This window comes from Panthera onca, chromosome C1 (assembly GCF_046562875.1).
Source record: "Panthera onca isolate mPanOnc1 chromosome C1, mPanOnc1 haplotype 2, whole genome shotgun sequence".
NCBI classification, from domain to species: Eukaryota; Metazoa; Chordata; class Mammalia; order Carnivora; family Felidae; genus Panthera; species Panthera onca.
In genome coordinates this window covers 203962731-204033256 of record NC_138346.1, presented here as the reverse complement: position 1 = coordinate 204033256, position 70526 = coordinate 203962731, and the positions used below count along the sequence as shown (strand labels likewise).

General features: G+C 51.4%; 1 protein-coding gene and 1 long non-coding RNA gene across 4 annotated transcripts; both read right to left on the bottom strand.

The window, feature by feature from the left end:
* Positions 1 to 8189: 8189 nt before the first annotated feature.
* On the bottom strand, positions 8190 to 9843 carry ID3 (inhibitor of DNA binding 3). Its single transcript, XM_060621741.3, has 3 exons — positions 9458 to 9843; positions 9233 to 9315; positions 8190 to 8698 (listed from the first exon to the last, which is right to left on the bottom strand). Exons 1-2 carry the CDS (start codon positions 9755 to 9757, stop codon positions 9256 to 9258), a joined length of 360 nt encoding a protein of 119 aa, XP_060477724.1. The 5' UTR covers positions 9758 to 9843; the 3' UTR covers positions 8190 to 8698; positions 9233 to 9255.
* A 33166-nt stretch (positions 9844 to 43009) lies between these two features.
* On the bottom strand, positions 43010 to 62633 carry LOC132673283 (uncharacterized). Of its 3 annotated transcripts, none has more exons than XR_013557685.2 (4): positions 54062 to 62633; positions 52448 to 53384; positions 51742 to 51829; positions 43010 to 43852 (listed from the first exon to the last, which is right to left on the bottom strand). It is a non-coding gene; the product is annotated as an uncharacterized LOC132673283 (long non-coding RNA). The 3 variants fall into 3 exon arrangements; XR_013557684.2 differs by having other exon boundaries at positions 52448 to 59248; positions 62416 to 62633; XR_013557683.2 differs by having other exon boundaries at positions 52448 to 62633.
* Positions 62634 to 70526: the final 7893 nt, after the last annotated feature.

Below are 70526 nucleotides of genomic sequence, written 5' to 3'. Positions count from 1 at the left end.
AACAATGTATAAGACCCGAGAATGAGATTAATTTATCTGCAGTACAGAAGACAGAACTTGCCCATGGGAAAAGTGAAACAATTCCTTCACCTTTAAATAATCAGCAGAGGGAACCAAAAACTTCTAAATGTCTATCCTTCCTCCTTCCCCTACGATGATGCACTTAGTCTGGGACACGGCACACAGAGGGTGTTCAAGAAATGAAAGTTCTTATCGCTGTCACTGTTATTACTAGATTTATTACTACACATTCAGTGCTGGGGATACAAAGGTTGACAAAACTCCCTCCTGTCTTTGAGGAATTCAGCCTAGTGAGAGGGGAAGGGCAACGAGGGCAGAAAATAATCTCTTCCACTTGTTTGACTTTACAAAGCACTTTTACACACACCACCTCATTAAATTCTCAAAACAACCTGGTGAGGAAGGCATTTTCCCCATTTTAGAGATAAGGAAACTGAGCCTCAGGAGGCTTCAATGATTTGCCCAGACATTGTAAAATATGAATAAAAGGGAAATAAAATAATGTTTGGGGGGGGGAACCTTTGTTGGATTAACAGATGTGTTTAAAACCAATAAAACATATTATGTAAGGCATAGAAACAATGGCCCCATTTTATTGAGGAATATATAAAAGATAGCTTTTACTAAATTTAAAAAACAGCCAAGCTCTCAACAGCTCTCATTTATGGAGCAGCCACTGTGTGCCAGGCTTTCTAGGAGTTTCTCTAATCCTTACAACAATCCTGCAAGGTAGAAACGGTCAGCCCCTTTTCACAGAGGAGACGCCAAGGCTCAGAGAGGTGAAGGTACTTGCTCAGGGTTGCACAGCAAGAGAGGGATAGAGCCAGGACTGGGACCCGGGCTCTAACTCTCAGCTTAAGAGCCGGAGCCTGGACTTGCTCCCAAGTCAGTTTTGCCTACGAGTACGCTCCTGCTGAGAGGTGACCACCCTTTCTTGTCTCCACAAAGCATGATGAGGGGGAGGGAGAGTGCAGGCAGTTCTCCAAGGTAAGAGGGGTGGTTTCAGCCCATTTGGGAAGCAGCATAGTGTAGCACGGCTTTCTCAAAGTGTGTGTGTCTCCACGTGCAGGGGCGTGTGCACATGTGTGACTACGTGTGAAGTTGGCTGGGTCTCAGAAAGGCATGTGATGAAAACCTGCACATCTCTCTGAAATGTCAACGTTACTTAAAAAATTGAGACATTATGACTTCATAAAGCACAGATGGCTATAGAATGCATGAGAACGTAAACTTCCCGTGGTCTCTTAAGATAACGAAAGACAACTAGTACCGGGGGGCTCTTTTTATGTACCAAGCACCAGTCTGAGAGTTCAGTGTGTTAACTGGTTTAATCCTCACAACTGTTGCAGGCACGATCACCCCCGTTTTATAGGTGCAGAAAGATGCGGAAACTAAGGATGAAAGAAGTCAAGTCACCTGATCAAGCTCACGCAGCCGCCAAGTGGAGCAATGTGGGCACACAGAAGCATTTCAACACCAAGAATTAGGACATCCGCATTATCCGTTGTCAGTTCAATTGAACACTGGCAAAAGGACTTGCAGGTGAGGATGATGAGGAAACAGCTGGCTGCTGCTTGACTTTCTCCTGATGAAATCAGGAAGGCTGCCAGCCCCAAGCCCCTCACCTGTACCGGGTACTCTACCTCTGTTGTCTTAATTCATTCCTACGACCACCCTTTGAAAGAGGTGCTGTGGGGAGTTTTACAAATGAAAAACTAAGGCTCAGGGCGCCTGGCTGTCTCGGCCTCTTGATCTCTGCTCAGGGCCTGATCCCATGGTTTGTGGGATCGAGCCCCATGTTGGGCTCCGTGTTGACAGCATGGAGTCAGTTCGGGATTCTCTCTCTCCCTTTCTCTCTCTCCCTCTCTCTTTCTCTCTTGCTCTCTCTTTTTTTTTAATTTTTTTAATGTTTATTTATTTTTGAGAGAGAGACGGAGTGTGAGTGGGGAAGGGGCAGAGAGAGGGAGACACAGAATCCAAAGCGGGATCCAGGCTCTGAGCTGTCAGCATGGAGCCTGATGTGGGGCTTGAACTCACGAACCGTGAGATCATGACCTGAGCTGAAGTCGGACACTCAACCGACTGAGCCACCCAGATGCCCCTCTCTTGCTCTCTCTCAAAAGAAACAAATAAACTTTAAAAAAAAAAAAAGGGGGGGGGGAAACTGAGGCTCAGAGAGGTGAAGGAGCTTGTCCAATGTGGCACAGCCTGGGAATGGAGGTACTAGACTAGGGGGCTGGAGTCCTGCTTTTAGTCCCGGCTCTACTCCTCAAGACACCTGGCTGTCTTGCTGATCAGATGCTCCTGGGTGCGTGTGAAAGGGCTCTGAAGGGCATCTGTGCTGGGCAGGCAGTGCTGAGATGCCGTGATTGGATTATGCCAACAACACTGCCTCCCTGGAAAGATGAGCAAAGAATTATATGAGGAATGTGACAGCCATGCCCAGCTAGCTCTGTGGTTGGGGTCACCCAGGGCCTACCCAGTGCCAGGCACTTTACATATGTCATCTGATTGAATCATCAAAGCGGTCATGTGAGGCTCAGAGAGGATAAGTAACTTACCTGTAAGGGCGCAGCTGATACGTAGCAAAGTCAGGATCTCAACCAGCATCTGTCTGATTCCCAGACTCAGAACATGCGGGAGGGCTCGAGTAGCTGGCTGAGGCCAATTCTGTGTGATTCATTGGTTTGTACAGAGTTCTAAAAGAGCTACAGACGTCAACGGCACTGGATGTGGAGGCTGTATTGGAGACCTGGGCTCTGACACTTACTCCAGGGTGACCTTTTGCGGGTCCGCTAATATCTGTGGGCCTCGCAGGAGTGAAATAGAGGCAGCCCCTCAAGTCTCCTATTACCATGTAGATGAAAATGCTGTGCACGAGTGAGTGGCCTCTTTTGAACGCCTTCTTGCTGCTCTCTTTGTAGAGGGAGTCAAATCTACAGTGGAAAATGCCATTAACGAGATGCGTGACCAACATTTAGGCTCCCTGGGACCCATCTGAATGGAAGCTGGGATCAATCCTTCGTGTATCTGGACCCACAGTAAGACCTGTCAGGGGCCCTGCTGGGGAAGGGATGTGTGTGAGCCAGGGTGTGTGTGTGGTGCGGTAGCATCTGTCTTGATGGTCCTCGAGTCCTCACCTCCTCCTCGCGTGACCTACAGTGGCCTAGTAGCCTGGAATGTCTTGAAACCCTTATTTTTAAACTTTTTTTTTTTTTTTTTTTTTTTTTTGGTTTAATGCTAAAAAATGGCACGGACTAGAAACAAAACCAGGTTCAAGAAGAACCTGGATCAGTGAGCAGGTGGGGTATTTCCAGGGGGTCCGCCATGCCTTGGTACCCTTATTGCCACACAGCTCACACTTTTAGCCCCAAACCAACTGCCAGCTGGCCAGGGACCACCTCGACTTAGGGTAATGAGTTCCATATGTTTCCACAAGAACCCAGCTAAGCTTTTCCCCAGCAGTTCTTAAAAAGTGTTTCTCTCCCCTCCCCAGCTTCCAACTCATGCTTGGCCACCCTTGTTTCATTTGCTCCTAATGAGAGCAGGAGGGAGGTGGCTGGGTGGCAATGACAACGAGGCAATGCTCCAGCGAACCACCGTCCTTGACTTCACATTTCCAGAGCCTCAGGGTGCACGGAGGGACAGGGGTGTGGACCAGCCCCTGACAGTCTCTCCGTAGAAAGCGTGTGAGGCCCTAAGCCTCTCAGGGTCTCAGCTGCCCCATCTCTAAAGTGGGAATGACGGTCTCTGCTCGGGGTAAGCAGATATCACAAAAAGAGCCCTTAGATAGGCAGGTAGGAGGCTTGGGTCTGAGTCCTGTCTTGACTAGCAACTTTCTGTGTGTCGCTGAGCAGGTTCCTTCTCCTCTCTGGGCCACATTTGTGACCCAGAAGAGCCCTTCTATCCATGACAAGCTTTAGATTTACGAGCAAATGACAAAAGGTGCAGGGAAGAACATCAACTTACCTGCAGACCAAGGTGGCTCCAGGGTGGGGTTCGCCGGAAGCCTATGGCCTCCCTACCTTGGCCAGTGTTACTACCCCCCTGGGCGCCCTTTGACCGTGGTCTGGCCCGGTGAGGGCTCTGCCTCCTACATCTGGCACCAAGTGGAGCGGGGCGGTGGTGTTGAGGACAAGGAGGGTCCCCAGATGGAAAGTCAGTTCTACAGCTTGGGTGGTTTAGGGGGGAGACTACCCACAGTCAGCCCCCAGCTCTGGAGGAATATGAATCTGAGTTCAAACGGTTACAGCACCACCCCCTCCCCCGCCCCCTTTATCTGACTTGTCAAAGGCAATCCTCAAATCCTTTCCTAAGTAACCCACAGCCCTGATCTGGACTGTCCACCTACCCGACCCATAGACTGACTCACCAACCTCGACCACTGATGCCACTCAGACTGACCTTCCCACCATGTCTATTAACCCAGGCTCTGGGTTTATCGGCCAGCAGGTTTATCCGCAAACCCTGCCGCAGTCTGGCAGAATTCCAACTCTGGCCACACTCTGACTCGTTACCCTACTTTCAGACTCACCCCGGATTTGGGCCCCAAGGAGACCCCTTGACCTTGACACTGACTGACCCTTAACAGGAGAAATAACCAGAGAACAATTCAATGCTAAATTGTGGGTGAAACAGGACATCAGCGAGGAGAGTGGGGCGGGATGGGGAGGGAGACGGGGGGGGGGGGGGGTGCGGAGGACAGAGGCTTCCCGGAGAACCCCGGTGGGCCTGGGGCCACACTCGGAAGGTCGGACTGGCCTTGTGCGGGGCACGTCGCAGGCGCTCGAGGAATGCGAGTAGCCTGAAAGAATGAAGGAAGGAAGGAACGGGGTGCGATCCAGGGCGGCCGCCCGGCCAGGGCAAAACTGCCTAGGCAGGAAGCGGGGTGGGGGCACGCTGAGGCTGCAGCGGCCCGAGCGCAGCTGGGGGCAGCGGGAGAGCAGTCGGGTCAGCGACTCCGCTGGGTGGGGGCCCCCCCCCCAGGCCGGGAGGCTGGGAACTGGGAGGCCGCGCTGCTGGCAGAGCGGCGGGGGCGCCGCGAGGCTCCGGATGGGCTGGGAGCCCCGCCCGCAGGCTGCGGAGGGAGCCGGAGCCAGAGCGGAGCCAGAGCTCAGACATCCGGGCGCCAGTGAACACCTGCGAGCGGCCCCCAGGGCCCGCGGGGGGAGCGCGGGTCGCCGGGCCGGGGGCGGGGCGAGGGGCGGGGCCGGCTCTCCTCCGCCCTGCGGGGCTCCGGGCCACGTGGGCCGAGGCTCCACCCCCGGCCGGGCTCCGAGCCGCGGCGGGTGGAAAGCGGCTGCCCAGCTGCAGGGTGGGGAGCGCGGGCAGAGGGGAGCCGAGAAGCAGTTCTGCGGGAAAGAGAGCGACAGGAGGCTTTAGAGTGTAGCCTGGGGAATGAAGAGTGGTGGCCGTGAGAGGTGATGAGGCCGGGAAAACAGATAATTGAAGGTTGTCGGGTGCATCCGCAGCTGGGGAGAGCTATCACTGGCCTCCTCCAAAGGGCATCATCTCCGGTGTCACGGGCATGAATTTGAATCCCTGCTTCAAGAGCTGGGTGGCCTCGGGCAAGTTACTTCGCGTGTTCTGAGCCTGTTTTGTTAGTCTCGTTTTGTTTTTTATTTACAAAGTACAAATCTCTCCCAAATGGCCCTATTTCAGAGCTGATGCGATAATGGACGTAAGACGCGGAGTTTTACCGACCCTTGTGTTTCAGAGAGCCTGACATATGCTTCATGTATGTTCCCTTTCATCTGAATTCCAAACCTGTAAGGGAAGGACCGTCACCCCCTTTCACAAAGGAGGGAGAGACCCGAGGTGGCCCTGGGTCGTTCCTTCAGCAAGCACCCACTGGGGACTGAACTAGTACCCGGCACGGGGAATGGAGAGGGAGAAGAACTGGCCTGGAGTCGACGTGAAGACGTGGGTTTTGAAGCTACGCGGACTTGGGCTTCCTAATCCTTGCTGTGCCACTTCTTTGTGGTGTGACCGGCATCCAGTTCCTCAGCCCCTCTGAATCGGTTTCTTCTGTAAAATGGGGATAATGATACCCACTTTGCTGGGTTGTGGTGAGGATTAGAAGGAAAGAAGATAAAATAGAGCCTGGCATCTGGCAGGCGCTCAATAGGTGATTATGACAGAAGACACTATCCTCTCTCTCAGACTTTTCCGACCTGAGGCCAAATTGCTTTCACTCTCTAATGACTAATGAATTGGCAGCCTGGTTTCAGCTTTTGTCCCGGCCACCTGAACAGCTCAGTCTCAGCAGAACTGACAGGCAATTTCCTTGGAATTAGCTTAATAATACCTTGTAGGTGTGTGATGCATTTCAAAGAACTTTCCCACCATTATCTTCTGTCCAGGGAGGGAGAGTTCGAGAGCTGCCAGCTGCTGGGCAAAGGAGGAGAGAGGCTTGGAGAGGTGAAGCGGCTTGCTCAAGGTCACCTGGCAGATGAGCCAATCGGCTCCTTCCAGCCTTCTCCAGTCCCACCGCTTCTGAGTGAGCAGGAAGCAGCATGCTGTGGCAGAAAGGGTGGAAGCTCCGTGCCTGGCTTTACTGCAGTTCATGGTCTAATGTAGAGCCAGGGGCCTCCGAATAGTATGCTCAGGATCAGCAATTAGTTAAGATGTGGAACCTGAAGGTCAGAGAGAGGCAGTCTAGCTTGCAGTTGTATAGCTAGCATGTGACAGAGTCAGGATCTGCACCCGTGTGTCTGTCTCCAGAGCCAGCAAAGCACACCCAACAATCCAAACCAAGGTGGACCCAACCTGGGTCTACCTGGTTTGAGCAAGAGTTCCACACATGGGGACTGAGGACTTCCCAGGGGACTGGAGGTCTGCTATTACTCTTCAAAGGTGTGTGCATGTATCTTCTGAAGAGTGTTCATACCTGCCATCGGATCATCAGAAGAAACCAGGAAACAGGAACGGCTGATCAGCCGGTTAGCAAAGACAGAAGTTCCCCCCCCTCGCCCCCCTGCACATGCCCCTGTTCACCCCTGAAAGCTCACCAAGGTTAAGGCATGAAGGGTGATGACGTGACCTGTTTGTTATGAAATATTGAAGTAACTCATGCCAGGGGCCAACACAGATGAGATCATATCATAAACAGGAATCTAGTGAGGCCAGGAGCCTGGTGGAGCCCACCTGGGGAGCTGCCAGGTGGGGGGCAAAAGGGGATGGTGTGGGTTGGGGGGGGGGGTCTTGTCTTCTGCCCTCCTCTCAGACCTGGACCTATGGGATGGCCAGTCTCAGGCTCTGTCCCTGTCCCCTACGACTATCGTCCCTGTAGTTAGGTTAAAGTCCCATCGCTTTCTCTCAAGGGGCTCTGAGAACCTGACTCAGACCCATTATCTACTGAGCCTCAGTTTCTCCATTTCTGAAAAAGGGATAAAGATGCTTTACAGAGTAGACTCCCGATGGAGGTGTATAGGAAGGAAATACCAGAAGGAATGGAGGCAGTAGGGCAGCTTCTTCAAATTCCCAGTCTAGTCTCAGAGCCCTCAACGACGCAACTAGTTGGTACTAGTATTTCCAACGAGCACCCAAATCATTCTGATCAGAGTGGCTAGGGATTTGAGGGACGAGAAAAACCCTTCTCCTACTTTTTCCAAATTTGAAAGCCCAAGGGGAAGCCAAACCAGAGAGCATGAGGAGGGAAATGAAACCAGGCCCCCATGTGCTTATTCATCTCTGAAATGGGTCTATCAACCACCACCCGTCTGGGCACCAGGTGAGACTACTCTTCCACATCCCCTGCTAGAAAGACCTCATGAATCATTAATGACATTGAAGAAGACGACCATCTGGTAATGCAGCAAAGAGCTCAAGGGACCTAAGGACTGGGGCTCAGGAAACCTAATTTCTATCCTGAGCTCCCAACCTGCTGGGTGAGCTTGTGCTAGTCACTTCCCCTCACATCTTCCCTCATCTGTAAAATGAGGGGACAAGGGCCAGGATCTTCTCTGCACCCAAACCTCAATGGATGTGGAGCTCCCATCATGAGCCTTTTCCACTCCCCCCCTCTCCCCACACTCCAGTCTTAGCTGGCATTTTCCCATCCCCCTTAAATAAGCAAGTTTGCTTTTTCCCCAAGGTCCAAGGACATGTATTTCCCCTAAATTCAGTCTTCGCAGAGTGTTAGCAACTTAAGGAACCAAACTATATACTCAAGTGTTTAAAAACCGTTTATTATGCAAAATGTTAACTTTTATAAAAAGTTTAATAATATACATTGCATGGTTACAGAAAGTCACCTTCCTGCAAAAAAGGTACAAAAGCTATATACTCTATTATAGAGTTCATAATCAGGGCAACAGAGCCTTTCTCCAAGGAGACCAGAAGACCAGCTCTACTGCTGCCTTGGCAGACTTTGGAGAGCAGCCACTCCCCCCCCCCCACCCCCACCCCCACCTCCCCACTCTGAAAGACAGTCTTTAAAACCTGGGGGTGGGGTGGGGGCTGGGTGACGTTGCCCAGCTGGTGCCCAGAGCTAGCTCTGGCCCTTTAGGCCACCCAAGTTCACAGTCCTTCGCTCCCGGGCGCCAGGTCCAGCCTCGAGGCAGGGGTTCGGGGAAGTCAAGTGGGCAGGGCGAGGTTGGGGCCCATCCATGCCCTCGGGCTTCCGGCCGTAGAGGGTCCCGGGGTCCCAGGCGGAACGGGCGCCAGCACCTGCGTTCTGGGCGGGGGAGGAAAGAAGACCAGGGAGCCATCAGTTTCCGCCGAGCGCGCCGAGGCGGGGGCCGTCCGCAGACTGCCCGGCGCCAGGGAGGAAACTTGGTCTCTACCTCCAGCTGATAACTCCGCGCCCCACGCTGCCCCCACCCAGTTGGCGCCAAAGGACCACAGGCGGAGCTCGCAACCACCCCGCCCTCTTGGAATTGACACTAGTTGGACAAGGGCTGAAAGACACAGCTTCCTTTACCAAACCCCAAACAGAACGGCTATTTTATTTACCTGCGCCTACTTTCTCGTGTCTTTGGCCACTGGGGGAGGGCAGGGGCAAAGTGCGTTGAAGGTTGAAACGCACACTGGATGGGAATTGGTTCGGTCATTCATTTGATGTGACCGCGGGTAAGTCACTAGCCCCTCTCTCGCCTCGTTTTCCCTACGCTGAGGAGGCCCCAATCCCTTGGCAGGCCTACCAATTCCATGATTTGTCGTTTAAGCACCGCCCCACCTCCAGCCCCTGGAGAAGGCGGCGGATACTCACCTGGAGGCGCCAGGACTGCCAGGTCAGTGGCAGAAGCTCCTCTTGTCGTTGGAAATCACAAGTTCCGGAGCGAGCTCGGCTGTCTGGGAGAAAGAAAAGAGGGGAAAGTTATGCATGGTATTTGGGAACGCTCGGGGGCAGGGGGGTGGGGGGGGGGGGGGTCTCAGCAGCATCCGGGCTCTGGAGCTCAGCCCCGCCCCGGCTCCCGCGCACGCCCCCACACACCTGGATGGGAAGATGCGGGCCGTCTGGGGGTCCCGGGGCGGGCTCGGCCAGAACCACTTGCAGGTCCAGAATGTAGTCGATGACGCGCTGCAGGATTTCCACCTGGCTAAGCTGAGTGCCTCGCGGTACTCCGGGTACTAGTTCTCGCAGGCGCGAGTAGCAGTGATTCATGTCGTCCAACAGGCTCAGCGGCTCCTCGGCTGCCGGACCCTTGCCGCGGCCCCGCGCGATGGCCAGGCTGCGTTCAGACAGGCAGCACACCGCCTCGTAGCAGCCGCGCACCGGGCTCAGCGCCTTCATATTGAGGAATGAGACCGGAGGTGCCGAAAGGACCCAGAGAGCCAACGGACCCCTAAGGCAGCTGGCAACGCGCGCACGCTCGCAGCGGCCCGTACTTATAGAGCCCGCCTCGAAGGCACGCCCCCTTATGCAAAACGTGACCCTCGGCCCCGCCTCCGCCAGCCCTGGGCGTTCACAACCCGGTTAAATTGCAAACAGGCTTCCTCAGGCTGGTCTGACGCCGAATACCGCGGAGCCGCGGATTCAAAGAATGAGGAAGCGCTGATACTGGGGAGAGGCAGGCCTCTTTGCCAGCAAGGATTTTAAAAATCACTTAAAACTATTAACTTTAAGAATTTGCCTTTTCCTGGCAGCGCCCCAGATCTTTGAGTTCCCTGCCCCCTGCCAGTCCACCCACAGCCCAACACTGGTTCGAACCCACAGCTCCTCTGAGGTCATAAATCCCTGAACAGCAAAGAAGCTTTTTTTTTTTTTTTAAAGCAAAGGATTTTTCAAGGGAAACTTGTAAGGAATTAGTGCCGCCTTGTTCCCCAATTTGCTGTTCGTCTGACCTCCAGACTCACTGGCGTCAGGAATTATCTTGTGACCAGAGGGGAAAAAAATTAATTGCGGTGAAGCTGAGGTTACAATGAAGAAAACAGATTTGGGCTAGGCGCTGAGATTGCAGAAGGAGGAGGGGAAGGGGGTTTGAGCAAAGAACACTATTTATTTGAGCAACAGGGGAAAAGAAAAAAAAAAAAGGAGAAAGCAGGCTGAATCCGTGATTTTTGCATGGAGAAAGAAAGGAGGTCCCACCCTCTGGCCCTATGCACTCCATAAGGAGCCAAACATATGCCCAATTGTGTTTTGGAAGTGAGTTTGATTAGACTTTTGGACTGGATTTTAAATATGGGCCTACAGACAGGATAGTTTCTTCATTAGTCTTTTTAGGAGTCCCACACTGGGTCAGCGAATCTCTTAATTCTTGCTTTGCTCTTTCCACACACCTCTATGCAGAAAACAATAGTTTGGTAATTTCATCACTCTATTGTCTGTCCCTTTCTGCAATGGAAGGGTAGGCCACCTGGACTTGATTATTCTTAGCCTTGCTGCAAGAGCTCCAGCTCTATCTGAGAGCCCAGGAAAGAGCTAAGCTCTGTATTGCAACAGGACATTGCACTCAAGTATTCTCTGCTTGTTTTCTTGTAACTTCCCAGAACTTTGGGGAATTTGCAGCCTCAAAGTGCTGGTTTTCATCTTGGAACTGACCAGGTGGGATCCCCCAATGGTTGTTTCCTAAATCAATCAGTTGGTAAATATTTATGGAGTCCCCTCACATAAAACAGTGACTCCTGCTCTCAAGAATCTCACAATTTGGGGAGACAAGATTAACACAGGAAACAATTAAGAGTTCTATAGTATGTGGCACTGATTAACAGGACAATGGGAGCCCAGAGCTAAGAGAGTCTCAAAATAGTTATAGTATAAAGGACACTGGAATCAACATCCCAGCCTTGCCAATAATTTGCCACACACTCCCGAACAAGCCTAGGTACCCTGGCCTTGGTTGCCTTGGGAATAATATGGGAAGGTGGTGTCAATGATTATTTTAAATCCTTCCCAATACCAGGAATCTAAGGCTTTATGAAATTTGGACAAGCAGGTGTGGGACGGTAAAAGGCCCAGAGAGGGGCTATAAAACATGTCCAATGTCACGCCATAGCTAATGGCAGAGCTAACCCTGAAGTACCATTGTTTGCCATCATACCATAGGGCTCTGTTCCAAGAAAGGGGTCTTCTAAAGATTTCTTCTAGAATATTAATGGTTTTAAGTTTCTCATACTCTAGCACAAGAAGGAGGAAGAAAACAACTTGGGAGTACACAAGTCAGTCTAGAACTACAGACATCAAAAGAAGAGAATTCCAGCTGTTTGGTCATGGGAAGGGAAAATGGTGGCTATGCCGACTCCTGAGCGACCAAATAGAAAACCTTTTCTTTTTCTATCATGCAGACTTCCGTGGTTTGTGCAAAATGGTCAAACCCGGGGTGTGGGGGGGGGGGGGCGGGTTCTGGAAAAATTATGGCCTTTGGGGCCAGGCAGATTTATGTTCAAATCTCTTCTCTTTTACTAATGATGTTGTACTAAGTCAACTCTCTGTGTCTCAATCCCCCAATTTATAAAATGAAGCTAATTAGACCTACCTCATTTATTCAACAAATACTTATTGCATGCCTCTGCTCTGCAAGGCACCTGACATGCTCCCTCCACCAGATCTGTTACTCTCCTTGGTGCCTGGGGACACGGCATGGGGCCAGGTGTGTGGTAGGTGCTCCGTCCACAGGTCCACACAGGTTCTCTTCACTCCTTTCCCCTCCTCTGTTACTACCACTGATGCCTCAGGCTTGTGTAGCTGTTTGCAAAGCACCTTCACATTTATTATTTCCCCAGATGCTTTCAGGCTGAAATACCCATGGGCTGTGTGACACAAGGCAGGAGAAGGATGCAGTGGGATTAGCAAGCAGCATTGTGGCTTGGCCATGCCAACACCTTGCAATGTGGCCTTGGACGAATTTCCTTCCTTTCTGAGCCGAATTTTCTGCAAAATGCCGGGGGGTGGGGGTGGGGGGGCGGCCAGGGGGGCGGGGTGGAGAGCAAACGACCTCTGAGGGTCTTCTCCAATCTAAGATTCTAATTCTGAAAGAAGCAGGGTACCGTTGGGAATCCTGAATAAAGTTTGAACCCTAGAGACTTCTTTTTCCAACAGCGAACCGGAGGGCTAGCTCAGGCCTTCTGCAGCTAGTTTAGTGGTGGCGGGGCCTCAGCCTCTTATTCCAAATGCCTCTGAACTTTCTGTTCCCAGTTCTGCTCCTTTTACCAGCTTTTTCCCCCCTCTTGCATTTTTTATTTTTATGAAAGGATGTCATTAAGGCTTTTGTCTGCGCTGTTTTTGTTTCAGAACTTTTCTCACAATCCTATTTTTTGTTGAGGAATCCGCTCCTTTGCCCAGCTGTGGGTCCCGGTCCCACAGCTGTGTTGATCTAAGACTCAGCCCCAGACAGCCTGGCGCCAGGGTGGGACGTCATGCGTTCACACAGGGATGCGTGTCCCAGGCAACCTTTCCTCGGGCAGTCACCGGTCGGCGACTGCCGCCCCCACCAATGAGCGCCCGACACCCGAGAAAGGGGCGGGGTCTGCGCCGCCCGGACAGGCGAGCGGCTTGTCAATTGCAGATGCTGGGAACTTGATAACGTTCCTTGAATTGGGGCCCTTTAAAGTCTTTTTTTCCCCTCCCTCCTTTAGTCCTTTCTTTTCTTCCTTTTGTTTATCCTTTCTTTCCACATTCTTCCTTGATCTATATAAGTATATAGTTTTTCTTTGTCGTCTCCTTCTTCCTTTTTAAACTATCTCCTCCCAGTGTCAGGAATCATTTTGTAAGCATTTCCAGGAACTGAATCTTCCTTTGCCAAAATTGAAAGAAAGAAAAAAAAAAGAAGAAGAAGAAGAAGAAGGAGAAAAGAAAAAAAAATTCAGTGTTGTGTTCTCTGTTTTTTGAAGAGTTGGCAGAACTATTAAGTTATACTGTTTTGTCTCTAAAATTTTAAAAAATGGTGGGGGGTCTCTGAGCTGTTGCTTTCAAAGCCAAAGTAATGATGATGAGAACCGCAGATGTCTTTTTGCCTAAACTGAGTTTCTATCTATTTATCTACCTATTTTTTCCAGTTGTGTTCCAAAGTGGGAATCAAGGGAACCTCAGAAGCTTGCCCAAGGTTACTGGGGATGTCAGCCGTGAACCTGGGGCCAGGACCCTGGCCTCCCCCTCACTGGACTCCCTGTCCACTCTCTCCCTTCTCATTAGCATTAGGGTGGCCTGCTGTGGTCTCAGAACATCCCCAGATGCTGCATTTCCTAATAGGTACTGGTTTGCTCCTAAAGTGCCTGTAACTGTGTGCTCAGGACTTTCCAGCCACACACATAGAACATGTTCCAAAAAAAACAAAAACAAAAACAAAAAACACGCTCCTTCTCCCATTAGCAAGGCTAGACCTCAAAGTGCTGCTTGAAACTCCTATGATACAAGGAAAGCACAGGCAATTCAGAATCAAGACCAGGCTCAAATTCCTGTATGGACTGCCTCCCCTCACTCTGCCTCAGTTGTCACCTCTGTACAATGGGAAGGAAAATAATATCCACCTGCCTCACAGCTGGGAGGATGAAAGGGGAGGAGGGATGGAAAGCGCTGTGGGAACCAATTAGTTATTTTTCTGTGCCACGATAGCCCCTGGTGTGTGGAATGGGTGGTGCCAGGTGAGTTTAATGGCTCCTGCTGAGACTGTTCTCAGGAATGTGGGTAATACTGAGAAGGGGAATGTGGGAAGCCTGGGGATCTAAGGCATGAGTCCTTATAGGGGTGAGGATTCCAGGAGCCTCCAAGATAGGCTACGCGATAGTTCAGAAGTAATTGGTGCTATCATCATCATCCTTCACTGAATCTTAACTGTGTGCCTACTCATACCTTATCTCATAGACACATTTTATGGCCAAGGAAACTGAGGCTCAGAGAGGTTAACATACTTGCCCAAGGTCACATAGCCAGTAAGTGGCAGATCCAAGATTTGCACCCATGTCTGCCTGTGTCAAAGCTTCTGTCCTTCTGTGCCTATGCTTTTCCTTCTGCCCCTTCAGGGGACCTTTTCGGAACATAGCTGGACCTGACAGTATTTTATTCTACAGGATAGAGAAAAGCAAGAGGGGGTGGTGCATTTGATAGGAAGACAGACACTAAGGTATTGGGGACATTAAGGGAAAGCCTTTGTTTTCTTTTTTAAAAAAGTACTTTTTTTTTTCATGTTTATTTTTGAGAGGGAGAGCAAGCATGGGAGAGGGGCAGAGAGAGGGGTATCCAAAGCAGGCTCGGCACCGACAGCAGCCAACCCAATGCAGGGCTCAAACTCATGAACCATTAGATTATGACCTGAGCTGAAGTCAGATGCTTGACTGACTGAGCCACCCAGGCGCCCCAAGAGAAAACCTTTGTTTTCTAACAGAAAGACTCAGCATTGGAAATTTCTTGGAAATTTGGAGCTTTCTTTCCCCCCCAAAAAACCCCTTTCCTGTCCATACTTTAAGGGATGTTTCTACTTTTTTAAAAATCTTTTTTTCATGTTTATTAATTTTGAGCTGGGGGAGGGGCAGAGAGGGAGAGAATCCCAAGCAGGCTCCATACGGCCAGCGCAGAGCCTAATGTGGGGCTCAGTTTCACAAATCGTAAGATCATGACCTGAACCGAAATCAAGAACCAGACACTTGGCTGACTGAGTCACCCAGGCACCCCAACAGACATCTATTCTTAAAGTGCAGAATGACTACTCCTGTTTTTTTTTTTTTTAATGTTTATTTTTATTTTTGAGAGAGAGAGAGAGAGAGAGAGAGAGAGAGTGGGGGAAGGGCAGAGAGAGAGGAAGACAGAGAATCCGAAGCAGGCTCCAGGCTCTGGGCTGTCAGCACAGGCACACAGGCACCCCACTACTCCTGTTTTTAAGAATCAGCTTTGGGGGCGCCTGGGTGTCTTAGTCGGTTAAGCATCCGACTTCCGCTCAGGTCATGATCTCGAGGTTCGTGGATTTGAGCCCCATGTCGGACTCTGTGCTGACAGCCCAGAGCCTGGAGCCTGCTTCAGATTCTGTGTCTCCCTCTCTCTCTGCTCCTCCCCCAATAGCACTCTGTCTCTGCCTCTGTCTCTCTCTCTCTCTCAAAAATAAAAATAAACATTAAAAAAAAATTAAAGAGTCAGATTTGGAATTGAATTTCCTCCCTTTCTCCTTCTTCCAACCCAAATCCAGCCTGGCTTGGTACAGCCATGCCACCCAGAAGTTAACTAACCCCTTGTTTCAACAGGTAGGCAGTGGCCGTGAGATGTCCAGGATCTGGCTTGGCATCTGGGTGGAGGGGTGGACACCCACAGCGAAGCAGGTACGGAGTTTATTTTCTGAGCACCTATCCTTTGTTGGGTGCTTTATAAACTCTATCTTACACAATCTCTTCTAGAGGCTTTGGGGGATAGGTACTATTATGACAAAGATACTGAAGTTCAAAGAGATTTGTCACACAGCTGGTAGGAAATAGAACTCCACCAATCGAGATTTGAATCCGGTCCTGTGGTTCAAAAACTGATGCACACAAGGATGGAGACACACATTCAAACTTCACCAGTGTGCAGACACAAAGGACTGGTTCCCTTGCCCTAGCATTTCTAGACTAATGAGTATGGCCAGCAATAACCTATCAAGCAGGGACAGTTTGGAACTTTTAGAATTTGGAAAGTATCAGTAGGTTATGTGGAAGTTCAACTGTGACTTAAATAACAACAAAAGGAAATGAACATATTGCCGAGGTTTTACTAGTTCCAAAGCACTTTCATTCAGGATTTCATTGAACACTCCCAACCACCATAGGAGGCATATAGCTCACCTGCTTTGTAGCCAGTGGAATCTGTCTCTCTGTTTTCAGTAGACCTCAGAGTGCCTGGCACAGAGTGGGCACTTAGTAAACATGTACTGAATTAAGTTCCACCTCAGTCATCACTTTGGGGAGACCATCTGGGGGTGGGGGGGATTTAAAACTTAGATGCAAGTTATACTGGATGACTCTGATTCTGTGACTCTCAGGTCTTTGCTGCAGACAGATGCTGACTGTTGTATTTGGGCTCCCACTAACAAGGGGTCAGAAAAGGCTTTAGAAAGATGAAGTCCAAAGGAAGAAAAAAATATGGCAAGAAAAAAAAAAATGAAAAAAAGAAAGGCCTTGAAAAGCAATGTTCACCCAGCCCGGATATTGTCTTGGGTTGGCCTAGGTCCCAGCCACAGTTCAAAGGTTTCGAAGACAGGTACTGAGGTCGAGGGCAGGGGAATAAAGGTGACCCTGCCAGAGAGGAAGGGGGTCCCCTATCCCCAACCAGGCCAGAGCTCTGCAGTGAGCTGGAAATGCAGGGGTGTCTGAAAGCACAGGTAGGAGCTACTCATGAGTGTAGTCATCACAGGGGCCCAAGCACCAGCAGCCTTTTATTTTTATTTTTTATTATTTTTTTTAAAATTTTTAACGTTTATTTATTATTGAGAGACAGACGCAAAGTGTGAGCAGCGGAGGGGCAGAGAGAGGGGGAGACACAGAATCGGAAGCAGGCTCCAGGCTCTGAGCTGTCAGCACAGAGCCCGACATGGGGCTTGAACCCACAAACCATGAGATCATGACCTGAGCTGAACTTGGTTGCCCAACCAACTGAGCCACCCAGGCGCCCCAACCAGCAGCCTTTTAAAGGACAGCTTTTGATGAGTGCCAACAATGAGCCAGGCATCTTACATGTATTTTCTCTCTCTCAATCCTATCGTTTGAAGCTCAGAGAAGTGATGTGACTTGCCCAAGGTCACACAGCTGTTGGGTGGCAGAGCAGGGCAGCCTGAGTCCAGAGCTTGTGCTCTGAAGCATGCGCCAGGCTTATCAACTGGAGGGAGAAAGGAAGCAAATGCTGGAGAATGGGGACTACCTTAAGGAGGAATTGAGGATGGAAAGGGAAGGAAATTCACAGACCCTCATGATGTCAGGCAGCTTACATGTGTGTACGTCTCTGAGTAAGTGGGTGCTTCTCTGAACGTGTGTGTTCCTCCCTTGAGTGTGTGTCGTTGGCCCTTCTCAGGGTTTTGGGACCCTCCTTGAGGGTTGCGAGTGAGGGTGGGGGTGTCTCCCCGAGTGCCCGTGGTCCCCTGCCTAGTATATGAGCTTCTCTGGGCGTGCGGCCTTCTCCCTAATGTGCCTGCTCAGGATGTGTCCATCTTCCCTCAATCTTGGGGCCAGGTGCAAACAGGGCCAAGAGGACAATGAGCCTGCACGCCCGGGTGGCCTTTTCCTCCACTCCCTCACCCACTGTGACCCCCCCCTCCGCCTTCACCCCGAGCCCTGGCTGCCCCCATTCTGGCCCCGTCCCGACCTTGGCCCTCCTCGCCAGCGCCCGGGTGCCCCACCTCGGCCCCGCCTGACCCTCCGGGCCCTCCCTGCCCGCGCCCCTGTGGCCCCCAGCCCGGCCCTCCCCGCCTGCTCCCCGGGGCCCTGCGGCTCCCACCCCGGCCCTCCCCGCCCGCGCCCCGCGCCCCCACCCCCGGCGGCCCCAGGCGCGCAGCTGCGGGACACACAATCGCCGGCGCCCCCTCCCCACCCCCCGCGCAGCCCCTCGCCCAACAAAAGCCGCTTTCTTTCCCCACAACAGATTAAAGACCAGGAGGGGGTGAAAAATAGCTTCTCCAGCCCTGGCGGGGGAGGGGCGCGGGAAAAGCTGGGCTTTGGGGACTCTTTGATGGCGAGCGTGTGGGAAACCCGGAGGAATGTGGCTGCTGGGACCGGCGCAGCGGGGCGAGGCTCGCGGAGAAGGGGCTGTCCCCCCACCCCGGACCCCCGCGACCCTCGCGTCCTCCACGCCCCGCACCGCCAGCGCCCCCAGGGACCCTCGCATCCCCCGCGCCCCAGCGCGACAAGCCCTCGCTCTCTGTGTCTCGGCTTTTCTCTCCCTTCGCGTTTCTGCCCATTAGATGGATCCCTCAGTCACTTTCCTCAAGTTCTAATTTCTCGGTCTTTTCCTTGTTTTCCTTTCTTCTAATTTTCCTTTTCGCGAATCCCCTTTTCTCCTCCACCTCTTTCTTCTCATTTCTACTCTCTTCGTCTCTTACTCCATGTCTTTCTTTATCTTGATTTAAACATTCATCCTGTATCTCCTCTCTTTGTCGCCCGACACACTTTCTGTGTCTCTTTGTGTCCGTGTCTCTATTTCTTGGTGGCTTCTTCTCTGTGCCTCTGACCATGGCTCTCCTGGGTTGGCCTAGAGGGACGACGGTGCTGGGTTTAGCACAGTCTCCTGCCTGTTTGGAGAGGGCTGGGAAGAGGGAACCCGGGATGTGGGCAGTTTGTTTAAACATTCCTCTCCCTACACACATATGAGTGTGCAGAAGGGAGCTGACAAGGGGAAGCCTGGGGGAGCCCGGAGAGCCGGCAGAGAGGAGACTTGGGGAGGCCTGGCCTGCTAGGCCAGGGTTCAGTAGAAACAGGGGCTCTTGGAGGCCTCCAGGGGTTCAGCATTATTTTCCGCCCCGTTTAGTTCAGTCCCTGAAAGGAATTCCTGGCCCAGGACCGGATGGTGGCCTGGGGACCCTGGTGGGAAATGGGTTGGGTCTCCTGGCCCCCTCCACTATAGTCCTTGGGATGGGTCTAGGGGAAGGAGGAGGAGACTGATTCAAGACAAAGGGCTTCCAAGTAGCTGGGGGCAGAGACCGTCCTTGCGAAGATGGGGACGTAGATCCAGGGAAGCTCAGCCTAGAATCTTGGAAACCCAGCTTTTGCACTTGGCCCTGCCACTAATTGACAACCCTGAGCAGATCCTTTCTCGTCCTTGGGCATCAGTCTACCCACCTGCAAAATGAGATATTTGTTTAGATCAGTGGCCCTCAGCCTTTCATTCTGCCCACAGATCCCCAGATCCAATTTATTCCAAATGCATTGCTTATATTAATTAATCTGCTGTCTCAATTTGTATTTATGAAAGACAAGCATTCAGAGTTTCTGATTAGCATGATTCATTACCATGCAGAGCTGTTCTAATTCCAGCCGAAGACACCCCAGGGAGACCCCCAAAGCCCTTGGTGCTTTAGTAGTCTGTGCAGCAAAATCCCGCGGAAGACTATCCGCTTTGGAGTCAGACAGCTTGGGTTTGAATACTGAATCTGCTATGTCCAGCTGTGTGACCTTGGGGAGGTCACACCCTCCCTCTGCTTCCTTATCTGTAAAAAGGAGATATTCATAATATCTACCCCACAGGATCATGCTGAGCATTACATCAGATAACACATAGAAAAATTAAGAAATAGGTGCTCAATAAATAGCAACCGTTAGGAGGTTGATGCTCCACACCAATGCTGTCCAAAAAAACTATGACACAGCCACAAAAGTGAGCCATGTATGTAATTTTAAATTTTCTTGGGGAGTGCCTGGGTGGCTCAGTCAGTTAAGCGTCCGACTTCAGCTCAGGTCATGATCTCATGGTCTGTGGGTTCGAGCCCCGTGTGGGGCTCTGTGCTGACATCTCAGGGCCTGGAGCCCGTTTTGGAATCTGTGTCTCCCTCTGTCTCTCTGCCCCTCCCTCGCTGGTGCTCTGTCTTTTTCTCTCTCTTTCAAATGTAAATGAACATTTAAAAAATTTAAAAACATAAAAATAAAAAATAAAAATTTTCTTGGGTCACCTGGGTGGCTCAGTCCATTGGGCATCTGACCTCGGCCTAGGTCATGATCTCCCCATTCCTGAGTTCAAGCCCCATGTCGGGCTCTGTGCTGACAGCTCAGAGCCTGGATCCTGTTTCAGATTCTGTGTCTCCATCTCTCTCTTTGTCCTTCCCCCACTCACACTCTGTCTTGCTTTCTCAAAAATCGACATTAAATTTTTTTTTTTAAGTTTCTAGCAGTCACATTTTAAAGTAAGAACAGGTGAAATTAATTTCAATAATGTGTTTTACCTAACCCTGAATATTATCATTTGAACATACAATGAATACAAAGAACTGTTCATTTTGCATTATTTTTCACACTGGTGAAAATCCACATCCATCAAAATTATACACATGTGATTTCATGCACATCAAAATCTGGTGTGCGTTTTATAATTCAGCACATCTCAGTCCAGACTAGCTGCATTTCAAGTGCTTGGTAGCCACATATGGCTAGTGGTTACTGATTGGACAGTACTGATCTAATTAGTTAGAAAGTCGAGATAGACCTCAGAGGGGAAAGAATACTGGAGCTGAGTCTCGAAGGCAGGAGGGATTTAAAATTTTTTTTTAACGTTTTTATTTATTTTTGAGACAGAGAGACAGAGCATGAACGGGGCGGGGGGGGGGGGGGCGGTGCAGAGAGAGAGGGAGACACAGAATTGGAAACAGGCTCCAGGCTCTGAGCCGGCAGCCCAGAGCCCAACATGGGGCTCGAACTCACGGACCGCGAGATAGTGACCTGAGCTGAAGTCAGACGCTCAACCGACTGAGCCACCCAGGCGCCCCCAGGAGGGATTTTAATACATGAAGGGCAGACAGAAGGAAGACAGGAGGGAGCGAGCAGAGAATGGTGTGAGCAAAAGTGCTGACCGGTGGGTGGATGCTGGCCAAGATTGGATAAGTAGATGGAGGCAGGGTGTGTGCAGAGGCTTGAGTGCTAGGCTTAGAGCATCAAGAATATGGGCATTATTACTTTAGAATGACTGTCTCTTTGAGATCTACCTTCTTTTCAGGGAAGAAGGCAGCAGTACCGTGGGTAGTGTAATTAGTTGACCATATGAAGACCTCGATTAGCACCAGCTACCATTTATTGAAGATTCACTATGACTAGGCACTATGCTAAGTGTGTTATGTTAATTACCTCATTTAATTCTCCCAACAAAAGCTCAGACATTGCTGAAGGGAAAACTTTAGAAAACTGGCAGTTTCTTAAAAAGTTAAACATAACTTGACCATATGACCCAGTGACTTTTTTTTTAAGTTTATTTATTTTGAGAGAGAGAGATAGCATGAGTGGGGGAGGGGCAGAGAGAACCCCAAGCAAGCTCCATGCTGCCAGCACAGAGCCCGACATAGGGCTTGAACTCACGAAACCATGAGATCGTGACCTGAGCCAAAACCAAAAGTCAGATGCTTAGACGACTGAGCCACCCAGGTGCCCCAACCCAGCAATTCTTGTAGGCGAGAAATGAAAACATACATCTACCCAAAGGCTTGTATAGAGATACTCATAGCCACGTTGTTCCTTGTAGCCAAGAAGTGAAACAACCCAAATGTCCATCAACTGATGAATGGATAAACAGATATACCTCCATAGAATGGGATTTTATTCAGCAATAAATAAAGGAATATAGTAATGATATATGCAACACATAGGTAGATTTCAAAAATATTATGCTAAGTGAAAGGAACAAGACACAGAGGAGCACAGTGTGATTTTACTTATGTGCAGTTTCCAGAAAAGGTAAATTTATAGAGATAGAAAGTAGACTAGTGTTTGCATAAGGCTGGGAGGAAGAAGGGGAGTGACTTCTTTCTTTCTTTTTTTTTAAATGTTTATTTATTGTTGAGAGAGGGAGAGAGACAGAGCTCAAGCAGGGGAGGGGCAGAGAGAGGGAGACACAGAATCTGAAACAGGCTCTAGGCTCTGAGCTGTCAGCGCAGAGCCTGACGCGGGGCTCAAACTCACAAACCGTGAGATCGTGATCTGAACTGAAGTCGGACGCTTAACCGACTGAGCCACCCAGATGCCCCAAAAGGAGAGTGACTTCTAATGGGACAGGGTTTTTTTTTTTTTTTGGGGGGGGGGGGAAGGGAGCTGATTGAAAATATTCTAAAATGGATGTGGTGATGGTTTTGCAACTCTGTAAATGTGCGAAATACCATTGACTTAAAGTGGGTGAGTTTTATGGTATGTGCATTATACCTCAATAAAGCTCCTTTAAAAAAGAAAAGTATCCCAACAATGTTTATGATAGATCCTACCGTTACCTCATTTTACAGCTGGGGAAATCTCAGAAAGGTGAAGCAGAGGCCTCAGCTAGGAAGTGAAGGAGCCAGGCTTGAAACGTGCGAGCTTAGCCGCTGACCTCTGGACTCTCACACTTGATAAAGGCTGCTTGGGCTGTGCCCTCCATCTTTCTGGGGACATTTAACTCACCAGTTTGGTGCCAGACATGTTTTCGAGCTGCAACAACGACTTCTTAGATGGCAAGGGTCAGGGGGAGGCTGCAGATTCGGGATGCTGGGAGAACCTCCTCCGTGAGAAAGCTCCGGCAGCAGCTGGCCCAAGGTCATGTGTGGTAGCCCCCATGCTCTGACACCCTCTCCCCAACCCTGTCTCCCTCCCAGGGGAGAAAGGAACTTGGCTCCAAAGCTGAGGCCAGAATGTGAGCCAGAGACCTGACCTGACCCCCACCTTGGAGTTTACTGGATCTGGGGCCATGGTGGGGGAGGGACTGTCCCCAAACCAAACTAACAAACCCTGTTATTTTATAGTCACACCATAGAACAGACTTGAATGGAAAGTCATGGGATCTGGAATCTTGAAAACCTGGTTCAGGCCTCTATCTTCTCCATCTCCACATTCAGTGTCCTTGGGCAACTTGCTCACCTCCTCCAACCCTCAGTTCTCTCACCTGTGAAATAGAGACAATGATACTCCCTTGGGTGGTTGTAAGGATTTGGGGAACCAGGGGTTAAATTCACTTCATTTTAGACTGCCTACATTGTTATTGCCTAAGTTGTTATGGTTTTAACAATTCCCCACTCAAAAGAAACAAGGTTAAAAGAGGGTAGTAAAAGTAGTTAAATAATTTGAGTCAGCATTTATGGATGCTGATTTTGTTCTGTTTCAGGTCCTCTGCATACATTAACTCACTAATGTTCATCACAACCCTTGAAGCTGGTATTATTATTACCCCCACTTTGCAGATGCAGAAACCGAGGCTCAGATAAGTTTGGCATGTTGCTCAAGGTCACCCAGTGTGGAAAGGGCAAGCCAACTGGCTTCAAAGCCTTAGCTTCTTGGCTTTTTTTTGTTTTTTTTAAGTAAAGTCTAGGCTCAACATGGGCTGTGAACTCACAACCCTCGATCAAAAGTTGCATGCTTTACTGACTAAGCCACCCAGGTGCCCTGCCTTTTGCCATTTAGAATGGAATAGAATAGACCTAAAGAAGACCCCAGTCTGGGGGCACCTGGCTGGCTCAGTCGGTGGAGCATGCAACTCTTGATCTCAGGGTTGTGAGTTCGAGCCCCACGTTGGGTGTAGAAATTACTTAAAAAGACAACTTCAAGAAAGAAAGACAGAAAGACTGATTCTGGTCTGGTTTATCGAAGTCCTGGTATGTGAGGACCAGGAGAAGCATCAGTCAGTTACGATGGCAGGTCCAAAGTAACTGGCCAAATTGATTAACGTTTCACCATTTCTAAATCTTTCTGCCCTGAGGTCACATATACCATCTTCATGGAAGTACAGTAGAGTCGCCATGAAAACTGCATTTATGTTTTTACCTTTAACATAAACTACCATATGTCAAACCATTTTAAAATGTATAAAAGGATTTCAATTTAATGTTTTAAATAGGTAACACACCTGCCTCAAAATTCAAAAAGCATGAAGAGGCGTAAGGTGAAAGCCTCCTTCTCACCCCGCTTCCTGCCATCCCCCCAGCCTGCCAGTCTCCTCCCAGCCAGCCAGTATTGCTAGGTTTTTTTCTTTTTTTTTTTCAAGGGGAAGGGAAGAACTGATACCTTTTGAAATTAGAAAGTGTGTGCTTAATTTGTTCTGAAGTCATGAGGCATAAAGCCTACCTCACTCTGGCTGATTTCTTCAGGTCAGTCTCTGCCTGATTTCCTGTGCCCTTTGATGCACCGCTGCTTCCTGCAGGTGATGGTTGGTCCCTTAGGGAAATGGTTTGTCCCTTCTCCCTCCAAACTTTCCCCTGAGGAATCCCCACCAGTACCCGCTAGGCTCCTGACCACATTCCCTCCCACTTCCAGGCCCAGCTTGTTCCTCATACCCCAGAGCCTGCAGAGCCTGTAAATGCCAGAGAACAGCTCATCGTCTCCCCACGGCTGATAGGGTGAAGGTGGATCCAGAGGTCACACCCGGGTGGCCTCAGGCCAAATCTGGCCCATAAAAGAAAAAAAAAAAAAAATTTTTTTTTTTTTTTTGGCCTTGCCAAATGATTTCAAGATTGGAAAATTTCACCTGAGACTCTAGTTTTCCAGCTTCATTTGAAATACTGGTAGATGTAGCCATACTGAACCCGTATTCACGCGTGATGAGATCAGCCAGGGCTGAGCAGCAGCTGTCTGCGGGTGTGGATTGTCGTGCTACCTACCACTGCCTGCTGGTCAATGTGGCTGGCAGACTAATGGCCTCTCCAAAGATGTCTGTGTCCCGGAATCTGAGCATATATTACATGACACGTGGGAGTCAAGGTCGCAGAAGGTCGCCAATCAGCTGATCTTTTTTTTAATGTTTATTTATTTTTGAGAGAGAGAGAGAGACAGCATGAGTGGGGGAGGGGCAGAGAGAGAGGGAGGCACAGAATCTGAAACAGGCTCCATCCAGGCTCTGAGCTGTCAGCACAGAGCCCGACGCGGGGCTCGCGCCCACAAACCGTGAGATCATGACCTGAGCCGAAGTCGGATGCTTAAATGACTGAGCCACCCAGGCACCCCCTCTAATCAGCTGATCTTAAAATAGAAAGGGTATCCTGGATTATTTTGTTGGGTCCAGTGTAATCACAAGCGTCCTTAAAAGTGGAAGAGGGAGGCAGAGAAAAAGATGACAATGGAAATAGGGCCAGAGAAGTGTCACGTTGCTGGCTCTGAAAATGGAGGAAGGGACCATGAACCAAGGAATGTCAGCAGTTTCTAGAAAGCGGAAAAGGCGAGGAAATAAATATATCCTTTTCTAGAGCCTCCAGAAGGAAATGCTCACCTGCCAATACTTTGATTTTGGGCTGGTGAGATTTGCAGATGGGAGAGTGGGGCACAGCTGGAGAGGACTATTGCACGGACGTAAGGCACTTATCTCAAAATGCTCGGTAAATGGTTGATGTAAGGAATGGGCCCGTAGGGTGGATCCCGGACAGGGGGGAGACATGGGTGCCTAGTGTCCATCCCAGAGTCCAGCCCTCGCTGAGAGAGTTGGGCTGAGCGGGTAGTCCTGGGTCACCACGCAGAGAGCTGGCGGGTATCAGGAGCCAGTGGAGGAATCTGTCCCTTGATTGAGGACAGGATTAGAGGGTCAAAGTGGAAAAGCAGGGACTGGGCCCCAGGCCGGGTAAAAGGACCATCAGAGCCGAAGGTGGGAGGATCAGGCACAGGTCCTCTCGTGGGGTGTAAGCCGGGGTAGGGAGCGGGGTTGGTCCAGAAGGCAGGCCTGATTCAGGTGGTCCCAGTGGGTTTGGGGCATGACTGGTGGTTCAGGCCTGCTGGGGGGAGCTGCAGCCCAGCTTGCCGAGAAGGAACCCATCAGCCAGTTTATCATGGGCAGTTGCTGATGGCTCGCAGTGGCTCGCTATGCCAGACTTGCCTGAGATATTCCTGTTTAACAGTGCGTGTCATTTTAACATGAAAAGGTGAAGTTGCATTTAAGGTGGCAGTTTTGAGAAGGAAAACCTCACGGTCACGAGGATGTAAGCTGTCACCTGGACGGCCATGCACCTGCCTCACCTGCTCACAAAACTTCGCACCCCCGGAAGGTCTCCCATCTTCCAGCCCCCATGCCCTTAAATGTTCCCTAGGCTTTTATTACAATTCTTCCACTTATTTTCTGTGTGTGCTGACCAATTTATTTCTTTTCTTTTCTTTTCTTTTTTCTTTTTTTTTTTTTTTTTTTTAGCAAAAAACTCATATAATACTTGATATGTACTAGGCACTGTTCTAAGTGATTTACAAATATAAATTCGTTTAATCACCATAATCCTTGACATTAGTGCTGCTGTCTCCATGCTACAAATGTGGAAAATGAGGCAGAGGGAGGTTAAGGAATTTGCCCAAGACCACATGAGCCTCAGGCTGTCTCAGCCATTAAACGGAGATAGAGATGTGAGTGTCCTCCCCAGGGCACTTCCCAGCCCTGGGACTCTGGACACTGGCTGTGAGGGCTGCCCTGTGCATTGTGAGTTTTAGCGGCATCCCCGGCCTCTACCTGAGAGATGAAGTAGCAAATCCCCTTCCTAAGTTGTGACAAACAAAAGTGTCTTCAGACCTTGCCAAAAGTTCCCTGGGGGGCGAAATCAACCCAAGTTGAGAACCATTGGTCTCATGGGATCTGGCGAGGATTAAACATGGGTAATGCACGTAGAGTACCTTCACATACTCGCTTCTCTGCCCCTTCTAAATCTATACTCTTTGTTGTTTTTTTTAACTTGTACGCTTTGAATTATGACTCTTCAGAACTCTCTTTCTCTTTCTGTTCCTTTCCCGATCTTGAAGCTGTGCCCACCTCAACGTAGACTGTGTGCATGACAGCTTGTTTGCAAACCCGAAGCTGGTTCCAGGAGTCCGATCTACATTCCAGTCCCATCTCTTCCATTGACACGCAGTGTGGCCTTGGCTGAACCCCTCTCCCTTCCCGAGCCTCAGTTTCCCCATGTGTGCACTGAAGGGGCTGACCTAAAAGTTTTCCAAAGGATCTTCTCGTTGCAGAAATCAGTGACTGGGTGATTCATACCAAATACCAACAAATTCCCCTCACAAAGTCCAAATTCTTCCAGAGACTTAGTCATTCCAGGGTTTGAACTTTCTCGCAAAAACCATTTGAAAAATTCTTCCAGCTTAAAAAAAAAAAAAAAAAAAAAAAAGCTATTAAAAGAAAGTAAAAGTTTCAAAACCAAATCCTAAGCAAACAACCCCGAAAACAATACACACACGCACACACACGCTCACAGCACCCAAGGTAACACTGAGAACAGGATATGAAACCTTGCAGGCCGGCACTAAGAAATGATTCACAGGCTTTTCGAGATGCTTCTATTTCAAGGCATGATCCGCCCACTGGATCTGGTGGCTCCAAAAACAAAATAAACCTTAAAGAAGGCTGCCGTTTCTTATCTCAACACACAATTAGCCTGGCCAGCATCCCCAGATCTCAAGGGCTCCAGCCAGAAGACAAGGTTGAGTCCTGTGAATTCCCTTTCTGTTCTATTTCAAGTCTCGAGCCGCTGGCTTGTTTAAAGAAAGTCGTTTGCATCCACCTTTGGTTGGCTGAGTTTAAAGCAACACCGCCTCAACTTATGTGAGTTTGTAAGTTTAGTTTAGCAAGGCCTCTGTGTGGCTCTGTCCTGCTAGATTCCAGGCTGGTCGTTCTAGCAGCTGTCTACAACTGAACAGTCCTGCCTGGCTTGGGGGTTGTGCGTATCAGTATTATACTTGCCCCAGGCCAGGAAACATTCATTTTAGCACGCTGCTCAAAGTTTCATGCTCTCGTGTAAAATAGAATTATAGAAGTATTTATTCACTCAATGAAATGCTTATTGAGTGCTTACTGAGCGAGGCACCAGGGTGGCACTGGCTAAGATACAGCCCCTTCCTTCAGAAAGCCTTGTCGAGTAGGAAAGGCACCCGAGTGAAATTTAGCGGGAACCTATGGAACTATTCCATACAGGAAATGCCCTGCAGAAAAAGTGATACTCACTTTGGAACACAATTTAAAGAAACACAAACACTTGTGATATGGTTGAAAGCATTCTTATCTGTGCTTACCCTGATTGCTTCTTTTGGATTTAGAAAATTTCTCTCAGTGGTGCGCCAGTTGACCCCCACCCAAAAGCCCAGAATGCCGCAGAAAGGATCTAGCCCAAACCTACTTTTCTTACCAGCTGATTTCCTCACCCCCCAATCTTACATTCCCCACCACCACTGCTCCACAGAATCTTCCCTCCTCCCCCTCTTATCTCTCCTCCAGGGTCTGATTCCAAGCCCATTTCCCCAGGAAAAGCGTTTGCAGACCTCCTGGCCGTGTCCTCACTATTCCTAAACACACGGATCCCGTGCTTTCTTCTTGGCTCTGAGCCTGTCCTGCCTTGTGACCTCTCTTGTATTTCTGTCCTGAACTTTCACCTAACTTGTGAATTGGGAGAAAGAGGATAAGAATGGACAGTAAGTGTTTTTGGTGCCAGGAGTCTTGTTAGTCCCTCATGGCACATAGAAAGGGTTCAGTAAATATTTGCTGACTGGATGCCTGAGAGATTTCACTTAAATATAATAATGACGGTGAGGCAAACACTATTAGTATTCCCATTTTACAAATGAGGAAACTGAGGCACAGACAGGTTAAAGCCTGCATTTGTGTTCTTTCTGCCTCCAAAGCTGAAGTTCGGGCTCATTCTTCAGTTCTGTGCTGCTTTTCTTCAAATATATATTTTTTCCCTAAATATCTTGTATGTGGTGTTTAATAAATATCTATTGATTGATAGGACACATACCGTGCTCCCTTCTTTTTCCATCCTGGACATTATTACTTGCCATCTTTTGTGGTTCATAGTCTTTATTTCTATGCTTGGTTTATTTATTTATTGTTTTAATGTTTATTTTTTTATTTTAATTTACATCCAAGTTGGTTAGCCTACAGTGCAATGATGTTTATTTATTTTTGAGAGAGAGACACACACACAGAATCCGAAGCAGGCTCCAGCCTCTGAGCTGTCAGCGCAGAGCCCGACAGGGGCTCGAACTCACGAACGGTGAGATCATGACCTGAGCCGAAGTTGGATGCTTAACGGACTGAGCCACCCAGGCGCCCCTCTATGCTTGGTTAAAAAACCATCCCACTATGACCTGTGCCTGTCTGCCTGTCCCACAAGACCACGGGCACCATGAATGCAATATACCTGCTGTGCCCAGGGCTGGCACGGTGTGCTCAACGAAGATTTGCTGAGCCAGGGTGGTGGTGGTGATGTGGCATGTTGCATTATGTCCCCCAAAAAGATGTGCTCAAGTTCTAACCGTGGTACCGGCGAATGTGACCATGTTTGGAAATAGGGTATTTGCAGGTGTAATTAAGTTAAGGATCTCGAAATGAGATCATCCTATATTTAGGGTGGACCCTCAGTCCAAGGACTGGCGTCCTTCTATGAGACAGGAAAGAGAGATCTGAGACACAGAGACACAGAGAGAAGAAGGCCAAGTGAAGATTGAGGCAAAGATTGGAGTCACAGGGCCCGAGGACGAGGAACGCTGACCTTTACTGGCAGCCACTGCAGCTAGAAGTGAGGCATAGAGGCGAGGATTCTTTCCCAGAGGCTCTGGAGGAAACAAACCGTGCTGATACCTTGCTTTTGGACTCCCCACCTCCGCAACTGTGAGAGAATCCACATCTGTTGTTTGAAGCCCCCAACTTTGTGGTTGTTTGGTTACAGCAGCCCTAGAAGACGAACACAGGGTTTGAGGAGGTGGATAATCCTGGCTGAGAAATTCAAGGCTTAAGGGAAACAGCCTCCACTTTGGGGTCTCACCAACCTGGCTTTGGCACATATCTATTCTATGGGCTGGATGGATGACTTCACTCTTCTGAGCCTCCATTTCTTTCTGTGCAAAATGGAGAGAGTCATAATTATAGCTAACATCTTTTTTTTTTCTATTTTATTTTTATTTTATTTTATTTTTATTTTATTTTATTTTATTTTTATTTATTTTATTTTATTTTATGTTATGTTATGTTATGTTATTTCTTTATCATGCTTACGTGTACTCTTTAATATATAGCTAACATCTGTAGAATGCCAGGCAGTGGGGTAAGCCCTTGCCAGGTTTCCTAAGAAGGCCTGGGTAATAGGCCAGGTATAATCCTTAATAGAAGACACTGGGTTTGAAATTTATAACCTCGCCTTGCCCTGTGTGAAGAATTCTCCACCCGGCATTGTTTTGCTTTGACACTGACAATGTGGTAATTCATGAAAAGAGCATAGGCGGAGTTGGACAGAACCGGGTTCAAATCCTGACTCGGGTATTCGCCTGGTGCGATCTGGCCTGCCCCTCCGAGCCTCGGTTTCAGCATCTGTAAAACGGGGATGGTGCTGGTCCCTACTTCATAACACGGAGGTGACGATTGGATTAAATGATATAAGAGAGTTCATGTGATCATGAGCTGTGCTGTAAGGGCAGTGCGGTCCTGGTTCGTAGGAGATCATTTAACGGGAGGAAGGGGCTGCTGCTGGGGCTGAAGATCATGATTCAGGAGGAGACAATCCAGAACAGCAAGCCAGTGAGAAAGGACTACAACAGCTGGCGGTTGATTTTCCCAGAGGGGGACTGAGGGACAGCGAGGGCCTCTCGGGCAGCTGCTTCCTGGGGTTGTGATGTCACCAGCCCATCCAGGAGGCCACGGTACCAGTGCCTGTCACTGCCTCCCAGCTGGCCGGCTCCGCTTCCGGCGCCCCGAGCTTGCCCTTGCCTTCTTTCTCATGACCCTTGGGAGGCAGCTGGACTGCGGCTCAAGGAACAACTCTCATCTGCAAATTGGGAGAGCAGGGGCCCCTTGCCACCCCCCAGGGCTCCTGCACCTTGGAGGGCCCCTAAACAGTGCCTCTTGTCCAGTGGTTTTCAAACCGGGTTCCTCTAAGCCCTGGGATCCCACGGAAGTGCCTCAGGGACCACTGAGGGAGGGGAGGGGGCAGGGTGGTGGAAGCAAGGGGTACACTAAGCAGACCTGGTTCTCAAGCCACGCCCCCTCCCCCCCCCCCCCCGAACAACCCCGCTCTTACCTTGTTTATGCATTGGACCTTCATATAAAATTTAATGTCTGAAACAAATATTCTGTGACAAAAGAAAGTTAAAAAACTTTTGATTCTTTATGGCACATGAACTATATCTCAGTTTAAAAGAAACCAAAAAGCTAAAAACAAAAACAGGGAGAGATTAAAAAAAGGGGGGGGGGCGCGCCTGGGTGGCTCAGTTGGTTAAGCGTCCAACTCTTGATTTCGGCTGGGGTCATGGTCAAGGATCTTGGGATCAAGCCCTGCGTTGGGCTTCTTGCTGAGCATGGAGCCTGCTTGGGATTCTCTCTCTCTCTCTCTCTCTCTCTCTCTCTCTCTCCCCACCCCCTGTGCTCTCCCTCTCTCTCAAAAAAAAAAAAAAAAAAAAGGTATTAAAAAGAAACCAAAAAGCAAACCCTCCAATCTCTTCTAGCCCTTTTGTTTTCTAGATGGGAGACTGCGGCCAAGTGAGGCGCAGCAGCCCCTTCACGGTCTCCCCACGAATCAGGGATAGAATTGGGAACCAGGCCTCCTGCCACAGACAAATGCTGTCTCTACGCCATGTGGTACCAGGAGGGGGTGGGGGCAGACAGCTCTGACTGCTGCATCTGACAATCAATCACCACCTCATCCCTTCACTCTTGGGGGCACGGCTCAGGTGCACAGTGGGGCCAGCTCGGTGACCCACACAGGCACGCTTGAGGCTCAACATGTAAACCTCTTGCCTCCAGAGCCTCCATGACCCTCCTTCGGGAAAGCAGGTACAGGCGCCAGAAGACAACTCCTGGGAAGATGGAATTTATTAGTTGTTCTTTCAACTAGTATTTAAAAAAATTTTTTTTTAATGTTTATTTATTATTGAGAGACAGACACAGAGCATGAGTGAGCAGGGGAGGGTTAGAGAGGGGGGAGACACAGAATCTGAAGCAGGCTCCAGGCTCTGAGCTGTCAGCACAGAGCCCGACGCGGGGCTCGAACTCACGGACCGCAAAATCATGACCTGAGCCGAAGTCAGACGCTCAACCGACTGAGCCACCCAGGCGCCACCTCAACTAGTATTTTTTAAGCATCTACTATGTGCTGGGCATTGTACTTGGCTTTGGGAATCGAGGAGGGACGGGGATGTCAGGCTCCAGCTCATCTGGAAACTTACTTTTGTATGGGAGAGGCTGATCCTAGACAAGCAAGCAAACAAATAAGTCAATGGGAAAATGTCCGCGTAAGTTCTATGATGGAAATAAGAGGAGTGATGAGGTAGAGGAAGAACATGTTTCTAATTCAATTGGGCAATTAGAGAGCATCCTCTAAAGAGGCAATATTTTGGGGCGCCTGGGTAGCTCAGTCAGTTAAGTGACTTCAGCTCAGGTCATGATCTCGGGGGTTTGTGAGTTCGAGCCCCACGTGGGGCTCTGTGCTGACAGCCCAGAGCTGGAGCCTGCTTCGGATCCTGTGTCTCCCTCTCTCTCTGCCCCTCCCCCACTCACACTCCGTCTCTCTTTCTCTCTCTCTCAAAAAATAAATGAACATTTAGAAAAATTAAAAGGAAAAAGAGGCAGTATTTGAACAGAGACCTCAAAGAGGTGAGGACCTAGGGGATTGATCCTAAGGGATTCTCTGTGGTGGCCAGGTGTGCTGTGTGAATGCCAGACGGCAGCAGGGAGGGGCAAAACTGGTTACCTGAGCCCCCACCTGTGTTACAATTCGCTTATTACTACACGCGTACAAATACGGTGTGCTCATATTCACGTGCCTGTCTCCCGACTTGTGTTCCCCGATGGGACTGACCCTTCACACTGTGTGTAAGGCTTGCAACGCGCTGTGTCCCCTTCGAGGCATTTTGATGTGTTGCTTCATTAATCCTCATAGCAGCCCTGTCAGGAAGGCACCATTATTCCCACTCTTTTACCAAGGAGGAACCTGAGGCTCAGAGAGGTGAACAGACTTGCCTGAAGTCACACAGCCAGAAAGTGGTGGAGCTAGAACTTGGATCCAGTGAATCCAGGGTCTATGGTTTTTCGGGTTATTTATTTATTTATTTGGGCGGGGGAGGGGCGGAGAGAGATTGGGAGAGAGAGGGTCCCAGGCAGGCTCCCCATTGTCAGCTCAGAGCGTGGTCTGTGGTTTTAACCGTTGCCCACCTTTGCCTAATCCACCGTCTGCCCACAGTAGGTGTTCAACTAGGCGGATGTCTGCTCGCGTTCGGGGAGACGGAGCTCTGGCCAGCCGTTCAGCATTCCCGGAGCCTTGGCACGACACTCCCCTTGAGTGGCACACGAGGTCTTGTGCTTACCTTTCCCTGCCTGGCTTCCACCGACCTTCCAAAATAAATCCCCGATGTCCCAAACCGGGAGGGAAAAATGAATGTGCCGGCAGGAGTCACGACAGCGTCTGCAATCATCTCTGTGGATTGTGAAACTAGACAAGTTCTGAGACCATGACTCACAAATTTTACGTCAAGAAGGAAATTACAAACGAGCAAAAGCCAGGAGCACCGTTTCACAGAGCATCCTCCCCTGGTTGTGTCACCGTGGGCCCCTGACCCTATGTTTTAGTCACCGCAGGCAGCTGGAATACAGATGGGAGCCCCGTGTCCCCTCCCCCCGAGATCAGCGCCTCCTTCTCCCAGGTCCTCCCTCCCTGAGTTGGGTTTTGTGCTTCCCACGATACTCCCTGATCCTCCTGGACTTTCCAAAGATGACAGTTCCTGTGGGGAGGCCTGGGTTCAAATCCTGGCTCAACCATTTACCAGTGAGTGCCTTTAGCAAGTTTCTGGACCTCAATATCCTTAGTCAGGGACTAGCCAGGATGACAGATGCCCGTCGCCAAGAGGGCAGCGTCCCTGTGTATGTGTTCATTGCTCTATCTCCAGGGCTTGGAATGGTACCCGACATCAATTACTGACTATTTGTTGGAGGAATGAAAGTCCCAGCGCAGCGCCTAGACATTTGGTAGGTGCTCAGTATCTGGTGACTGTTTTTATTACCACTAATTCCTGAAGGAGAGCCTACTCACCAGCTGACCTCAGAATCCTCCTGCTCAGCCCATATCCTTCTCAGGATCATTGAATAAGCTGATGTAGCCATTGGTCCTGGCTCATTTTACTAGTGTGAGTCAGGCTCCCAGAGCCTGGACACCTGGGCTGGTACGAAGGGCGGACAAGACCCTGCTATTGCAAAATTCAGGAAGAGAATTGGGGCACCGAGGCATCTCCGATGGCTGCTCTGCCAAGAATCCTCTCCCAGGCTCCTCTGCCCAAGGGTGGTCTCACTCCACCCCTCTGGAGACTCCCCTAAGACTGGTCTATCCTTCAGGATACAGGAACCTTCTTTCTGCAGCTGGGGTGGGGGGCAGACAAGAGAGCACCTCGATAAAAATAGGGAAACTGGCTCATTGCATCAGCCAAGGTTCCAGCAGGCCAAAGGGGTCATTGGAAAGAGAGTTTAATGGAGGGCCTTAATCCCTAAAGGGGTTGGTACGGATGGAGGGGCACCCAGGACTACAGCAGGGAGCCCTGGCCTCCGGAGCCTGGAGGGGCGAGGGGTAGCTGCAGGAAAGGAAGTGTGGTCTTAGGTAGAAGAACTCTGCGCAGTCAACCCAGCCAGTGGGGAGGGAGGAGACGGGGCAATAAATACCCAACCTCTCTCTTCCTTCTGACACCAGTCTTTTGCCGGTACTTCATTGGCCAAATCCAAGTGGAGGCCAGAGAACAGAGAAGCCCAGGCTCTTTCCTGGGCAGGCACGTGGCGAACACACAGCATGCCTTGCTGTTGTTTTGCTTTTGTTTTTAGCACATCTATGCTTGAGGGACTTTACACACGTTAGTTCACTATTATGTGTGCTACATATATTCTGGCATTTGCTCTGAGAAGTGAGGAAATCAAAACTCAGAGACGTGAGGTGACTTGTCCAGGTCTTCTGACCCAAAACCACGGTCTTTCCTTCCCTCCTTCCTTCCTTCCTTCCTTCCTTCCTTCCTTCCTTCCTCCTCCCTTTCTTCCTTCCTTCCCTCCCTCTTTCCCTCCCTCCTTCCCTTCATTCATTCCCTTCCCTTCCTTCCTTCCCTCCCTCCCTCCCTCTGTCCTCCTTCTCTCCCTCCTCCCTTTCCTTCCTCCTCCCTTCCTCCTTCCTGCCTTCCTTCCTTCTCTCCCTCTTTCCTTCTTTCCCTCCCTCCCTCCTTCCTCACCCCCTCCTTTCCTTCCTTCCTCCCTCCCACCCTTCCCTCCTTCTTTCTCCATGTTCTAATGGAGTCTTTGGAGTGGGATGGGAGATAGGGAGATATTTAAATATCTTAAAAGCCAAAGAGATGCAAAGCACAGCCTCACCTGGATGGACCAATATCTCCACAGAGCTTGGGGGAGCCAAATGTAGGCTGAGGTGCAGCCCCGTGTCAGCTGAGGAGGGGAGGCCCCACGGCTGGCTGGCCGGCCTCCCCCACAGGAGTCCCAGCAGCGAAGCTTCAGGAAGCCCATTGTTTTCCAGTGGGCAGGGTCAACATTATCAGCAGATTACTGCTTTATTATAAAAGGATATCATTCAGGAACAGCCAAATGGAAGAGATGTGTGGGGCAAGGTATGTGAAAAGGAGCACGGAGCTTCTGTGTCCTCTCCAGGCCACTCTCCCCAGATCTCTGGGCGTTGACCAGCCCAGAAGCTCCCTGTGTTCTGTCCATGTGGCATGATTCTGACAGAGCCCTCCCTGACTTTCTGGCTGCTATGTTCTACTTTCCAGGGGAAATCTCTCTGGACCAGGTGATGCTCAGTTTCAAACAGGAAGTTCAGGGGTCAGGGAGGACTGGTGGGAGGAGGGAGATGTTTTGTATTGTGGAGCATCTTTGGTGCTCAAACTATTCCAGGGGCCACCCCTGTGGTTGAGTCTCATTATTCTGTGACTCAATGGCTGTGAAATGGACAAGGGCAAGGGGGGGGGGGCGGGGCTGGGTGTGGAGGGACATTGCCCGAGGCGATCAGTGAGGAAGTAGGTAATTACTACCTGGCCGTTCCTCCAAAGAGGTATCTATTAAGATGGTCGTTGTGGCTCATTCCTCTAACTGTGAAAAACTGAAAACGTCTAAACGTCTATCATCCAATGTTTTGACGGTAACTGGGGCTTAATGTATAGAGGTGACTGAGCGCCAACACAGTGAGGCCACAGCCATTGAAAGACGTTTTATTACTTATAATTCCAAAGAGGAGGGGTGCACCACACCACACGAGGCCACACGCGGTAGCACCAGGGTCCGTGGGGAGGCAGAAGGAATGAACCTCGGCTGTGGTTTCCTTGGTAAGGAATGGGCGAGCTAGGGTAGGCAAGTTCGAGCTTGAATGATGTCGGCAGGCTTTGGGCTATCAGATGGTGCTTAGTTATCCAGTACCCGGCCCTGGGGTGAGTTAGGGCAGGGGAAATACTGACTTGGTGTGTGAGAGTTAGATAAGGTGGTTGGGTCCAGATCGGTTTGTTTGTATATGAAAGGTCTGTTCTCAGGCAAATTGTCTGCTATCTCTAGGAATTAGCTAGCCTTAGGAGGGGCAGTTTCTCCAAGATTGGAAAGATCCTTGGGGGGGAGTGGGGGGGGATCCGAGCCTCATGAAATACAGATAACAGGGAAGCAGGACTAAAAACGCAGTACAGTCATACTTTGGGATACTATACAGGAGTTAAACAGGTAGGTCTCCATGTTCTGACATAGGTGGCCCCCGAGATGTTGCTAAGTAAAGAAAACACGTTTTGGAACAATACTTAGCCATAAGATTCCATTGACATGTGGAAAAAATAAACACAAAGTGAACCTTAAACTTCTATAGGTCTATATGGATATGTGCGGGGCACAGAAAAATAGAATAGACACCAAACTAGCATCAGTGAGAAGGAGGTCTTGTACTCTTGCCTGTATGTCCAAAAATTTAAAATAAGCACATATTCACGTATTGTCTAAATCATTAAATAGAAAGGAATTCATTTCAAAACCAACCTGGGGGCGGGGGGTGAGGGAACTTGAGTGAAGGGGGTCAAAAGGTACAAAGTTCCAGCTATAAGTTCTGAAGACGTAATGTACAGACAGCAGGGTGACTCTAATTTATCAGAGTCTATTGTATATTTGAAAGCTGCTAAGAGACTAGAACTTAAAAGTTCTCATTAAGGAAAGAAACTTGTAACTATGTGAGGTGGTGGGTGCTGACTAGACTTATTGTGGCGATTATTTCACAATATATACAGATATCAAATCATTATGTTGTACACCTGAAACGAATACGATGTTATATGTGAGCCAACTACACCTCAATAAACCTATCAAATTGATATCAAATATCAATTACCTCCAGATAATATCAAATCTATGGTGATGAATACAATGATGGGGAAGCATGGAGACTGGCTGGTGGAAGCAGAGAGGAGTCCCTCACCCCGATTAGGCAACCAGGGAGGGCTTCCTGAAGGAAGTGAGTCCGGAGTTATGTTTTAGGAGCAGATCTTGAGGGGCATCAAAAACCCAGCTGAGAGGTGTAATTTCCTCCCAGAGGGCAATGAGGAGCCTTGGAAGGGCCTTCAGCCTTGCCTACAGGGGTCCAGGAGGGGAGGCCAGGCAGTAAATGGGATGGACAGGAGCGAGGCTAACGGTCAGGGCTACCCCTCTCCCCGTCAGCACACTAGAGCACACATGGCTTCCCCCTGGGCTCTACCGCAGAGACCCTCAAAGCTGAAGGTCCATCAGAATCACCAATCACCCCTAAAAGGGTTTAGTAGATCTGGGGGGGGGGGGGTCCCAAGAATTTACACTTTATTTCTTTAGTTAGCGATTTAGTTACTTATGTTTAAGTGATCACCCAACCAATGTGGGGCTCGAACTCAAAACCCTGAGATCAAGGGTTTCATGCTCCTCCGACTGAGGCAGGAGTCCCCAGAATTTCCATTTTTAACTAGTTCTCAGGTGATGTTGCTGGTTGGGGGGACCTCACTTTGAAAACTGCTCTCTAACATACCTTCCCATTCTCACCCAAAGGCCTTTGCACCTGCTATTTTCCTCTCCTTGGGGATGCTCTCCCTTGGATCTTTGTCACCTCCTCGGAGAAGCTTTCCTTGACCACTCACGTACTCTAGCCCCTAGGACACTAACATCTTGCCTGTTTTGTTTTCTGTACAGCACTGGTCATGCTTAGAAATTATCCCGTTACTGTATTTATTGACTTCTTTATTTGTTGTGTGTTTGCCTGTCTTAGAATGTAAGGCTCCGGGGGTGGGGTGGGGGCCAGGGATCTTTCCCTGGGGACCCAGGACAGTGCTTGGCATGCAGTAGATTCACAGGAGATTGTTTATTAAATGAAAAGCAGGTAGGGTGGGCTTCTATCACCTGGGGAATCTGCTGGGGGTTTCTCGAAGTGGAGGCCCCAGTGATGGGCACCAGAGGAGGAAGCTGTTTGGATATTGAACTGAGTGGTTGACACAGGTTAGAAAAAGTCATCCTCTTGGTTGGGGGGGGGGGGGGGGGAGGGACAGGGTGGGGTGAGATAGAGTTTAAAATAGGTGACCTTTCAAGCAGATGTGGGAGGAAGGAAGGGCCCACTGACATCACAGCTGAGAGGCCCAGAGCTCCGTTGTGGTCCAGGGACTGGGGCCACTAGAGAAGGCCCCCGGCCTGAGTCACTCCCACCTGTAAATCAGGAGACCAGGCCAAGCCTGGAGGTGGGGGTGGGAGGGTGGTCCTGGGGGAGTCTGGGGACAGGGAGAGGTGGCAGTGGCTGCCCAGCCTGGGTCCCCCTTCTTTCTTGCCTCAGCCCTCTCCTGCACTTGCCCACTGTATTATGGAGGCCTGGGTAAGACACAGGTCCTCAGTTTCCTCATCTGGGAAATGGGGGGAAGGGAGGAAGGAGGAAGTCCAGGCTTCTCCACATGCCACGGTTGACCTCACCCCAGCTATTTACCTCATATGTGCCTGCAGTTCTGGAACCAGTCCTGCCTTAGGCTTCCATTTGAGCTCTTTTTCCAGTGCCCCCTCCCCTACACACACACACACACACACACACACACACACGGCCCTGCCCTCCTTTTCTAAGCTGATGCTCTTCATCCTCCAGGTTCAGGGTGCTGGGTACGGGCAGAACAACAGCATGGGCTTTGGAGCCTGACAGAGCTGCTTCCGGATCTGGCTGTCCCTGATTCCCCCCGTGAATCTTCATTCTTTTGACCTCAGCTTCCCTCCCTGTAGAGTGGGTATATCTATTGCTTCTGTGCCTTTTGGCTAAGATCAAGTGTAGAGTGGCTGTATCTACCTTCTAGATTGTGGTGAAGGTAAAAAAGCCGATTAGGGAAGTTGGTTTCTTTTGCCCCTTTTTTCCAATTTTTCTTCCTGTGGCGAAATACACAAACCTAAAATGTACCATGTTAACGACTTTTAAGCATACAGCTCAGTGGTGTTCGATACATTCACACTGGGCAGCTCTCACCGCAATCCATCTCCAAACCTTTTCATCTGTGAAACCGAAACTCTCCCCACAGCCCCTGGCAACCTCCATTTGACTTTCTTTTTCTTTTCTTTTTTTTTTTTTCAAAGGATTTTATTTTTAAGTAATCTCGACACCCTACGTGGGGCTTGGACCCACAACCTGGAGATCAAGAGTTGCGTGCTCCACTGACTCAACCAGCCGGGTGCCCCTCCATTCCATTAGCTCTCCGAATCCCACTACTCTAGAAGTGGAATCACGTGGTATTTGCCTTTCTGTGACTGGCTTGTTTCACTCAGCATCATGTCCCCAAGGCTCATCCACGTAGAAGCATGCGTCAGGATTTCCCTCCTTTTAAAGGCTGCATGGTATTTCATTGGATGCCTATATCGCATTTTGCTTATCCATTCATTCGTCAGCGGGTTGCCGTGTCGCTGGGTAAGACACAGGTCCTCAGTGTCCTCATCTGGGAAGCGGGACATTTGGGTTGCTTCCACATTTTAGCCGTTGTGGCTAATGCTGCTATAAACACTGGTGTGAAAACATTTCTTTGGGACCCTGCTTGCAATTCTTTCGGGCGTACACCCAGAAAGGGAATCCCCGGATCAAGTGGTAGTTGAATTTTTAATTTTTTTGAGGAGCTGCCAACACGGTGACCTACCGCTTTCCATTTCTACCGACGGTTCCTTTGCCCTTTTCCCCTCCCCTAGTTCCAACTACTGCTGCCCTGAAGTCTTTCAAATTTTCTCAGCATGATTGAATGCCAGTAGCACTGACCAGTCCTCGGGCTAGACCACTAGAGAGCCCTTTGACCCCAGCCTGGCTGAAAGCAGAGACCGGTTCCCGCACCACAACTCTGCCTCCGGCTCAGACCCGGTAGCAGAGCGGGAAGGTCTACCAAACACCAAGTATGCACCAAGGGCCCTGGCAGGTACCTCACATGCATCATCGATTGGCCCCTTCATCCTCATTACTATGCAGAAGTGTTACCATGCCCACCAGGAGAGCGAGCTTTGGGAAGTGTCCTGACTTGCCCAAGCAAAGATTAGGGAGCAACGAGGCTGGAGGAGTGGGAAGGGCCCAGTGTACAAAGGTTCTTGAATACATTTTATCTTGAGGGCAATGGGGAGCCACTGCAGGTTTTGAGACAGGGAGACAACATGATCCGACATGGGCTGAAAGCTGAGCAGGGTTAAGCTAGGTAGGGAGGAAAGGAGAAGGATTACGGTTTGATTTCTGCTTCCCAGAGTGCTAAGGAGGGAGGCTTTACCTTGGTAAAGAGGGAAGGTGATGCAGGCAGGGCAGATGGGGACAGAGCTGGCACGCGTGACCTAGAATGAGCCATTTGAACTTGAGCGGGGAGTGGGGAGCTTGAGCGATTTCCCGTTGCCTAATGCAAGGCGCAGTGTTGTCTCAGGCACTTACTTTGGTTCTCTGAGTCTCAAGTTCCTCATCTGTAAGAGGCAAGGTCACAGTACGACCTCCTGGGCAGCTGTGGGAGTTAAGTGAGATCACCAACACATGCAAAGCATTTACTTAGGCGAGCCTGGCACACAGCAAGTGCTCGAGAACCACCGAGCCGTTGTGGGAAGCAAGGCACCGAGGCACCGCCATTATTTTTATTGCAACCCTCAGGCTTGGGGGCAGCCTCCCAGGTAGGCTGGGGTCTTCAGCCCCCAGGGAGCGTTCGTTCCCAAGCCTGGCTTATTTCGCGTGGGCTCTGTTGGATGACATTTCTCTGCTTCCTGGTGGGGACGGTGGGAATGGCAGCCACGCATGCAGGTGCCACCTCCCTGCCCGCCCCCCCTCCCTCCCCTCCCCTGCTCCTGCTCCTCTCCACCCCGGGTCTATTTCCAGCAGCACGGCTGCCTGAGGCCAACGCCAGGTGTGGGTGGTGAGTCAGAGCCAGGCTGGCCCTGGGGGCCTAAAGCTGTCACAGCTTCCCTCCCTTGGCCTTTCCCAGCAGCACTCTGGGCACTTTAATGGGGGAGGGAAGGCCAGGCCAGTGCCAAAAGGTCCCTCATCAGTGTTACCAAGAAGACATGGGGACAGCGCCCCAACATGCCCCAGATCTACCTCTCTTCTGGCTGGAGGTGGGGGCTGGGGCGGGGGGCACGGCCCATTCAGCTCCTCTCCTGGTGTACCTCCGTCCAGACTCGGCATGTACCAGGGATGGAGTAAGCGTTCACTGACGGAATGAGCCCACATTTGTACAAGACTTTGGAGGAATGAGATTTGCTTTTGTGAGGACAGAGCATAGGTTCCGGGACAGAAAGACAGGCAGGGTTTATGTGACCCCTGGGCAGGTGGATTTGCCCCTCTGAGCCTCGGTTTGCTCATCAGTGAAATAAGGATAGTGATGTGTACCTTATAAAGGACCGCGGTGAAGTATGTATAAACGAGGCCGGCCTCAGAGGACTAGGCCTTATACGATATCGATACGACCATCGGTCACATTCTGTGGCAAGCGTATTGCCATATCTGCTCCTCCCTGGGTGGTGAGCAACGCTCATTTTTGCTCCCCCTCGTCAGGCACTGGGCCCGGCACAGAGCCAGTGCCCCGTCCACGTTCGTTGCATGACTGACTGACTCCATCCAAGGCAGGAACTTGTGAGGCTGAATGGTGGCAACGGTAGGCCACAGCAGCCGGGCGCTCACTGTCCCTTCAGCACCTGTACGCCGAGAGCTTTTGTGGCTTATGTCATCAGATTCTCACGGTGCTCCATAAGCAAGGACTGTGCTATTACTATCCCCATTTTACAGATAAGGAAACTGAGGTTCAGACGTATTATTAAGTCACTTGCTTATGGTCATGTTGACCTAGAGGTGGAGCTGAGACCAAATACAGGTCTGTTTGGCCTCCCGATGTTCTCGGTGGTCCCAGAAGAGGGAGTTGGGAGGGCACTGCTAGTGGATTTCTTCGCTGGTCTGTGCTGCCTTGAGGTAGCCTGAATCTCAGGACCCTAATGGCCTGTCTGCACATCTGTGTGCCCCCACCAGTACGTACTGAGGACTCTTAGAAACGGGACTGTGTCTCCCTCACTTTAGGGACTCCAGGGCTCGGCACAGGCTGTGGGAGGTGCTTAATGGGAGCTTCCTGGGCAAAGGAGTGGTCTTTGGTCTTCTCTGTTGCCTGGGTCCGACACTGTGGAGGTGGCATAAACCACTCCACGTGAAGGCACTGAATGTCCGGGCACCAATCCAACACCAGCTGCCAACAGCAGGCACGCGAGCAGGGTCACTACCCCCAGCTAAGCTGGCCTCTTAGAGTCAATACTGTCCTCCATTTCAGAGTCTCTTTGTCCAGCCCCAGGTCAGCTCTCCCTCCCTCAGCCTCCCAGGACTTCGGAGCTCCTCTCCCCACCCCATGCCCCGCTGCTCTCACACCTGGCCAAGCAGGGACTTGCTTTCGAGGTCACTGAAGCGGCTCTGTGTCAGGTAGGCTGGGCCTTTTACATAACTGCTTTGAGTCTCTGAGCCTTTTTTTTTTTTTTTTTAAGGTTATTTATTTATTTATTTTTAATTTTGTTTTTAATGTTTATTTATTTTTGAGAGACACAGAGACAGAATGCGAGTGGGTTGGGACAGAGAGAGAGGGAGACGAATCTGAAACAGGCTCCAGGCTCTGAGCTGTCAGCACACAGCCCGACGCGGGGCTCGAACTCACGAGCTACGAGATCATGACCTGAGCTGAAGTCGGACGCTCAACCGACTGAGCCACCCAGGCGCCCCAAAGCTTATTTATTTTTGAGACAGAGAGAGAAGGGAGAGAGGCAGAGAGAGAAGGGACAGAGGATTTGAAGCAGGCTCTGCCCTGACAGCACAGAGCCTGACGCAGGGCTTGAACTCACAGACCATGAGATCATGACCTGAGCCGAAGTCAGACGCTTAACCAACTGAGCCACCCAGGCGCCCCGAGTCTCTGAGCCTTTAGTTGTTGTGATGCCCCAGCTTCTAGCACAGTGTCAGACACATAATAGGTGCTCAATACATATTTGAATGACTAAGTCTTTGGGCTCCATGAATCTGCAGGTCTGTTGAACTCCGCTGGTAAAACTCTGGATTGATGCGTGTGGGTGACCGCGGCATTTCTGAGCTTCTGTTTTCCCATCTTTGAAATGGATAGGTTTGATGGAACCAGCCCTGTCCACCCCAGCATCCACTGCGGTGTGCTGGACAAACAGTGGACATTCCCACATACAGCCTCCCCCCCCCCATTCCCTCCCCTCTGTGCACACCCAGATTTTGACGAAACTCAAAAAATCATTGCAGGGGAAGCGAAGTCCTAACGTGATCTGTGATCATCACAATTATTGACCCGGGAACTAGCCGCTCACTCGGGGCTGGAGGTTTACAATCCTCTGCTGCTGGAGACTCCTTTTGTTCTGTCAAGGAAGCAGATTGCAGAGCACAGGGTGTGAATGACATCGTTACAGGACTCGGTTGGTCATCTCTTGATCTACTTAACAACGATTTATGGAGCATCGCTAAGTGCCTGCCCCTTGGGGATGCAACAATGAATGAGTTCTTTGGGAACTTACGTTCTGGTGGGAGAGACAGGGAATAATTAAAAAAAAAAAAAAGAGGATACATAGTAAGTGAGAAGATGCCGTATTAAGACAAGTGCCACCTAGGAAATCAACAGGGTGCTGAGTTATCGGGGCCAGGGAATGGGGGTTACCTTAGCAAGGGGTGTGGGTCAAAATGGGCCCTCAAAGCTTCATGGGAGAGCTTTATCTGAGCTGCACCTGGAGGCTAAAAAGGTGCTGATCTTGCAAAAAGCGGAGGGAAGAGCACGCCAGGCAGAAAGAACAGTCTGTGCAAAAATTTTGAAGGGGAAAGAGGAAATTATGGATGTTTTAAAAATATTTTTAAAAAAGAAAATCAGGGGCTGGCTCAGTCAGACTCTTGATAGCAGGGTTGTAAGTTCGAGCACCACGTGGGACACAGAGGTTACTTTAAAAGAAGAAAACCCTGCAATTCTTTATTGTTAATGCCAGATTAATTTCTTCATGCAACAGACAAGCCCCTGCCCTACTGTGCAGCCAGCCCTGTGCTAGTCCCCAGGGACAAACAGAGACGCATGAAAGGGACATTCTTGTCACACACATCCTGGACCGGGCACCCCACGGAGATGAGCTGGTCTGATGTTTGCGAAGGGCTCCCGGCTTGGATCCTTGGGGAATCCAAATAAACCCCGCAGGTTCTGGCAGCCCAGGCCTCCGGCCAGCCAGGCTCCAGGCCTCCAGAGGAGAGAGGCTGCTGCTTCCTGCCTCTCCCTCCCCCACCCACCTGGGCACAGAGGCTCTTTCGTCCATTGTTCCTGCTTCCTGCCCATCCGTCTCCAGCTGCTGGTCTGAACCCTGCAGATTTACACTGACAAGCGGATGCTTTTACCAGGACCCTCGAGGGGGACAGGGAGGGGAGTGGCCTGGGACTAGAGGGAACTTGGGGGAGGGAGGGCCAGAGCTTTGTGACAAGGAAGAGTTTCCTGCCCTGAAGAGGTGTTAGACCCTGAGGGCTGAGAGGAAGGGAAAAAAGTCCCCAAAGGCTCCCTCATGCTGGGAGACAGAGTGATTAATGACCCCGGACTCGGCAGGGCCTCCATGCCCCTTGGACAGGGTTCAGGTTCAGCAACATCTTCCCCGACCCCGATTTTCTGATGCGCAGAATGAGCACTGGACTTGGAGTCAGGAGGCCTGGGTTTCCACCTCCACCAACTCTTAGCTAGCTGACTCAGACAAATTTCTCAGCCTCTTCGGGCCTCAGTTTCCTCATCTGACGGGTGGGTCTAATAATCCATGCCCAGCAGTGTTGTGAAAATGAACGTGATCTTGTAGAATAGATGGTTGCAAAAAGCCATTAAAATGAAACACATTTTCTACCCCTCCACCCGCCCCGCCCCAGGCTCTCTTACCCTACGTAGGGCTCCTGTTGCAAACCGGCTCCTGTTAAGGGGGGGGGGGCTTGATGGAGCACCTACTGTGTGCCAGCCGCTGTGCCAGTGTTGAAGAGCAAGACTCAGTTCTTGTTCTCAAGGGAGACAGGCGAGCAGACACGTGTCACGTGACTGGTTAAAGCTGTTGAGCATGCCAGCCTGCTTGGGTCTATGTCCCAGTGCTGTCATTTACCCGCTGTGTGCAGCTGTAGGCAAGTCACTTAACCTCTCTGTGCCCCAATTTCCTAAATGTGCAAAATGGGGGCCAGTAATTACCCGCCTCATAAGACTGTGGTCAGGATTAAATTATTTGATGCTTGTTTTTTTTATTTTTTTTTTTAAATTTTTTTTTTCAACGGTTTTTATTTATTTTTGGGACAGAGAGAGACAGAGCATGAACGGGGGAGGGGCAGAGAGAGAGGGAGACACAGAATCGGAATCAGGCTCCAGGCTCTGAGCCATCAGCCCAGAGCCTGACGCGGGGCTCGAACTCACGGACCGCGAGATCGTGACCTGGCTGAAGTCGGACGCTTAACCGACTGCGCCACCCAGGCGCCCCGATGCTTGTTTTTTTTAAAAAATGTTTAATGTTTATTTATTTTTGAGGGGAGGGGGACAGAGCGCAAACAAGGGAGGGGCAGAGAGAGAGGGAGACACAGAATCTGAGGCAGGCTCCAGGCTCTGAGCTGTCAGCACAGAGCCTGATGTGGGGCTCGAACTCACGAACCGCGAGATCATGCCCTGAGCCAAAGTCGGAGACTTAATGGACTGAGCCACCCAGGCGCCCCAAATTATTTGATATTTGTAAAGCATTCAGTATAGTATATGTTATATGATATGCCTCAATAAATAAAAGTTATTATTATTATTATTATTATTATTATTATTATTATTATAGGATCTGCATTTCACCCAGAACGACAGGAGTCTGGTCCCGGAGCTGGAACGCTGGTCGCTGAGGCTGAAGGAAGCCGATGCTGAGTGGGCATGGTTCTCCTTGGCTGGCTCTGTCTGTCTGTCCTGCAGCAGTGTGGGACCACACACCATCGGTCCAGCCAAAGCTGCCACGTGCATGAAGCTGAAGCAGGTCCTGAACCACAGGGTCAGGAGCGTCACAAGGAGAGCGGCAGCCATGCGGTCCCACCAGGCAGCGACATGTGGAAACGTGGCAGCGGTCAGCTCTGGCTCCCAGGGGCTAGGCCACTGCCTAGTGGGGTCTGCACCACGCTGCTGGAGGGGCTGGCTGGGCCGGTCACGCGCTGGCCATACGGGTGTAGACCCCTGCCTAGCAGAGGGAGAACCCTCAACTGGACATCAGCTCCCCCTCTGCCTGGGTGGGAACAAGAAAACTCGAGGAACCCGTTGAGCCCCAAGACAGAGGGAGGACCGGGATCAGAAGGCATTGCATGAGAATAAACTCCCGGAGCCTTCTTCCCCTCGGTACAGTCCAGGGTTTGCAAGGGACGGAGACCCCTCAGCCCTGTTCTACTGACACCTATATAGTCTCTGGAGATAGCGACTCATTTCAGATCACAGCCAACTCAGGAGAAGAGTAGACTCACTGACCACTGCTCTTGCCCTATGGGGAAACGCTACCCAGGGATCGTTGTTCAGTTGTGACTCAGGAACCACGAGACCTATCGAGTGGGAAATAATCCCATACGTTAATTAAATGACAAACTATCGGGGTGTCTGGGTGGCCTCAGTCGGCTGAGCGTCGGACTTGGGCTCAGGTCATGGTCTCGCGGGCTGTGAGTTCGAGCCCCGCATCCGGCTCTCTGCTGACAGCTCGGAGCCTGGAGCCTGCTTCGGATTCTGTGTCTCCCTCTGTCTCTGCCCCACCCCCGCTCATGCTCTGTCTCTCTCTCTGTCGAAAATAAATAAACATGAAAAAAAATTTTTTTAAAGAGACAAATTATCATATTAAAAAGAGTCCTTATTAGTGGTGCTGCCGAAGTCAACGCAGAGTGGGGAGAAGGTGGCCTGAGGGACCTGCAGCCTAGCCAGCAGCGGAGCTGAGGAAGACGGGAAGAAGAGCTGAGCCTTAAACGATGAGTGTGAACAAAGTAGCAATAGGAACCTCCTCCCGCCCCCGCCAGGAGAGGACGCATCGGGGGTGAGAAGCAGCACTGGATGCTCCAGGGACCTGCAAGGGAAGGGAAGATTCAGCCGGAGGCACAGTGGCAGATGAGGCAGGGATGGAACTCGGGTCCTGTCAGCCACGCTAAGCTGTCGGGTCACGATGCTGTAGACAAGCAGAGGGTTGTAAGCAGCGGAGGGACAGAGCAGATGTTGAGTTTTGCAAACCGCCCTGGTTGAGGTATGGCAGATGGATTGGAAGGGTGGAGCCTGAAGACGGGGAGATCACACAGGAGGCTGTTGCAGTGCTGCTGTGGGTAGTGAAAGGGAGGAAAGGTTTCCTGCGCCTTGGGGGTGTTAAGTAAGAAAAATACTCCTAAAGGGCCTAGCACAGCACCCGGCGCATAGTAGGTGCTCACAGCTCGCAGTAAATGTAGCTAAACGCTGAGGGTCTGGACTAGGGCAGCGGTGGTAGGAATGGAGTAGGGGATTGGCTTGAGAAACACTGAGAAAGGCAAAGCTGCAGGAATCATCGACTGGCTGGCTGCAGGGGTGAGAAAAGAGGGGTCCGAGAATCCCTTCAATATTTACGAAGCACCCACCATGCCTGGGAGGCTGCTTTTAGCTGATGATCCAGCTTCCCGCATCCACCAACTTTTTGTGGAGCACCTACTATGTGCAAGGCACCTTCCTAGGTGCTGATGCTATAAAACCAAGCAGAGCTGGCCCCTGGTCCCCTGGAGCTCACCGATAAGACTTCATTAACAGTGGAAGGACCCGAGGCCTCTAGGGCCTCTGGAGCTGCCTTCTGGCAGATTCTCTTGGTGATCGCCAGGCTTTTCAAACCTCACACCCCCCAAACCGGAGTCCCACACCTGCCCTTCCCGCCTGCGCGTTTCCCCACCCCAGGAAGTGACACTACCACCCACCAGGTGCTCAGGCCAGATGCCTGGGTGGCCCTCCTAGTGCCTTCTCTCTCTCTACCCTCTACCCCACCTCCAGCCCAACCCATCTGTAGCTCCCGTGAAATGGATTTCAAAAACCCACTTTGAGTCCCTTGAGTTCTCTCCCCATCTTAGTCCAGGCCACCGGGACTGCCATGGGATGCCATTTCCACTGCGTGGCCGGTCTCCTTGCTGCTTGAGCCTCCCCTCATTATTCCCCACAACAGGCAAGAGCAAGCTTCCTTCTTTTTTCAAGTAATCTCTGCGCCCAATGTGGGGCTCGAACTCACAGCCCCAAGATCAAGAGTTGCGTGCTCTACCGACTGAGCCAACCAGCTGCCCCAAGTACAAGCTTCTTAAAAGGCAAACCACATCTCCTGATGCCACTGCTGAAAACTTCGCTTTAGTAGCTTCCCACTGACCTGGAATCAAATCCATGAACCTAAGAAGCCCCCCAAGCCAGCACAGGCCTGGCCCTGCCCTCTTCCCAGCCCCTCCTACAAGTCCACACCCCTTCCCTCTCTGCCCAGCACTGGTCTTCCAGCTTCCAGATCCACCAAGCTCCTTTCTACCTCTGGGCCTTTGCACATGCTGGTCTCTCTCCTGGAGATGCCCTTCCCCCCATTCTTTGCTGTGCTCATTCCTGCTCACTGTCCAGTCCCAGCTTCAGGGCCCCCTCCTTCCGGAGGTCTCCCTGACCATTTCAGTCTCGCCCGTTCCTCCTCATCTCCGTACTGTTTGTTTCTCTTGGAGCACTTTTCCCGGTTTGCAATTATTTTATTTGTCAACTTTTGTTATCTGTCTCCCTGCTCCTTGGACTAGGATCCTTGAAGGCAGTGTCCTCCGTCCTGGCCCTGGTGTTCCGAGGGGCACCTGCCCACCCCCCTAACTAACTTTCACTGAACACTGAGTTCCAAGGGTCCAGCCATCTCGCCAATCCCCCACAGCACCCCCCAAACTCCCCTTTTGTTCAAACAGGTGGAACTCTCTCCTCTCCCCCGCCTCAGCAGAATAACTTGTGGGTTATCTTGTCATCTATCAATCTCTAATAAACCGAGTTATTTTTAGAACAGGTGAAAGCAACGATCTCACATCTCTGAGAAGATTTTCCACTCCCATCTGACTTTCTACTACAATTTGGTTTCCTGTGGTGGTTGCGGAGGCTGTTAAGCTAGCAGGCTTTGTTATTCTGGGGTGCAGAGAAGGGCCTACAGAGAAAACCTAGCCTCCCCTCACACCCCTCGACCCTGCACCCTGCATGGAGAGAGGAACCCGGTGCCTGGGGCAATCCCCTGGCAGAGGACTCTGGGAAGCCTGGAGGAAGCCTGACACTCACTGTGTGTCATTTGCCTCGTCACTTTCCCTTTCTGAGCCTCAGTTACTCCTCTGAAAAAGGAGGGTGTGGGAGGGTTAATCACTAAAGACCTCTGACTGGTAAGATTTGGATAGAACCATGAGCCAGTGGGGTTTTTTTTCCGTCCCTGGACATCAATTAGATGACATCAGTTCTTTCTATGAATGAAATGTAGTCAGTGCCTCTTACAGCACATATGCAAATATATGTAAATTAATACAAAATAAAGGACCCCCAAAAGCTTCTGTTCATAGAACCGAGGTCTGGTCAGACCTGGGGTGGAGGGAGAAACTTAGCTCATGCTTTCACCCTCCTTGAATGCCTCCCCCCATCCCCCACCCTACAGAGAAGGACCTGAGAAGGACCCCGGGAAGGAAGGTGACTGGCCTAGAGTCATGCAGCCAAACACTGACAAAGTGTTTCAGCAGCCAGGTCTCTACGCTGGCATTTTTCTCACCGGCCCTTCCTTCTGTTCAGCCCAGGCCTGGGGCTAGAACCTAGCTCTAAGGGAAGGGAGGTGCAACCTGTGGCCAGGACAAGGTGCACTGGAATAAACTTCATAATGAAGTTCTACCAAAACACCCTGTATGCAGATCGGGGAGAAGTCCTTTTGGTTATGTGATCAGGGTGAAGAGGTCCTTTGAGTCACATGTTGAAAAACTGGGATGTAGGGAGATGATTCCCTGTAGAGGGGACCGTGTACCCCAAGGAGCAGATGCCGAAAACAGGAAAGCACCGTCATGCTCCGGCGTTCCTGCTTATAAAGACAAGCCTCCATGGTGTCCCCTGCCAACCAGAATGCGACCCCCCCCCCCCGTCTCTTTTAGATGGAAATTCTGGAACCTCCCCTGCCTATAGGATAGTGCACATGTAGGGAGATAGTGAGGAATGAGCCTGGATAGCTACCTGGGGACCAACATGTCCAAAGTCTGAAATGGTAAGCTAGGGAATCATCTGGATTTTGTTCTGAGAGCAATAGGGAGCCACTGAAGGTTTTAGAACAGTGAGAGAAGTCATCAGATTCATATTTAGGATGACCCGATTGGTGCTGGCAGCAGAGAAATCAGTTCGAAGACTGGGGACAATAGTCCCAGTGGCAAAGGGAAAGGCCTGAACCGGGCCAGGGAAGCAAGAGTAATGCAGGGATACTTGTCTGAATGGAGTAGTCTGAGCCTGTTTGGATAGGGAGGCAAGGGAGAGGACTGAGAACAGTGAGTCTGCTTAATCCGGAGAGGAAGGGAGCTGAGGCCTCTCCTTTCCATCCTTCTCATGACTGGCTATTTCCCCAAGCTGGTGCCCAGGCAGGCAGGGAAGGGGGTGCCCAGGTCAGTGGGGCTGCTGCCTGCCAGGAATCCAGGACAGAGGGCAGCTTGACTTTGTTCTCTGGGGACTTTTATTCTATTTCTCTAACTTGTTAAGGAAAGACCTGGGAGCCTTAGGGGACCACAAGTCAAGTATTTCCCAAACATTTATTTAGTACTCACTAGGGCAAAGTATTAGTGTGGGGGACAGACATGCCGAGGCCAGATTTCCTAAATCTCAAACTGTGATGTGAGATGTGCATAGGATTTTTTTTTCCCCCAGATTTGACATTTATCTATATGACAAGCACTTTAAGGACATCTGTTATAGGCTGGGTTACGACCCCACAAAAGTTATGTTGAAGCCTCGACTCTCAGCACCCCAGAATGTGACCTTATTTGGGAAGAAGGTTGCTGCAGATGTAATTACTTAAGATGAGGTCGTATTGGAGCGGGGTTGGCCCTTAGTCCAATCTGACCGGTGTCCTCCTAAGAAGAGGAGAGAACCACACAAGGGGAACACTGTTGTTGACAGAGGCAGAGATGGGAGTGATAGAGCTGACCACCACGGAATGCCACAGACTCATGGCCACCAGAAGCTAGTGGAGGCAAGGAAGGTTTCTACCCAGAGTCTTCGACAAGGTGACCCTGATGGTACCTCGATTTCAATCCTCGAACCTCCAGAACAGAGTGAATAAGTCCGCGTTGTCTTAACCCCGGCTTTGCGGTACCTTGTCACAATGGCCCTAGGAAACGAATAACACACTGAAATCAATCACATTTAACTTCGGCCACTGCCCCCACTGATCACCACTTGAAAGGCGGGGGCCTTTCTAGAACAGACACGCCCGTGCCACTCCTTTGTTCAAAACGTGTCCACAGCTCCCCAGTGCCCCGGGCAACGCTTGGAGGGACTCCTTGCCTGGGCCCCACATGCTCCCAGCCTCTCATCTCTGCCCTTTGCCCTCTGCTATCAGCATTTCCTCGGGCCCTTCCTCTTATTACCCCCCCCACCCCCGCCGCCACCACCACCTGTTCCCCCTTCCCTGTCTTCGGTAGAGCGGTTAAGAGCAGAGTGCCTGGTTTTGAATCCCGGCTCCCCCACCGCCCAGCGTCCGGCAGTGGCACCTTGGGCAACTTTGTCTCAACGCCTCAACTTTCTCACGTGTAAAACGGGAATACTAGCCGTTCCTATTTCAGAGAATGGAAAGGCACCTTGAAAGGGCTTAGTCTTTTGATCTGGCACACGGAGGAGCAGTGATATTACCTCCCTCATGCTTGGTGTGCTGTCTCCCAGAAGGCCTCTCTGCCCACCGCCCCCCCCACCCCCCACCCCAGGGGATTGTGTCACCCACGTATTGTACCTGTCTCGTCATATTTCTGTTTTCACCAGGTTGTGCACTTCTCTGGGCAGGGAAGAGGCCATCCTGCATCCCTGCATCTGAGCACGCAGCAGGAGAGCAATAAATGCTTGCTGCGGTAACTACCGAGCAGAGCGAATTGGCCAAGGGGATCTGGGAGGTAGGGCGTGGGGACAGCTTTCATAGGACAGTCGGCCCATCTGTCTGGAAGTGAAAGTTGTATTGTTAGTTCTGAGAGCATGAGAAAGAAAGCGAGAACCAGAGAGAAAAAGGCAGTGGGCAGAGGGCAGAGCCCGCGCCCCGCTCCGGCACCCCGACCTTGCCCACCAACCCCAGCACATCCTGCCCCTCCCCCGTTGTGCCCCTCCAAATGCTCACCCACGCACACCTACCCCATCCCCAGCCAGCGGCTTCCTCTGACACACATTTTCCATTGCTGGGCGGGGCGGAGCCCTTCCAGGTGAAAACAATCTCCGGGGTTTCCTTTTCAGGGTCCTTCCCCCAACGTTCCCGCCGAACCTACCTGTCAGCAGCCCCCGACTTCAATGGCACAACATCGGCCTGGGGCCAGAACATCCAAGGCTACGTGAGGTGCCGCCTGGTGTCTCAGATCAGGTTCAGAATGGTGACTCAGGATGCTGGCTCCGCTGCACTCGAGCTGTGTGACTCTAGGCAGGCCCCTTCCCCCCTCCGAGCCCCCTTTTCTGTAAAAAGGGGTGGTGATGCCAGTCCTCCGGAACTGTGGTGGGTTTTCCGTGGGACGATGGGAAGAGCACGGGAAAGCTCTACCAATCTGATTGTCCGTGGGGACAGCGCAGGCGTGCCGTGGCAACAGGGAAGGTCCCCTTCCCCAGGCCCAGGGCCGTGCCAGGCACTAAGGGGTTGAGAGCGTCTGGCTTCCAGTGTTGCTGAGTATGGATGGGGAAGTGGGGCCTAGAGTCTGGCGGAAAGAACAGGGAAATGGGAGTGAGACCTGAGCTCACCCCCGCCCCCCCATGACTCTGTGACTTGGCATGTCTTTTCTCCTCTCTAGACCTCGGTTTCCCAGACTTAGCATCGCGGGACTAACTCTGATGCCTGTCTAGGTCTTCCAGGTCTGAAATCTCCGACCTCCTAGAACCCTCCACCACCACATTCACCTCCCTCGCGCAGACGAAGCGTTTGCCTGCCTCACTGGGTTTGAAGGAAGATCGCAGTCTTACTCGTTGCACACTGAGCATCCAGCACAGGACCAGGTGCAGAGTCAGTGGTGAGGGATGGTGGGGGGGGGGGGGGGGGACAGGACTGGAGGGAAGTGAGTGAATGGGGAGAGGGGGGAATGAGGGAATTGGGAGATGGATGCTGGAGGAGTGGACAGTGGACGGATGGATGGTTGGATGATGATTCTACCGGCAGGTGGACAGCTGATGAAAGTGAATTGGTGGGTGTTGAATACTCAGCTACTGATCACGGTTTTTAGCATCACACACACCCCGGGCTTGCCAGGGACCTCCCCTACTCGCAGCCAACGTTCCATGGCTCTGGTTTCTCCTCCAAAGCACGGACGTGGGTCTAAGAATCCTCCCAGGACTCTCTCCACACGAGAGCCTGGATAAGCTGCCCATCACAAGGCCTTACCGGGCTGCCCGGGTGGCTCAGTCGGTTAAGCATCTGACTTGGGCTCAGGTCATGATCTCACAGTTCGTGGGTTCGAGTCCCGCGTCGGGCCCTGTGCTGACAGCTCGGAGCCTGGAGCCTGCTTCGGATTCTGTGTCTCCCTCTCTCTCTGCCTCTCCCCGACTCATGCTCTGTCTCTGTCTCTCAAAAATAAATAAATATTAAAAAAAAAAAAAAGAAGAAGAAGGCCTTACCTTTATCATCCCATCGAAATTTCCCCCGCATCGGTGTGAAAATGACAGTGACTTATTCACTGTGACCCTACATACGCAGGAGTGGGTGTTTCTGGATGATACGGCGTTTTGCCTAGGGAGGAACCGCTGAGTGTGGTGGAGGCGAAGACGCCGAGTTGACCTGCTGGCTACCGTCTGGTGAGCCTAGTCTGTTACCTCTGCAGACCTCCCGTCCAACGCAGGCCGTGCCTTCCAGCCATTAACAGCTCCCCCGGCAAGAGACTCTTACAACTCCCCAGTCGTCCCCAGTTCTCTCCTGCCAGCCTATCTTCACGCCCTCCCAGGGACCCTAGACCCAACAGGGGTCAGAACCCAGTTTGGTGGGTTACCCTCCCCCACTCTGTCCCATGGACTCAACCGATGTAGAAACATTACAGGATTTGGGGTCAGAGGTGAAGTTCACCTCAGGTGAAGTTTTAACTTTTTAGCCCTCGGCCAGGTCTTCACTCTGGGGAGCAGGGGTTGGCCCAGAGACGGAACAGGGCAGCGGGAAGAGACAGGCTTTGGAGCTACGGAGACGTGGGTTCACATCATGCCCCCATCGGGGAGTGGGACCTCGGACAAGTGACTTAACTCCTGAGTCTCTGCTTCCTCATCTGTACAGTGGGGGGAAACAGCCCCCTGTGGCTCCTGAGCACCTGAAACGGGGACCGGCCGAGCGGAGACGTGCCGTGCTTGTAAAACACGCACTGGACTGTTTAAGACTTAGGGGAAAAAATGTTAAAATTCTTAAGGACTTTTGTATCACTTTTAAGTGATATTATATATTGATAATACCTTGAAATATTGGGTTAGATAAAATGTTATTAAGAATTTTTTTTACCTTTGAGGAGGTCCCTCTGCTATGCAGCCTTCCCAGCCTCCCTCAGAGTTTGAGGGTTTCTCTTGCCTCAGGGTTTGAACACGCTTCTATAACAGCTTCTTAGCAAATATTGTGGTTGTCTGTTTAGGCGTCTGTCTCCCCATCTAGTCCATGAACTCCTTGGGGTCAGGAGATCTAGCTCGGTTATCTCTGCTCCCGGTTGCCTGTACGGGGCCTGGCACACAGCAGATACTCAGCCAAAGTTACTCAAGTGGATACGTATGTACATGTGAAAGCAGGGTGAAGTTTTGCTATTCTACCTGGAGTCCTTGATGAATACAACAGGATACAGGTCACAGTAAAACCATGAGCAGGGCCTTGGCAGGAAACAGACGGTACACTCAAGTTGAGAAGTTTGAAGAGGGTTTAATCAAGAGACTATTACCAAAGTCGCAGGCAGGATTCAGGGAGACCGGGAGGGACGGTGCAGTATCCCAGGGCTGGCCACAGCGGGGGGCCGTTACCACCCATGGCCTGAAGGGTGAAGAGGGAGAAGCTACCCGGACTCAGGGCCAGAGATGTATGCACGGGGTCGCCTACCAGGAGCCAGAGCCTTTGGGTGAGGGACACAGCCAACCCGTGCGACCCTGTAGCAAGGGGCTGGGGGAATCACTATGCCCCATTCTCCACCTGCCCTCTGCCTTCCTGCCCCACCCAACCAGAACCAGAGGGCAAAAGAGGCCATTGATGGCACCCCAGAGTTCACCTGCCAGGGCACAGAACAGGATGGAGAAGGGCAGAGGGGAGTTCTAGAGGGGCAAACAGAGAAACGCAGCACTGTGGAGAACATTATACCCCTGGGATCTTTGAGGGCCTCTGGACATCTTTATAGAGGGCAAGACACGGTCACCACCAACCACAATCGTTAGGTAAACAACTACTGTGTGCCGGGTGCTGTGCTAACCCATTTTCCAGGCTCAGAGTGTGCAAGGAACTTGCCCGAGGGTACACAATAGGAAATGGTGTAGCCGGGAATGGAACGCGGGTCGGCCCCCAAACTCAGGTTCTCATCACCTCTTCTCAACTACACATCAGGCACTGTGCTGAGTACTCTGTCTGCATTATCTCTAATCCATCAAAATTCTGCAGGGTCATGTCCTTTTCCTGTCTCAGAGAGGTCGAGTGATTTCTCCAGGGCCACACAGCTCGTGGGGGATGGGAGTGAGGCAGAGAGGCAGGGTTGGTGAGTTTGCCATTAATTAGAGCAGGTGAGTGGCAGATTGCATGGTGGCAGCCTCAGGGATTATTTTAGCCCCAACGGGTAGAGCCACCTCTCACCAGGTGCCTCCTAGAGTCACTCCCCAGCTGCAACCACAGGATTTAGATTTGCAGAGCTGGGCAGGGCCCTCAGCATCCTCTAGGCTGACTCTCGCCTGTGACTCTAAAACTAATAATAATTACGGCAGCGGCAGCCATGGCTTCCAGAGCCCCTGATATGTTCATTCGTTGTCTTTCTCTACACGGTCACTAAATCTGACCATGACTTTCCCTGCGGGCTGTATGCTGTCTGGAGGCAGGTACCGTGGGCTGTTCAGCTTGCAGAGCAAGAACTGAGGCTGAGAAGGAAAGGGCTTGTCCACGGCGACGCAGCAAAGCAGACCCTATGCAGCCAGACCTCCCCCCGGGGCAGCGTATGCCCCTAAGAAGAGCGCCGGTTTTGGAGCGGGACAGGCTGGGTTCGGCCTGGCTCTGCACCTGCCGGATGCACTGACCTTGGGCAAATCACTCTTGGGTGTCTTCATCTCATCTGTAACACAGGGGTGGCAGTATGCACGCACGTGGCGTGGTGAGGATGAAGTGAGTTGTTGTACATGAAGCCCTGACAACGGAGGCTAGAACGCAACAGGCGTTATCACCCCCTCCTAGTCCACTGAGTTTTCCCACCCCGTCTGGGGAGGCTCTTAAAGTCGTGCTCTTGGGTGACCCTGGCTTTGGTAACCGACTGAGCAGCGGCCGTGCCCTGCGTGGTACGCGCTCTTGCTTGCCTCCTCCGGCGCTCACCATGCCCCCATTCCCACTTTGCAGGCAAGGAAACTGAGGCCCAGAGAGAGCTAATGACCTGCGCAGGCCTTCACACCTCAGAAATCGCAGCCAGGACGGCCACACCCAAGTCGAAGCCCGTAACCCCCCCTCTGCCAACTGCAGGAAACCCAGATTGTTATGATTATTGGTATTGTTGTCCAAAACAATACTCCAGACGGGCGACAATACAACAATCATGGAGGGTGCTTATTTCCATGGGCTCCACAGTCATCCCGCCGCCCCCGTGGAGGGGGCCTGGAGCTTTAAGAAGAGGCTCCTCGAGCAGGATGAACAAACAAGCAGTGAAAAGCTCACAGCTGGGCCCCAGGTGCTGGGAGAGAGAGTGGGGCAGGAAGCGGGCAGGCCATTTCTTTCTTTCCTCTTCTTTCTTATTTGTTTGAGAAGCAACTTTACTTTCTAAATCGGTCATTGTCACCCGTTGGCCCCCGCCCCACCTGGGCCAGGGCCTCTGGTGACAGGGGCTCAAGAGGAAGCTCTAGGGGGCAGAAGGGATGAGGGCACTAGGTGTGGCAGAGCCAGGGGGGCCCAGCTGGACTTGGGGGGGACGGGGAGCTCTTCCCCGGCAGGGGCCTCGTGGATTCCCTGCAAGTGACCTGGCAGGCAGTGCCTGGCTGCGGTGTGACCCGAGTCCTTCAGGTTCAGCTGCCAGGCGCCCCTCATAAACAGGGAGGTATCAGGGCAATAGTTAAGGGGCATGGCCCTGGCATCAGACCCGTGTGGCTTCCAAGCTCTGTGACCTCACCTCTCCGAGCCTCTGTTTTCTCACCTGTAAAATGGGAGGGGTTGTTGTGACAATTAAGCATAATTAAATAACATGACCAATGTAAACCACGAAGCACATTTACTAGCATTTAGCATATTCACTAGCTGGAGATTTACTTGAGAAGCCGACAGCTATCGGGGACTTAACAACGTGCCAGGCACTTGTCAAGCGTCCTAAACGTATTCATTCACTTCATCAGCACCGTAACACTCTTTCCACTTAACAGATGAGAAAACTGAGGCACCGGAGAGGCCGAGCGTGTTGCGCACACAGGGGCGGATCCACATTTTGCAGGATGTGAGTAGAGCGTATACCACACTGGGGAACCCCGGTAAGAAAAATAATAGGAAATTATGAATACAAAATGATGCACAAGGCCTCGCAAGGGAGCGACCCAAGGCTTAAACTTCATGAGCCTGACCTTCAGTCTCCCTCTAAGCTCTAGACCACACAGCTAGCAAGTGGCGGAGCCCAGGTGGCCAGGCTCCGGAACACGCAGTGCTATAAAGGCAGTATTAATAGTAGACGAGACAGGAGGCCTCTACCAAATGTCATACAAGGTGCCAGCAAATAAGAGGCAAGACTTTCACTGTGCTTGCTGTGTGCCACACGCTTCTAATTTAACCCTCCAACAACACAGCGAGGTGGGCAACATTATTACCATCCCCATTTTACAGACGAGGAAACTGAGGCTCAGGGAGGACCAGTGCCTTGCCTGAGGGCACAGATCTAAGAAGGGACAGGACAAGACTCGAACCCAGGCAGCCGGACTGCAAGGGCTCTTTGTTTAGCCACTGTGAGAACTGTTACCTCGCTCATCATTGGGGATCAGCCCCTCCAGCCGTCACCCTTCAGCTCCCTCGGCAAGTCCTGCCATCTTTTACCTGACAGCAGATTGGGGCGGGGACAAGACACCCTGGCTTTGGAGTCAGAAGTGCCCGCACACTAGTCCTCACCCTGTTGCTTCCTAGCCGGGAGCCCCTGAGGCAGACTTTTCCCATCTCTGAACCTCAGTTCTCTCTTCTGTGAAATGGGATTGTATGATTTATAGGGCGGGGGAGTCTGGATGCACGATTACTTGGTACGCTTTGTAATGTGCTATCAGTAAACCAGGTCTTATCTGTGCGTACTTCTAGGTCTCCTGGCTGCCGTGGATAATACTTCACAGGGTAGTCTGGAAGACCAGAGACAGGCAGATGAAGGGCCTGGTCCGCACTAGGTGTTCGGCACTGGGAGAGATTGCCGCCCTGTAGGCAGAGGAGAGGTCATTTGTGACGAGAGGACTTTGGAATGGAGAAAGAGCACAGGACCAGGTGTCGGGCAACCTGCGTTCTAGATGGCTCTCCGCGACCAGCTCGTTGTGTGGCCTTGGACCAGTCACTTCCCTCTTTCTGGGCTGTTTCCCTATTTGTAAGTTACATGCGTCATCCCCCCAATGCATGAATGAAATAGTCTCTAAGGGCCTTAAGAGATCGGATTTCTGCATAAGAGCACAGGACTGTCTTCTGGGGTCCTCTGAGGGCTCTTCCTGTGGAGGCTCCCCACTTCCCTTGGGGTGCTCTTCATGACTACCCTTGAGGCAGAGAGGAGGGTTTGCAGTGAACTCTCACAGCTCATCGGCTCCAACAGAACCACGGTGTTGTGGCTTAGCATGTGGGCCCTGCAGCCAGACGGTCTCGATCTAACAATCAGTTTCCTCATCTGTAAAATGGGGATGAAGATAACAGACTTCCTTGTCCCCATTTTATAAATAAGGAGAGGTAGGTTCCAGGGGGCGCCACACTTGCTGGAGGTCACGGCTCCCACCTTATGTTTGTTCTACTGTCCCTGCCCCACACTCTCAGAGGCGTGACGTTCCCTGTGCGGGAATCCTGGCTCCCTCTCTCCCTCCTGGACGGTTGGGTCACACTTTTTCCCCTCTGCCTGACCCCCTATCTCTCCTCTCTCCTCCATCCAGTGGGGTCAGGCCCCTGGGCCAGGCCCGGTGCCCCCACTTACAAGCAAGTGACTCTGAGCAAGCCTGGGCCCCCCGCCCCCATCCACGTAACAGGGACAACGCCCCCTACCTCATGCGTGGAAATAGATACCCGGCCTAGTACCCGACCCACTATGAGCACTCGTGAAATGTCAGCTGTTTCCGTCCTTCACCAGCATCCTTCAGACCCAGGTCAAATTCTGCCTTCTTGGGGCGCTGCCCTCGTGCCTCCACAGGACCGAGTTTCTCTGGGCTCCCACAGCCCAGTCCCTATGGTGCTTATGACCTTACAGCCTAACTATTAGCTGTGTCTGTCCCACACTACCTCAGACTCTTGCGTTCTAGCCTTCTTGCCATCTGCTGTGTCTGGCATAGGGACCAGTATACAGCAGGTGTTCCATTAAAGACTGACTGACTGAATGAACGGTATCTCAGTGATGCTGAATTTATCAGCGTACTTTCCGCCCTCCCAGGACAGCAGGAATCTGCGTGCCATTATTACCGCCGTATCTTCCACCAGCACCTTACGTGGCTTCCATTTATTGAGCCCTTACCAGGTGCCAGGCACCAAGGTAAGCATTTCTCAGCGCCAGCTCACTCATGCCCCTCAGCCACGGCTGGGGGAGTGTTCTGTTGGAATCCTCATTTCCCAAAGAGGGAAATAGGCTCTGCTGGGGGCAGGGGGTAGCACCTGTATTGGCTGAATGGGGGGGGAGGGCCTTTCCGCTTGGGTGGGTGGAGCCCAGAACAGTAGGAGCCTGTCACCCCTTCCAGAACTTGCCTCTGCCCGTTCCTTCCTTGCAGAACTTCTCTCCTGCCTTGAAGACCCAGAACCCCTCTCATACTCCTCAGTCTCCTTCCCAAGTTCTGTTCAACATCGGTGTTCCCCAGGGTTCTGCCCTCAAGCCTCGGGCTGAACGGAGGCAGGGATGTAGTTCGTCGTGCCCATCTGGCGTATCCCCAGTCCTTCTCATTTCCTGTCCATGGGGGCCGGCGGGATGTCCATCACAGGGCCCTACAAGCTGGGAAGGGCAAGGAGGCCAACCACAGTGCCACATTCTCCTTGGTACAGTGACTGGGCGGGGGCTGGGCGGGTGATGCCCACTGGGTCAATCAGAGCCCTTCCTGGGACTGTCGGTCCACACAGCCAGTAGGGCCACTGGCCTTTCCTTCTGAAGTGTGAGCTGACAGTGTGTGGACATGTGAGCATCCTTCCTGGGACTGGAGAGGGCCCGTCTGCCGTGGGCTAGAAAGAGGCCCATTCTTAAAGACAGGCGGAAACAAACAGAACTGACTGATGGGGTGGAGGGGAGATAACACAAGGAGCCCCCTGAGGGTAGAACCTTCCTCTCCACCCTATTAGGAACCCTGGATCCAGCAACGCCTGAAGTTGACATGCCCTTGTAACTCCAAGGTAAAGGAGCCACTAAATTCTCAATCTCTCCTTTTCCTTTTCAATTTTTCCTCCCTTAGCCTGGTTTGAACTGAGTTTCTGTCACTTACAACCGAAGCTTCCTAATACAATATTCTCTCTTCTCTCTCCCTCTAGCCTCCTGTGGATGAGGTTGGGCCTTATCTACTCCCACATCCAGGGGCCTAGTACAGAGAGCTCTTGAAGAAATGGATGTCTGACAGGTACCCTGAAGGTGACCTCACCCTGCTCCTTTCCTGGGTCCCCCATCCCAGTTAATGCTGTCACTGTCTACCTCAGGTTCCAGAGCCAGAAAATTCAGTTGTCCTTACCTTCTCTCCCCCAAACTGTTCTACTGTAAGTATTGCTGTTCTGTTTCAGAAAGCTCTCTCCCATCTGTCCCCCTCTCCTGCTCCCTTGCCATTGCCTTCGTTTAGACCACCTTCAACTCACTGCGACAACTTCAATCAGTCCTCTCTTTTTCCTTCCTTTTATCTGTCCTCTCTACCTACTGCCACAGCGATCTCTCTAGAACCCACACCTGATGACATCACTCCCCTGTTTCGAACCCTGCAGGGTTCCCCATCAACCTCAGGAGAAGTCACACTCCCTATGGTGGCACTGAAAGCCCTGCCCTGTTTCCTCCCTCCCGCACCCCTCTCTTCCCACCCTGCATCTCAGACACATTTCATGCCCTTTCCCTGAACACACTACATACTTTCTTGTCCCCAGACTCTTCTGCTAGAACTGTCTCTGCCCGGAATGTGTGTCTGCTTCTCCCCACCTGAACTCCAACCATTCCTCAAAGAAGTCCTCCTCCCTGTATCCTCCTACCCTACCCCTAGGGAGTGCACTCCCCAACCCCTCAGTGCTCCCACCACACCGTTGCCTCTTGGCTAACTGGACGGTGAACCCCCCTGAGGGTAGGATCGATCTCTCCACCCTTATGCCAACGAGGCCGGATGTGGTGGGCTTCTCCAGAGAAAGTGAATGCCAAGTGGTCCTTCTCATGGGGCTCGGAAACTCACCGGCTAAATCTAGTTCGGTTCTTGACTAATCCTTGACCCTTGAGGACAAAGAGGCACCTGGAAAAAAAAGAATCATAATTTCGGTTCTCTGCACGTGGACAGCACTGCATAGCTGACAAAGCGTTTCTGGGTTCCTCGTTTGGTCCTTGCATCTATCTCTATGGATTGTCAGGGAAGGTGTTATCAACCCCACATCACAAGTGGAAAACTCGCATCAGGTAGGAATGCAACCAAACCCCGGTCTTGGGAAAGCCCCTGACTCTCTCAGCCCCTCAGACTTTTCTGATCCAAGCCCTCCCCACCCTCCGCATTTCCCAGATGGGGGCTGCCAGGCACAGAAGGCCAGCGTACCTGGATGAGAAGGGACAACGCGGCTTCCGGGCCGGGCTAATAGCAGCCACCATGACCACCGTGACAGCGCCTGCCCTTACTGTGCACGAGCGTTCGGGGCACTTCGCTAGCATTAACGGGCTCACGAAGAAGAGTTAATCGTTCTCATTTTGCAAAGGAGGAAACTGAGGCACGCACCGGTTGAGAGCCTTGCCTCTCTTAGGTCTTCCTGAGCACCTCCCCCCCCTCCCCATTGGCCCAGCGCTTTGGAGTGTATACCGTTCACACCTCTTTCCCGGTCTCACCAGCCCGGCCGAGCCGGGAGAGGGCACCACGCCCGCGGCCCCGCAGCCAAACTCTGCGGGGCGCGGGGGGCGCCGGGCCCGCGAGTGCGCGTGCGCGCCACCTCCGCGCGCGCCGCCCCGCGCGGAGCCCCGCTTCCCGCAGCGCAGCGCGCCAGGTGCGCCCCGGTGGCCGCGGCGCGGCGGCTGTGCCCGCGTGGGCGCGGGCGAGGGGACCCGGGCGGGTGGCGCCCCACGCCCATCCTCCCGCCCGCCCTTTCTCCCGTGGCTGGTGGCAGGTGAGTGGGTGTCGAGGAACCGCCAGGCAGCGGAGAAAACAGGACGCCGCAGAAATCAGATTACTCACCTGCAGCTGCGACTACCCAGCGCTAATAAAAGCTGAGCTTCCTGTTGTTTCTTTATTACCACCCTCTGCCTCCCCCAGCCCCGGCCCAGCTCCCAGCTGCAGCCAGAGCCCTAACTGATGGCCAGAAACTGGCCGCTTCAGGGTCCAGGGCCACGCTGCTGCCTGCAATCACGCCATGTGTGCAGCGCACGATGAGGTTCATGTTTCTCCATCACCTGCATGCGAATCACCTGGGGTGCTGGTTAACCAGGCGGGTCCCCAGACGCTGCTTTGCACCTGCTGAATCAGAATCTCTACGGTTAGGACCCAAGAGTCTGTGAATTCATACCAGTCTCTGGTGATTTGTAAGTAGGCGGCAGTCCGAGAGCCACAGAGTTCAGATGTTGTAGTTTCACATGATGGGGGTTTGTCGGTCTTGACTACCACCCACAAGTCAGGGATGGATCCTATCCCCAGTATGCGCCAAGTGAGTCCCTGACCTCTGGGCCTCTGCTCATCTGTTGAGTGGGTACGAAAATAATATGGACGGGGTTGCCTGGGTGGCTCAGTTGGTTAAGTGCTGGGCTCTTGATTTCGGCCCAGATCATGACCTCAAGGTTGGTGAGTCGGGGCCCCACCTCAGGCTCCTCTTAGGCGCTGCAGAGCCTGCTTGGGATTCTCTGTCTCTCCCTCGCTCTGTGCCCCTCCCCAGATCATGTGCATGCATGTTTTCTCTCTCTCAAAATAAGTAAATAAACAAACAAACAAAAAAAAACTTTTAAAAAAAGAAAATAATACAGACCTCTCGGACGGAAACAGGCTCAAATGCAATAATACGCTCAGCAGGATTTCTGGTGGTTTTTCCTGAAGTTTACAGTCCCACCAGGAATAAACACTGAACCAACATGATGAGTAGGACCGAGGGGGTGGGTGTAGGGTGAATCGGAGCTAGAGAGGAGACATCGGAAGGCCACAATTCACTCTAGGTACACTGGGAAAGAAAAGCCCTTCACTGTGGACCTTCTCCAAAGTTGAGTCCTACCAGGCCAGGAAAATGATCCTGCCCGGGGCACTGACAACCCCTCATGGCTAGATCTGGTGGCTTCTTCTGTGCCTCTCTGACTTGTGACTCTGGGGTGTGCCACACCCTTCTTCACGCTGTCACCTCCCTCAACTTCAGGAAGACCCCACATTCCTCTTGTGCTCCCGCCTCAGCATCAGCTCTGGTGCAGCTCCCTCCCCAGCTCCTCCTCCTCCTGCCTCTGGGATCACGGGCACCTTGCACTCTACTCACACCCTCCATCCCTTCCCGGACAACTTCACCCCCTCCCGGTTACCTGGGAGCTCTGCCTGAGCTCCCGAGGTGTGAAGGCAGCACTTCCTGGCATCTCTTAGTGGCCCCTGTGCACCCCAAACCAACTCAACCAACTCTGAACTCCTCATCTTGCTCCCCGACCCAGCCTGCTTCTCCTGGGTTCCTGTCTCAGGGCATCACACCTGGATATTGTCCCAGGTGGTTTCTGCTCCTTTGTCCCCACAAATGGTCTTGTAGTCCAATCAGTTTTATCTTCCCAACTGTCCTAGAGTCTGTCTTGTCCACTCACTCCCCCGTCCCTGTGCACTCCAGACCTGCTAGTTCAGGACTCCATAATCTCTCACCTGGATTATTTAAATAGCCTGTTACACAGACTTCCTGGCTCCGGTCTTGCCCCTCACTTCAGCCAGATGGATCTGAGACACGAATCCTGTCTTCAAATCTTCAAACCTTGTTTCAAACCTTCAGTGACCCCTCAGAGCCCCCAATACACAATCCAAACTTCTCCCATTCAACACTCACCCGGGCAGAGCCACACCCTCCTCTCCACCCCACCTCCTCAGCGCTTTGTACAAACGGCGACATTTACTGAGCTCTTGCTCAATGCTTAGTATGATGGCGACCTAGCTATCTCTATTATTTTTTTAATTTTTTAATGTTTATTTATTTTTGAGAGCGAGAGCACACGCGTGCACACATGAGTACGGGAGAGGCAGAGAGAGGGCGGGTCAAAGGATCTGAAGTGGGTTCTGTGCTGACAGCAACGAGCCCAATGACGCGGGGCTCGAACTCACCAACCTCGAGATCATGCCCTGAGCTGAAGTCGGACACTCAACCCACTGAGCCACCCAGGCGCCCCGCCCAGCTATCTTTAGAGCTTTGTCCCAGCCTCATAGCATTGCCAAGGGTGTCATTCCTGATTTACAGATGAGAAGATCGAGGGAGAGAGAGGTTGGGTAGCTTGTCCAAGGCCACACAACTAGTAGCTGGGATCCATACCCGGGTGTCCCTGGCTCCAAAGAGCTGGTGCCCTTCGCGGCTCTGTCTTGAGCCACCTCCTCCCAAATGCATCCTGTTCTCTTTTTTTCCATCTTCCCACGTGTCTAAGAGGGTAGCTGGCATATGGCGGGTGCTTGTTGAATGAATGAACAACTCTATCCACACTCCCAGTTGATCCTTAGAACAAGCCTGGGAACTACAGAAGTTCTCAATTCTGTAAATGATGTAATATTTGATGACTACAAAGAATGTGTGATGAGTGTCTGGCTTATGACTACCAGCATCTGTGGACCCGCTGCCCCAACTCAGGAACTAGAACTTCGCCAGCACCACTGAAGCCCCCTGGGGGCCTCCTAATTCTGTTCCCTGCCTCCCTCCACAGGTGGAAACAGTATGGAATTTTGTGGTCACCACTCATTTGCTTTGGGAAAAAAATAGTGTCACCATATGGGGATGGACCCTACACAACATATTTGCTTTGTTTGCTTTGATACCTTTATGTAAATAGTATAATGGATGGGCGTTTCTCTTCGGCTTGATTTTTTTCATGTATCACCGTGTTTCTAAATATATGTCTGCATTGTAGCCGGCATGCATTCATTTTTCTCAGCCGTCTAGTGCTCCGTGGTCTGTGTAGACCTCGGTGACTTTATCCGTTCGCTAGTCAAAGGGGATGTAGGCTGTTTCTCATTTTTGCTGCCATGATTGCTCTTGTGCATGTCTCTTGGTGGAGACACGCATGGGTTTCTGTAAGCGACATATCTGAGATTTAAATCACGGGTCATCGGGGCTCCTGGGTGGCTCAGTCGGTGAGTGTCTGGTTCAGCTCAGGTCATGACCCCAGTGTCGTGGGATCGAGCCCCACGTCAGGCTCCACGCTGAGCACGGAGCCTGCTTGAGAGTCTCTGTCCCTCTGCCCCGCTCTTTGCTCACGTGCTCGCTCTCTCAAATCAGCAAATAGGTAGGTGGATAAGTAAATCGTGGGTCATCAAGCATGCACATAACCAGCCTTACAACTGCTGGCGCACTGTTCTCCCAAGGCACTGTGAGCACTTGCCCTTCCTCTGCCGCAGGGAGGAAAGTTCCAGTTGGTGCACATCCTCACTAGTACTTAGACTCCTCTAAGTTCCTAACGTCAGTCTTCACTTGCACTTCCCTAATCAGATGAAGCATCTTTTTCTTTGTTCATTTTGCATTCTGGTTTCTTTTTCGGGAAATTGCTCATTCAAGCCTTTTGTCCCTTTTTCTGTCAGGTTGTTAGTTTTTTCTTATTACTTTGAGGCATTCTCAGGGAGGTTTTTTGTTTCTCTTTTTCTCTCTCTCTCTTTTTTTTTTTTTAATTTTTTTTTTTTCAACGTTTTTTATTTATTTTTGGGACAGAGAGAGACAGAGCATGAACGGGGGAAGGGCAGAGAGAGAGGGAGACACAGAATCGGAAACAGGCTCCAGGCTCCGAGCCATCAGCCCAGAGCCTGACGCGGGGCTCGAACTCACGGACCGCGAGATCGTGACCTGGCTGAAGTCGGACGCTTAACCGACTGCGCCACCCAGGCGCCCCTTTTAATTTTTTTTTTAACGTTTATTTATTTTTGAGACAGAGAGAGACCGAGCATGAACGGGGGAGGGTCAGAGAGAGAGGGAGACACAGAATCTGAAACAGGCTCCAGGCTCTGAGCTGTCAGCACAGAGCCCGACGCGGGGCTCGAACTCACGGACCGCGAGATCGTGACCTGAGCCGAAGTCGGACGCTTAACCGACTGAGCCACCCAGATGCCCCGTCTCTCTCTCTTTTTTAAGTAATCTCCATGCCTAATGTGGGGCTCAAACTCACGGCCCTGAGATCAAGATTTGCATGCTCTACCGACTGGGCCAGCCGGGCACCCGTGCTTTTGTTTCGTAATAGAGTAAGGATCCGTGACCCAAGTTCACAGAGGACAGAGCTGGGTCCCACACCCACACCTCCCTGATTGCAGGGCCCTGTGTACCAATCTCTTTGCCTCTCGTTCATTCGTTCATTCATGAAATGTCTACTGGTGATCTTCTCAATAAATATTGGAGAGGGAGCAGAGAGTTGTATAGTCTCTGGAGCCCCTCTGCCTGAATTTGAATCTTTTCTCTGCCACTCACTAGCTGTGACCTTGGGTAAATTTCTAACCAATCTGTTCCTTAATTTCTTCACCTATAAAATAAGGATAATGCTAACAGTACCTCTCCTACAGGGTTGATGTGTGGGGACTGACTGAGTGAACTTAAATAAAAGGTTTAGGACTGTGTCCAGCACAGTCAATCCCAAATAAATAACTAGCACATGCCAAGCACCCTGCCCGAAAGGTACTTGGTCTGGAGACATGGGGATATTGCCCTCATGGAACTCACCGTTCCATTGAAGGAAATGGGCACAAAACAAGTAAATAAAGAAATAATAGAATGTGTCTCATGATGAGGGCAAAGAGGAAAACCACCAGGTAACAAGACAGAGTGAGCAGGCACTGACTCAGTGGGATGGTCATGCAGGGAAAGCCCCCTGGAGGAGGTGACACTTAGAGGCCTGGGGGATGAGAAGGAGCCGCCCAGGCAAAGAGCCTAGAGGAGAGTAGTCCAGGGAGGGAAGGGCATGTGCAAACAAACGCCCTGACGCAGGATGCACTTGGCCTGCCCAAGAGACCACAAGGAGAACAGCTTGAACGGAGCCAAGTAAGCAGGGAGCTGGGGGGCAGGAGAGGAAGGTGGGGAAGCCACCCCGGGGTGGGGGGAAGAGTCTGGATTTTGCTCGAAGTGCAACGGGAGGTTTTGAACAGCAAAGTGTTGTGATATGATTTATGTTGTTAAAAGGTCACTCCAACTGCTGTGTGAAGATCAACTATCTATGAATTCATCTAAATACTTCTTGTAGCCACTAGTATTTTTAGCCAGCACCCCCTCTGTGCAAAGCAAAACTTCCTTTTACTGGTCTTAAGTTTACTACTCTCAGGTTTCAAGGGGAGCCCCCTTCCGCCTTGTATCGTGGGGTTAGCGGCCCCCGTCAGGTCTCCGGCCAAGATTTTTACAGAGGGGGTGGGAGGACGGTCCCCCGGTTGCAGGCTCACCTGCTCTGTGATGTTTGCCCACCTGTGAAATGAGAGGGGCCACCTCAGAGAGGCTGTGAGGGTGAAGAGAGAGGCAGCTTGGTGGCACGGAGTAGCCAGTGCAGGCCAGCTGCTTTGAAGATGAAGATAGGAGGGGGACGACGGGGGTCCTGCTGCGTGACCTTGGGTGAGTCACTGCACTTCTCTACCCTGAGCTGAAAAATAAAATGAAATAATATTTAAAAAGTCATGATAAGTAAAATAAGGGACGCCTGGGAGGCTCAGTGGGTTAAGCGGCCAACTTTGGCTCGGGTCACGATCTCAGGGTTTGTGAGTTCGAGCCCCGCGTCGGGCTCTGTGCTGACAGCTCGGAGCCCGGAGGCCGCTTCGGATTCTGGGTCTCCCTCTCTGTCTGCCCCTCCCCCACTCACGCTCTCTCTCTTTCTCAAAAATAAACATTAAAAGTTTTGGTTTTAGTTTTTTAATTATAAAAAAATAATAAATGAAATAAAATAATAGTGTTGTAAAATAAACTTGTACGATAAGGGCATTGTGCCAGACGACCTGTGGAGACCTGCCAGGCTCTGAGGTCCTAGAATTCTGTGATTTAGACTCTCTCTTCCTCCTTTCAGCCTCGGTTACTCTCTTCCCTGCAATTTTGGTGTTCCCTACTGACTCGGGATGAGAGAGAGAGAGCGGGAGACAGAAAAGTGGCCTGGAGCCAGGAGGCCTGAGGGTCCAGCTGTGACATTTACAGCGGAGTCCTCATTATGGTGCATTTAACGTTTTTTTAAAAATTTTTTTAAATGTTTATTTATTTTTCAGAGAGAGAGAGAGAGAGACAGAGATAAAGACAGAGTATGAACAGGCGAAGGGCAGAGACAGAGTGAGACAGAATCCGAAGCAGGCTCCAGGCTCTGAGCTGTCAGCAGAGCCTGACATGGGGCTCGAACTCACAAACCATGAGATCATGCCCTGAGCCAAAGTCGGAGACTTAATGGACTGAGCCACCCAGGCGCCCCTGTGGTGCATTTAACTTACATTTAAACACACACACACACACACACACACACACACACACACACACAGCAGGAGAGAAGAGAGAGCGCCATGTGCACAAATCATTGCTACAGAGTTACGCTCCCATCCCGCCCTGCGAGCACTCACACCTTGATGGGGACATGACCTAATGGGGCCTGCTCCCAATCGATCCCAGTTCCCCCACACCCAGCAGCGCGCGGGCTTTCACCATGCCTAGTGTGATCCTGGCGTTCAAGCGTGTTTTCTACTGGGTGGCCTTAAATGCAAGCCAACCTTTCCATCGGGTGGTCAGCGGAAGCCACAGCTGTCTGTAACAATCCCAGACAAAGAACCCCGGGCGACCCACTGTTGCAATGGTCAATGCCTGGTCCTCATCATCAGCGTGTGATCAGGTGACTGAGTCCTCCTACTTGAATACATCCTCCCTGAATCTTCCTGGACTTTACTCTTTGGGTTCCCCTCACACCTCCAGGGACCTCCCTTTTTTTTTAAAGTAGGTTCCACGCCCAGCATGGAGCCCAATGAGGGGCTTGAACTCACAACCCTGAGATCAAGACCTGAGGTGAGATCAAGAGTTGGATGCTTAACTGACTGAGCCACCCAGGCACCCAAGGGACCCCTTTTCTCCCCAGCTCACTCCGGGGTGCTCCCCTCGGGTCCCAAGGCTTTACCTCCATCTTACATGCTGCTGACTATAGATTTGCTTCCCCAACCTAGACCTTCCCACTCAACTC

Bases quoted from the DNA above. Each gene is read 5' to 3' on its own strand.
- ID3 (XM_060621741.3), bottom strand. From the start codon at position 9,757: ATGAAGGCGCTGAGCCCGGTGCGCGGCTGCTACGAGGCGGTGTGCTGC. The intron at 9,316-9,457 runs GTGTGTGGGGGC...TCTTTCTCCCAG, and splicing joins GCCCGCATCTTCCCATCCAG to ACAGCCGAGCTCGCTCCGGA.